This window comes from Canis lupus, chromosome 33 (assembly GCF_003254725.2).
Source record: "Canis lupus dingo isolate Sandy chromosome 33, ASM325472v2, whole genome shotgun sequence".
Taxonomy (NCBI): domain Eukaryota; kingdom Metazoa; phylum Chordata; class Mammalia; order Carnivora; family Canidae; genus Canis; species Canis lupus.
In genome coordinates, this window is record NC_064275.1 from 31312012 (window position 1) to 31381403 (window position 69392).

A 69392-nucleotide genomic window follows, 5' to 3' on the forward strand; every position below is an offset into this window, starting at 1 on the left:
GGAGCCCGACACGGGCCTCCAGGATCAGGCCCTGGGCCGAAGGCGGCGCTGAACCGCTGAGCCACCCGGGCTGCCCCGTGTTCAAGTTTTTAAAAGACACACCGTTTCCATGTTGGGAAATGGGAGAAACCACATTCTGATTCACCGCTTCACCGAGCTGCGGACACGGACTCCCCAAGCCAGGCCGCTACTACACACGGCCTTGCAGCAATCCCTTGGTGGTTCCCCAAAGGCCACCCCAATTCAATAGGTCAGCAGTGAGGGGAGCACGGGGGCGTGGGGGGGGGACAGGGCATCCGGAGAAGGGCGGGCGGGCCCCAGCTCGGCTGCCCCTGCTGTGCCTCCTACTGATCCTCCCGCCGACAGCATTTGCATCAGCGTCACTGGGGCCGTCCCAGACCTTCTTCAGAATCTGCACGTTTAACGCGATTCCCGCAGATTCACAGGCCTGATTAAGGTCACAAGCGCTGGGGTTTGTTTTTTTTTTGCTTTTGTTAAGATTTCATCCATTCATTCATGAGACACACCGAGGCAGAGACACAGGGAGAGGGAGAACCAGGCTCCCTGGGGGATGCGGAGGCGGGGCTCGATGCAGGACCCCGGGGTCATGCCCTGGGCGGGAGGCAAAGGCTCCGTCGCGGAGCCCCCGGGGCATCCCCAGCGCTGATCCCTGGGACGCGCACCAACCACCCCCATTCTTCCCGCCCTGGCCCCGCCCCTCCCCGGCGGGTCCCACCCACAGCCCCTCCCCTCCTGGTTGGCCCCGCCCACGCCCCCCGCCGGGTCCCGCCCCTCCGGCCTTGGCCCCGCCCCGACCACGCCCCCAATCACGGCCGGCCCACCGCCTTGGCCCCGCCCCGACCACGCCCCTCCCCCGGGCCCCGCCCCGCCCACCGCCTTGGCCCCGCCCCGACCACGCCCCTCCCCGGGTCCCGCCCCAGTCACGTCCGGCCCACCGCCTTGGCCCCGCCCCCGACCACGCCCCTCCGGGGCCCCGCCCCGCCCACCGGCCTTGGCCCCGCCTCCGGGCCCCGCCCCGCCCCCCGCCGCGGAGCCCCCGGCGCCCCCAGCGCGCTTCCGAGACGCGCAGCCACCGCGCCCCGGAGTGGAGCCGGCTCAGCATTTTCACTTTAATCGCGGGCAATTCCAAACCGCCCTAAGTACACTTCTGTTCCACGAAGCGCCGGCAGCGCGGCGGGCTCTCCTGCGGCCTTGCGAGGCTCTGCTCGCGCTTCCGTTCCGAAGTCGGGTCCGGCAGGGGCTCCCCTCCCCGCGGGCGCCCGGGAAACACGAGGGGACAGAAGCTACTAGGTCCCGGGCTTGGCGGCCTCCGCACGCCCTCGAGGCGCCTCCCCGGGTCTCCGCCTTTGAGGGGGGGGGGGGCGGCGCTAGGACCCCGGGGCCGCCGGCCCTGTGTTCCCGGCCTCCTAGCTCCTCGCCGGAGCTACCGTGGCGCTGATCCCGTCGCTGCCGTCAAATCCGAGGTATTCGCGGAGTGGCGGGAGGAAGGAGGCTCCGACACACGCGCGTCCTTACGTCCCCTAACGGCAAGGCGGCCGGCCTCCGCCCCCGGGCGCTCCGCTTACACGTCACTTCCGGCGCCGCGTGCAGGAACCGGAAGGCGCGCGTGCGGCGCAGCGTGGGGGCGTGCGGGCTGGCGGGCGGCGATGGGCCGGCGGAGAGCGGCGGGGCCCGGGGCCCTGGGTCGGGCCCTCGTCCGCCAGAAGGCCGCGCGGAGCCGGGACTGCCGTCGCGGCGACTCCTGGGTGAGCCCGCAGGACACGCGGGTCCGGGAGGAGGAGGCGGAGGCTGCTGGTCGCCGTCGGGCCGCGGGGGGGGAGGGGCAGGGCGGAGCCTGGGCCGCGGGGCGGGGGCGGGGGCGGGGGGCGGGAGGGAGCAGGGCCGAGCCTGGGCCGCGGGGTGGGGGGTACTGACCCTGTACCGGGCTTCAAGGAGCCGCTACCACCTGTGGGAAGTGCTGGGAAGGGGCCCAGGCCGCGGTCCCGGAGATCCGGGGTCGCGCCCCGCAGCGGCCGGAGCCTGCGTCTCTTCCCTGGACAAACACGTAAGATCTTTGTGGAAAAGAAGAGGAGACGCAGGAAGGCTGACTACGGATTCTAAAGACCTGGACTCCCGTCCCTTCTCGGACTTCCTGCTGACCTGTGTGGCCTCCCACCAAACACCGGCCCTTTGAACCTTCTATTTTATTTATTTTCATTCATTCATTCATTCATTCATTCTTGGACCAAACACTGGTTCTTTGAACCTTCACTTTTATTTATTTATTCATGCATGCATGCATACACACCTGTAGTGGGCATGTCGCTGGAATAGTGTTTATCAAACTCTGGATTGGGTCTGGAAATCCATTAAGTGAGGTCCCAGCGAGTGACTTTTTAACCCAACAGGATAAAATTCAAAACATCGGAGGGTATTGCGCGGGATACGACGACTTAGCCTCAGGGTCCTTTCGTTTCCCTGTATTTTACTCCGTGGCACAGAGTTGTGTGACCGTATCGCAGCATTTGGGTCGCTGTGTAACGCGTGTTTTTTTTTCCTGGGGTCTCCGGAAATTTTCGGCTCTGTGTGCCGGGGTGAGAGTGGACTCCGACTCTATCTCCATTGTTTAAGCAGCAACGAGAGGCTAGTTATGTTTGATCTGTCCAAGACTGTTTCCTCATCAGCAGACGAGAGATACCATAAAATTTATTTCAAAAGGTTTAGAAAATTAAAAGAGATAATGAATGGAAAGCATCCGTCGTACTTAAATGTTGACTAGTTAAATGTTAAGTGGTATTAATATTGACCGTAAAGGGAGCTGACATCGCCCTCAGGACTGCAGAACAGGGCACCTGGGGGGCTCAGCAGTTGAGCACCTGCATTCAGCCCAGGGCCTGATCCTGGAGTCCCAGGATCGAGTCCCACGTCGGGCTCCCTGCATGGAGCCTGCTTCTCCCTCTGCCTGTGTCTCTCTGCCTGTGTCTCTCTCTGTCTTTCATGAATAAATAAGTAAAACCTTTAAAAAAAAAAAAAAAAGTGCAGATCAGATCCTGGGCGTGTAGAGCATGTTTGCGTGTCGGAAGCAGAAGAGGACGGCTGTGTTATTACCTTGTGTTCCTTTCGTAGTTGCACACGAGTGAGCTCAACGACGGTTACGATTGGGGTCGTCTTAATCTTCAGTCAGTGACTGAACAGAGCTCCCTCGATGACTTCCTCGCCACTGCAGAACTTGCTGGAACAGAATTTGTAGCTGGTAAGTTGTTTATTCCTGAGTACATAGGACACTGGTCACCCTTCCATCTTTGCTGACTACATACAAATGTGTTTACTCGGAAGTGTTTGTGGGCCCTACTAAGCTCACAAGTGGGCTGTCGTGACCCAGAGGCACATATCCCAGAGGAGGGTGGGAAGGTCTCATCAAGTAGAATCAAGCTGTGAGGTTCAAAATGTGCCACAGTTTTGAAATTAAGTTCAAAAACCCCTTTATGTTATACATCATTATATCAAGTTCAAGAAACTCAGTTCCTTGTCGGAAAGAGACCAGTCAGCGATGTGGCAGGCAATACCAGGATTTTCCAGAAAATGTTTTCTGACACCATTGTTGGAAGCAAACTATCTGGCCCTGCTGCTGTTATGTAGGCAGTTTGAATTGTGTTTTAAAGAGCTTGCTGACACAGAATAGTGAGTTTTCCATGCAAGTAATTTGATTTAGTTGCTGCTCTCCTATGTTTTTTGTGTGTCTTCTAAGCAGTACCTGGCACGGATAACATTCTAAACTACTAGTTCTATTACTCTTTTATTATGGATGTTACTGTGCTGTTTAGCAAATTCATTCACTTATTTACATGCTTTCATGCTTTTATTGGGCCCCAGCTGCTGTCTGGGATTGTATTGGCTACTGAGAATATAGTGTTGAGTAAGATGATTTTATTTCTGCAGAATTTTGTTTTAGGTGCTATGAAAGAAGTCTGTAACAAACAATGAGATCATAGAAGACGCAATCAGTATTCGTTCTGTCTGAAGGGCGCCTAGGGCAGGCAAGGACAGCTTTATGCTGGGGCTAAGTCTCAAAGGATGAGTAGATGTTAGGACAGGTCAGGTGACACAGGACATACGCAGCAGGCACAGGACTCGAGCTAATGTGTGAGCCACAGCTTGCTTTGTTCAGAAAATGATTAGAAGTTGGGCTCGCAGGTGCTTGAAGTACAGGGACAGGACGTGATGAGCAAACACTAGGGAGCTGGGCAATGACCTGAATGTGGAGAGAATAAGGGCTTTATTTATTTTTATTTTTTTAAGATTTTATTTATTCATTCATGAGAGAGAGAGAGAGGCAGAGACACGGGCAGAGGGAGAAGCAGGCTCCATGCAGGGAGCCCAACGTGGGACTCGATCCCGGGTCTCCAGGATCAGGCCCTGGGCCGAAGACAGGTGCTAAACCGCTGAGCCACCAGGGCTGCCCAAGAATAAGGGCTTTAAAGAAATCTTTGGAGGGGTTTAAGCAGGTATTAAACATGATTTTAGATTTCCTTGTTTTGAAAGATCAATGATGGATTTTGAGGAGGAATGACCAGTTACTTCAGCCCAGCAGGAGAAGCAAACCAGATTGGAATAACACCAGTAGAAGAATGGCCAAAGAATCAGAACAAGGTTAATAGGGAGATAGAATAAACGAGACGTCCTAGAAGGGGGCGGAGGGAGTGGGGAGTGGGAGAGCCATCACTGAAGGAGAGAGAAAAGGTCATAGAAAAAGGTAAGGAGGTAGAGTTTATGACCATGCTGTATTCTTTTGAGATGTTTGTGGCAGGGAGAGGCTTGCGCAGCTTGCGTGTGTGCATATGTACGTAATCAAGGTTAACCGTCAGCATGTTTGTAGGCTGTGGGGTGAGCCAGCACAGAGGGAGCGGTTGAAAATACAACATTTAGTTTCACAGTATCAGAAATTTAAAGTGCATTTTTTGTGACCTGGTGTTTCTACTTTTTAATACCTGCTGTATAGCGGTGGTTCTCAAATTTTAGTGAGCATCAGAATTACCTGGAAAACAGGTTCCTGGTCCTCCCCTCTGGGGGTTCAATAGGTGTGGGTTGAACCTGAGAATTTGCATTTCTGACAAGTTTCCAGATAATGTTTTAACAGTAAACACTTGGAACCAACCTAAATGTTTAATGGATGGGGAAATGGCATACTGTGGAATACTATATGGCAGTTAAAAAGAATGAGGTAGGTCTGAAGATACTAAAGTATAAAGGATCTCCATGACCTATTACCACGTGAAAAGACCAAGTTGGGGAAGGGTGCATATAGTACGGTACCATGTGCATTAAGAGCATAATCCGACTGGGGCGCCTGGGTGGCTCAGTTGGTTAAGCATCTGTTGGTTTTGGCTCTGGTCATGATCTCAGGGTCCTAAGATTGAGGACCTGCACTCGGTGGGGAGTCTGAGTGAGATTATCCCTCTGCCTCTGCTCTCCCCGCCTCTCCCCTCCCAAAAAAAGAAAAAGAAGATAATCTGACCAATTCCGTATGTGTGTGTATATTAGGAAGAAACTTGGAGGCCTACACATTTAATTAATCCTCTCAAGGGAGCGAATTGAGATTGCCGGGGTGGGCCGAAGGTTAGGAGTTGGTCAAAGAGAACGTTTGCCTTTGTTGTTGAATTTTTTACATGGAGAGTTTACGTACTGTGTAATTAAAAATTGTTTAATATTTAGAAACAGGGAAAATAGGGGTTAATGAGGAAATGAAATAAAGTTTGAGCCTGGAAGGAGATGAGAAGAGAATGGGGTCAAAGGGAAGCTGAAGGTGGGGGCGCACATTAAAAAATGTGTAGATGAGAAGGTGAAATGATAGCTGCAATTTTTCTATTAAGATCATGTAAAAGGAATCTAGTTATAGTTCAGGGAATGAGGGAACCAAAACTATAGAAGGATTTTCTTCCTTCTAGCTGGTATTGAGCCCATACATTTGTAGCGACAACGTGAATTGTGATATAATTTATAAATGTGTATGTGTGTGTATACATGTATTTGGGATCTCTGGAATGATAAGAGTGTCCTTCTGTGTGCTAGTGAGATAATTGGTGTTTGGGATCCCTGGATAGCTTCTGGATGAGGGTTGGTCTCTAGGTAGACCTAAGCCGTAATTAGAGGGTTGGAATTTTTCAGCACCACCTCTGGAGATTTAAGTTAATCACCAAGGGCTGATGATTTAATCGATCATGCCTATATAGTGAAGCCTAAATAAACCTTTCAAAAATCCATTAAAATTTCTCATTAAAACTTATTTTGTTCCTTGTCTTCCTTTCCCTTAATAATCTAGAGGTGATAGAATTTTGTTTCAGTTTTCCCTAGACTGCAGACACCACAGGACGCACAGAGACAGAGATTTTTTTTTTTTTTAATTTTTATTTATGATAGAGAGAGAGAGAGAGAGAGGCAGAGACACACAGGCAGAGGGAGAAGCAGGCTCCATGCACCGGGAGCCCGACGTGGGATTCGATCCCGGGTCTCCAGGATCGCGCCCTGGGCCAAAGGCAGGCGCCAAACCGCTGCGCCACCCAGGGATCCCGAGACGGAGATTTTAAACCTGGAAACCACATTTCACTTGTCTGAACCCTGCAGATTGCATGCCAGATTTACGTGTGAGAGAGAGAGAATGCAAGTTTTTTTTTTTTTTTTAATTTTTATTTATTTATGATAGTCACAGAGAGAGAGAGAGAGAGAGGCAGAGACACAGGCAGAGGGAGAAGCAGGCTCCATGCACCGGGAGCCCGATGTGGGATTCGATCCCGCGTCTCCAGGATTGCGCCCTGGGCCAAAGGCAGGCGCCAAACCGCTGCGCCACCCAGGGATCCCGAGAATGCAAGTTTTTAGATCAGTTGATGGTCATTGGTTTTTAAATAAGTTTTCATAGGGGTCCCTGACATAACAAAAGAGCACAGAATAATAAGAAATGCTAGATATTCTGTGGGAACTCTTTATGTTTAGAAAATGACACGGGTGGTATTCACTCTTTATTTTCAGCAAATAAGGATTAAGTGTAATGTTGTGCTGTTTTGTCTTCACCCCTGGTTCCTGACAACCAGAGCTTCTACAACCCTTGTTTGTGACCTGAGTCAGAGGTGAGAGGAGTGGTTTTTGTTACTCGTTATAGGCCCCTTTAGACCCTCCCTGAGTTGATACTAATGGGGTGATTTGTGGGCCCTGGGTAGCTTCTGCAGGGGCTGGTTGCAGTAGGAACCAACCATGTCATGAGGGGGTTGGGATTCTCAGGACCTCAGGAGAGGTGCTAGAGATCGAGCTGATCACCAGTAAACCTGTGATTTAATCAGTCTGCCTGTGCACTGAAGCCTCCAGAGATGTGGCATCTGGAATGCAACCGCCTTATGGGACTGAGCCTTTAAACCTATAGAGTCTGATACTAAGTCTTGATAGTGTCAGAATATAATAGAATTGTAGGACATCGAGCTGTTTTCCAGAGAGTTGGAGAGCTGGTTGCTGGTGTGGGAAAATGCACAATTTGGTGTCAGCAGTATTGTGAATAAAAACAGTTCAGAGAGGGACACCTGGGTGGCTCAGTGGTTGAGGATCTGCCTTTGGCTCGGGGCGTGACCCCAGGGTCTTGGTATTGAGTCCCACATCGGGCTCCCCTACAGGGAGCCCGCTTCTCCCTCTGCCTGTGTCTCTGCCTCTCTCTGGGTTTCTTATGAATAAATAAAATCTTTAAAAAAAAGTAGTTCAGAGACAAGCAGCTACATTATTGTGCGTTACTTGAAGCAGCCCTCAGTGCATTGCTACTGAAATGAGAACAAGAAAGGATACTTGGCTTTATCTGAGGTTGGGAGATTCGGCAGCGGGTGCAGGGGTAAGGAATTTTGATGTTTAGTTGGAGAGTGGTTGTACCATATTGTTTTGGCCAAATAGGGAGAGAAATGAGGCCATGAGCTGGATGAGGGCCTGAGAGAAAAGGAACGAATCAAGGGACTGGAGGCATGTACAGAGGTTAGACGAAGCAAAGTGGTAACATCAGGTGGGAGATCACCCTTGGAAAGGGCAATTACCAAATTGCCCTTTGAAAGAATTGAAAGAATTACCAAATATGGGGCTATAGGGTAGGTCCTTTGACTGTTGGTTGGGGTTGGCATGAGTGAGAATAGTGGTTGGCATGAGTGAGAATAGTGGTTGGGTGGGCTTACTAGACTGTGCAGGCCAAGGTCGTAGACGGTGTTAGTTTTCTGACAGGGGTAGTAGACTGCAGTCTTTGCTTAAAGGTCAAGAGGAACATTGCTGGGACACCTGGCTGGCTCAGCAGTTGAGCATCTGCCTTTGGCTCAGGGCGTGATCCTGGGGTCCTGGGATCGAGTCCCGCATGGGGCTCCCTACGGGGAGCCTACTTCTCCCTTTGCCTGTGTCTCTGCTTCTCTGTGTGTCTCATGAATAAATAAAATCTTTAAAAAAGAAATTCTGTTTTAGGTGCTACATTTTTCGTTTTCAGAGTAATGCCCAATATCCATTATATTGCCACTTCATTGCAATACTTTCTTTTCTCTAAACAGAGAAGCTAAATATCAAGTTTGTGCATCCTGAGGCTAGAACTGGACTGCTGTCTTTTGAGGAGAGCCAGAGAATTAAAAAACTCCACGAAGAAAACAAACAGTTCTTGAGTATACCACGGAGGTGAGTTGAACAAGAATGTAGGACATTACAGGGCATAACCTGAGTATAAGATTCTTCATTTGCTGTTCTCTTTTTCCTGTTTCCTCTTCTCAGCCGCCGTTATTAAACCCAGATCCCCTGTTTTATTTTCGTAACTCACATGGAATTTTTTTTTATTCCTCCGTGATTGTTTCAGACCAAAGTGGGACAAAAACACTAGTCCAGAAGAACTCCAACAGGCAGAGAAAGATAACTTTCTAGAATGGAGACGTCAACTTGTCCGGTGAGTGTTAGATTATATGAAGATTTGTTTTGAAATTCTGAATCTGGCACTTTGGTGTGTTCACGTTATTTGCATTTTGAAAGCCTAATTCTTTTAAAAAGGAAATGGCAGATTTCTTTTAAGTGCAAATTCTGTGTGCAGCCAGTATTGCTGGGTACTTGTGCATCTTTGCACAGAGATGGCAAATTGATTACTACACTCCCTTCCTGGCCTTCTCTTCTTCTTACCCTTCGCTAGCCGCTAGTCACTGTGGAGTTGATCACCACTCTCTTGAGCGGTGTGTGGGAGAAACATCATTTTGTAGGATAAACATCTAAGGCTTAATAGATTAAGTATAAAATTTGGAATTTGATTTTCATATTGACTGAAGAGAAAGTAATAAACAGTTTAATAGTCAATATTTGTGTACTTATTTTTTAATGCAATGAATTTGAGTGTTTTACTGCTTGAAACTGTTAATTATAAACTGGCAAAGATACAAACTTTTCATTCTAAAGCCAGGTTAGAAGAGGAACAAAAGTTGCTACTAACTCCATTTGAAAGGAATCTGGACTTCTGGCGCCAGCTCTGGAGGGTGATAGAGAGAAGGTAAGTACCATTTTCCTTTTGGGTAACAGAGACAATAGTGGTGTTACATTAGATTCGGACATTGATGGATGCTCATAGACCCTGGTGGCCGGGGTGCTCAGGGATTAAGCTATGCAAATGGCTATTGAGAATTATTATAAAAACTGAAAGTGTGATGCTGTTTATCTTTCAAAGTATAGATCTTTTTATTATTATTAAGTGAACCCGTTGATAAGCATGTAAGAATGGTGAACGTTTTCTGTAAGATGAGTTCTGAAGTACCTATAGTTTTTTCAGGAAATGACTGTAGAATTCCTACTGGAAATATGGAGAATAAGGATGTGAAAGGGGGTAGATACCTGCTTGCAAAGATAAAATATGTTGTGGGGTAGGCATCGGGGCATACAGGAATGAAGCACAATCTTTGCACTCAGATGATCAATACGTAATAAATCCAAAGCGAGTGCAGTTCCTGCTGTGTTACAGATAGAAAGGCAGTGGGCCGAGTTACAACAGAGGAAGAAGCTGATAAGGATTGAGAGAATTGAGGAGTGATTTGTTTTAGTTGGAATTATTGGTGATGCTTGCACAACTTTGAATATACTAAAAACCACTGAATTTTGTATACTTCTAAAGGGTTAACTTTATGATATGTGGATTATGTCTCAATTTTTTTTTAAGTCGCTTACATACCTTTCTCTCCTGCTCCCACAGGGGCAGAGAGAGGGCTCTTGGGCTGGGGTAAGGAGAGGTCAGGGTAACAAGGCAAATCTCTAAGCCTGAAAAAAGTAGATGCTTGCCGCTGATCCCCAGGCTCTGTGCAGGATGAGGCTTGGAAAGACCCACTGGTTCTCCTGGGGAACCTCTGGAGCACAGTGGATCTTCAGGCCTCATGAGCAGTTGAACATGTGTACTGCCGCTTCCAAAGAGATGCTAATAAGCTTTAACATACTGAAACCTCATCTTGGAACGTCCCCATCTGCATATTTAACAGTATTGTTTTGGCTTTTTGCTTGTTTTTTTTTTTTTTTTTTTTTTTAAGGTTTTCTCCTACTTCCTGTGGTTATCTGTCTTTTCTCTCTGTTCCTTTTTTTCTATTTATTTTGGTTTCTGGCTTTTACATAAGAGGCCTTCCTCAGATGCTAAGTAATGTTTGTTGGGCATTCTTATATTTTTTGTTTTGTTTTTAAAGATTTTATTTATTCATGAGAGGCAGAGACACAGGCAGAGAGAGAAGCAGGCTCCATGCAGGGACTCAATCCCAGGACTCCAGGATCATGCCCTGGGCTGAAGGTGGCTGAGCCACCTGGGCTGCCCATTCTTATGTTTTTTTAAGATATTTATTTGCAATAGAAAAGAGAGTATGAGCGGGAGAAGGGCAGAGGGAGAAGCGGGATCCCTGCTCAGCAACTCAGGGCTCCATCCCAGGACCTCGGGATAGAGACCTGAGCCAAAGGTAGATGCTTACCTGACTGAGCCACCAGGTGCCCCATCGTGGTCATATTTAAGAACAAAGCATTATAAGATTGACAGGATCACCTGTTGGGTGGAATTTGCCAACTGGTGGACTTCACTGTACAAGACTGGGTAGGGGGACGCCTGGGTGGCTCAGTGATTGAGTGTCTGCCTTCCGCTCAGGTCATGATCGCCGGGTCCTGGGATCAAGTCCCGCATCCGGCTCCCCGCAGAGAGCCTGCTTCTCCCTCTGCCTGTGTCTCTGCCTCTTTGTGTCTCTCATGAATAAATAAAATCTTTAAAAAAAACAAGACTGAGTAGGGATCAATTTTATTTTGTTGGAATACTCCAAGATGTTAGGATCTATAGGTGTTTTCCCTGGAACCAGTTTCCTAAAAGAATGATCTGCCAAGAACATGGCTAAAGGTGGTGGTATAATACAAGGGGATTGCACATTTTCACCATCTGTTATGTAGACTTAGATAATCCCCCCTTTTTTCAGTACTTTTTGCCACCTTTTTCTGTGCTTGAGGTCCTCCAATCCTGCAGCCTCTCAGGTTCATTTTCTCCATAATCACCTAGCCTTCTGCCATTGGGATAGGAGATTGGGGGGATAGGAGATTGTGGTTGCCTAGCTGGATAGATCAGGAGAGCAGACCTAAGAGCTCCTCATTCAGATTGATTTCAGTCCAACCCTTCACTTTGCTGAGAGACCTTCATCTGATGCTTCTAATCCCAAGTTCCCTGGGTTCTGGGGTGTGAACAGGCTTGCTTCTTGACTGGGCTTCCGGGTCTCATTGCTGCTGTTCTTCCTCTTTGTCCTAAGGAGCTTCAGAGTTTACGTTCATTTTTATAGGTTTTAAAGAGAGAACCATATATGTTCATTCTTTCACATTTGACAGAAAGGCACTATATGCACTTTATGTCCCTAAATAAGCAACTGGTTTTTCCCAGAGGGAGCCTGTACTTGTTGAAATGCCTCACTTCAATTAGTTTACACTATTACTTGCCATTACTTTCATTATGTGGTATTTTTCTGTTTATAAGACAGAGCATGTCTGTACCTTAAGGTATATAGCTTATATCACATGGACGTGGACCTGAATTATGTAGAAATATTATTAATAAAGCAACTACCGCCACATTTTTTAACAGGAAATATTTATTGGTATGATCTGTACAGCAGATGTCTCCTGTTTGGTAACACGCTAGCTAAGCCATCTGCCTCTTTAATTTTGGAAAAGATTTGATGTGTGCCCTGTCACTGAGATTCAGGGAGCTGCTAGGGCCCTGAGGGCCGAACAGTGTATTCCAGGAAGCTTTTCCTGGTACATGGTCCACGCCCTGCAGTCTCATTCAGCTCACAGAGCCAGTGGTCTTCATTTTGCTGTTTCTTAGCTCAGTATTCTTTCTGCATGTTGGTAGGTAGACCTAATGTTTGTGGACTCTGCAATCCTTGTTTATTAGGCTTGGTCTGTATTTTGTAATCATTGTTGAATTTACTGTTAAATCCTCACAGCTTGAATGTGGTAGATACTACATTAAAGAAAAAATATCATGACCCACTTAATTAGAGAATTTAACAATAGTTTGCAATAAACTAGCAAGTCTGTGAGTTCCTTTGAATCAGAGTATTACGCTGGATATTTAACCATCCTGAAAGAAAATGCACTTTGTCAAAGCCCTGCCTTAAATGGTAAGCTTGATTTAATACATCTCCTCCCTGTCTAGCCTAATTGCATGATCATTACTTCAGAACTGGCTAACTAGGCGTGGGATTTTAGGCGACTGTTGTGAGCGTGTGTGCAGCTCATTTCCTTGCAGTGGCAGTGGCCGCTGGCCCTTAGAGCATCTCTCCTAGCCATGGAGGCAGAATGGAAGGAGGATCCTCCCAGGAAAGTGAAAGATTTCTTTGTGCAGTGCTAGGCTGCTTAGTCCCTACTGCATCTGTGAACGCTCTGAGGAGCTTGCTGTCAGCTACAGAAAGTCTTCTTATTGCTGCAGCTCCTGTGTGACCGAAGAAACAGGACCCTCATTTCTGCTTTGGTGTGGCATCTTGAGTTGATTTTTCCTGTTTTGTGTTTGAGTGATTCAAACACATTTTTGCAGTAGGTAGATGATGATTTGCTAGATGTATGCTTTGTCTCATCAGCCCTGGGTTTAAATAAGATACAGGCTTTGATGGTGGCAGCTATCAGCAAGTGATTTATCAGTTTTCTGTAGAGGCCTGAACACCAGTGTATTCTGGAAACTGAGTATACAATAGGCCTCATGTTGGATTAAAGTATTTGGAATACTCTTTGCCTCACCAGGAGAGTTTACTAGAAGATACACTTGAAGCTTTAGCAGTGAAACATCATGAGAGGCTCTCTAGGACATGTAACAGCAAGAGAATGTGAGGATTGCAGGCACATCCTCTGGCCCAACTCCATCACTCGGCAGCTGGTGACTTCCCTATTTTAAGCTGTAGTTTCCTCACATATAAACTAGAGATAATTGTACCTTAAAACATTAAATGTGTAAAGGGCACAATAGTGGAAAATGTTTGCTATGATTATTATATGGTCCGTGTTTCACTTCACAATGATTGGAATCTCCCCTTTCTTTTACAGTGATATTGTGGTCCAGATAGTAGATGCTCGAAACCCACTCCTATTTAGATGTGAGGATCTGGTAAGTAAAGTGTGACAGGATTCAGATGTGCAGTCCTTGGAGCCACAGCAGGAGGGACAGCATAACTGCCAGCAAACATTCTGTTCTCTCCCGTAGCTGTGTTTAAGGAGGGCCCTCTCCTCCCAGGGTCAGGCGCTTCCGTACTGTCGCTGTTTAGATAGGTGTTTTCCTTTGAAAACAAGCGTTTCCATCTGCAGGAAGAGACAATCACATGACCTTTCTACCTTTTAGTTTAGAAGCCAGTTTCTTGGTATGCCTGGGTAGCTCAGTGGTTGGGCACCTCCCTTGGGTTCAGGTTGTGGTCCTGGAGACCCAGGATCGAGTCCCACGTCGGGCTCCCTGCAGGGAGCCTGCTTCTCCCTCTGCCTGTGTCTCTGCCTCTCTCTCTCTGGGTCTCTCATGAATACATACATAAATCTTAAAAAAAAAAAAATAGAAGCCAGTTTCTTAAGAGACATATGCCAGTGTTTCTCATTTAAGAGACATCAGTTGAAAAAAAAAAAAAAAAAAAAAGAGACCTCAGTTGAAGTAGCATTGTGCTTATTACCCACATCTTACTGTCTTGTCTCATCAGAGTCTCTCCTCACGCCTTAGTTGTTACCTTCTGTGATATGTTACAAGCAAACTAAGTTTGTAAAACACCAGAGGGAGTAACAGTTAAGGAGTGAAGACCACATGAAATAATGTGATACAGGTTTTAAATTAATTAAACACTGTACACATCTGAAGCGTTCCTATTAGTATTTGAGTCCATAGTAGTAATAGTACAGAATATTTTAAATCCACTGGTGAGGAACAAAAATCTTAATGATGGAACTCCTGTTGAAGTCAGCTTTTATACCTGGGTGTGTCTCCTAATGAAGAGCTGCGGTTGGGAATTAATTCCAATTACTGAGTCTTGTTTTTCTTTTAGACCTCAAAATATTTTTTATATGAAAAAATGAGCTTATTATTGGCTGCCATCACTTGGCTGAAAAATAGTCCCTGCTGGCTGACAGATCTCCTAGTTTTGCCATTCTTTAATTTTGTGTGAAGTAATTCAGCATTATTAAAGAGAGGAACTACATTGTTTAAAGGAAGAGAATCTGTTATACTTTGACAGGGTAGGACAGCATTTCCTTTTACCCTTTCCAGTTTCTTCTGCTGAGGATATTTCTAGGTGTATATGACCTAACTTTTTCAGAGCTTACTGAAAGGGTCAGTAGAATGTACCAAGATAAAAAATTTAAATTAGGACTGACTTAAAACTGAGGGCAGTAAAAACTTTAGTTCTAGTTGGGGACTTTAAATATAATTAGCCCAATTTTCACTTGCTTGAAGAGGCCTTTCTAAATATATTTGTCTTGCCTAGGAATGTTACGTGAAAGAAGTAGATGATAGTAAGGAAAACGTCATTTTGATAAATAAGGCAGACTTGTTGACTGTTGAGCAGCGGAGTGCCTGGGCCACATATTTTGAAAAAGAAGATGTGAAGATTATCTTCTGGTCGGCTTTGGCTGCAGCTATTCAACCAACTGGGGACTCTGAGGTAACCTGGGGGGCTTTTTCAGATTGTGTTTCTGGGAGGAGGATTTCAGTAAGCTTTGTTTTTCTCACTGAAGGTTTATGGGAATCCAGGGTTTTTGTTTGTTCCTTAAATGTTCTGATAGTAGGATGACCTATAGAAAAATGAGTCACAGGGTTACTTTTTCTGGCCATCAAATAGTCTGACATCTCGGGCTCTGTGTTATAGACTGATGGTTTTTTTCTTTTTTTTTTTTCTTTTTTCCTTTTTTAGATTTTTGAAAGGAAATTGTATAGGAAGCTTCATAATGACCTTATAATTGTTTTTAGCAGGAGGCAAGTACAACCAAAGTATGTACCTGTACTCCTCAGGACGTGATTAGAAGTTCTTTCGACATTGTTTTCAAAACAAACAACTGAAGTAATTCTAAAGATATACTGTGTTATTTTTTTTTTTTTTTTAAGATTTTATTTATTTATTCATAGAGACAGAGAGAGAGGCAGAGACGCAGAGGGAGAAGCAGGCTCCATGCAGGGAGCCCGACGTGGGATCCCGGGACTCCAGGATCACACCCTGGGCTGAAGGAGGCATCAAACCTCTGAGCCATCCAGGCTGCCCTGTTTTTTGTTTTTTAAAGATTTTGTTTATTTATTCATGAGAGACACAGAGGAGAGACACAGGCAGAGGCAGAGGGAGGAGCAGGCTCCATGTGGGGAGCCCGATGTGGGACTCAAGGATCACACGCTGGGCCGTAGGCAGACACTCAGCCAGTGAGCCACCCAGGTGGCCCTACTATGTTATCTATTAACTCAAATTTTACAGAAATGGTTTGGGTTTGGTCTTTTTGTTGTTTTATTTTGTTTTTTTAAGTCCCACACCCAGTATGGGCTTGAACTTACAACCCCAAGATCAAGAGTCACGTGCTCCACCACTGAGCCAGCCCTCAGGTTTATTTTCTAATAAAAAAAAATACAACTATTAGCTAATAATGACTATCAAATGAAATCAGTAGTAGAGTCTTAGAGCTAGGGAAACCTGGGTGACTCAGTGGTTGAGCATCTGCCTTCCGCTCAGGGCATGATCCTGGGGTCCTGGGATTGAGTCCCACATCGGGCTCCCCCAACAGGGAGCCTGCTTCTCCCTCTGCTTGTGTCTCTGCCTCTCTCTGTGTCTCTCATGAGTAAATAAATAAAATCTTTAAAAAAAAAATCTTAGAGCCAGAAGAGACTTAAAGTATCTTTTTTCCTAGCCTTTTCCTTTCCTTTTCTCATATCTGTCAGCCGTCTAGAGATTATTTTGTACGTTGAGCTGAATGTCAGTGAATACAATGTCCTCCTCTTGATGAGCTCACAGATTAGCTCTGTGAATTCCTTCCCTCACCTCCATGGCAAAGTCATATAATCTCTGTTTTTTAACTACATTAAATGACAGAGACCAGCTAGCCCCCTCTTTGTCTACATTTAGAAAGTTTTTCAGTTTAGTGAAGCTAAGTCAGCCTCCCTAGCCTTTGATATAAGGACTCTTTCTTTGTCCCCTTCGTTTTCTCTGTGTATGTTTTCTGGGTTCTTATTCATCTTGGACACGTTATCTGGGGCACTCTTCATCTCAGATGCCTATCTGCCTAATCAGGAAAACACTTAAAATTGGTGGCACCTAATTACATATGTTAGGTATTCAGAGGGACAATTGATTATTCCATGTCATCCGGATCCTCCCAGTAATTCTGTTTTTGTTAATTCACTGTATCTCAGAGGAGCTATGTTACACTCTTAGCTCATTTAATCTGTAAACAACCAAAAAGACTTAAGTCTCATCACTTAAGTCTCTCATGTGGAAAAGGTTTTTCATCTTATTTTTACCTCAACTTAGGACAGTACGGTTCCTCTGAAATACTGTTCATGATTTGGGGCTAAGGTAGAGAATTCATTTTGGTTGTGTAATTTGCTTTTCTCTCCTAGCTTTGAATATGCAAATTTTGTGTTTGTCCTTCTGATACTCTTTCCAGTCATCGGCAACATTGTTAAAACCGGACCAAGGAGAGAGCTCTGTAACCTTCTGTGAACTTAACTGAGCCCTCTGAACCAAAGGTTCTGATGTAATGAGTACAGATGTGTTCACAAGGATATAACAATAGTAATTATTCAGTTGTTACTCCTGTTAATAAAAATCCATAGAAAGCTTATCCTGTGCCAGGCACCACTGTCCTAAGCAATTTATACATTGTCTTCATTTAATCATCCCAATAAGAAACATAAATGCTTATTATCTTCAGGTAGTCTGGCTTCATAGTTTGTCCTTTTTTTTTTTTTTAATTTTTATTTATTTATGATAGTCACAGAGAGAGAGAGAGAGAGAGGCAGAGACACAGGCAGAGGGAGAAGCAGGCTCCATGCACCGAGAGCCCGATGTGGGATTCGATCCAGGGTCTCCAGGATCGCGCCCTGGGCCAAAGGCAGGCGCTAAACCGCAGCGCCACCCAGGGATCCCCATAGTTTGTCCTCTTAAACATTATTGGCTTCAGTTTGTCTTCTTAGCCATTATCTCTATTGTTTCAAGTCTTTACTGGAAGCTGATGTTTTACTGAAGTTTTTAAATATTTATCACTGTATGGCTTAGCCCTGATGTACCAACCCAATAACTGTCAGAAATGGAAAAAGAGGGATCCCTGGGTGGCGCAGCGGTTTGGCGCCTGCCTTTGGCCTAGGGCACGATCCTGGAGACCCAGGATCGATTCCCACATCGGCCTCCCGGTACATGGAGCCTGCTTCTCTCTGCCTGTGTCTCTGCCTCTCTTTCTCTCTCTGTGACTATCATAAATAAATAAAAATTAAAAAAAAAAAAAAAAAAGAAATGGAAAAAGAGGGGATCCCTGAGTGGCCCAGCCGTTTAGCGCCTGCCTTTGACCCAGGGCGTGATCCTGGAGTCCCAGGATCGAGTCCTGAATCAGACTCCCTGTGAGGAGCCTGCTTCTCCCTCTGCCTGTGTCTCTGCCCCTCTCTAACTTTCTGTGTCTCTCATGAATAAATTAAAATCTTAAAAAAAAAAATGGTAAAGAGGAGCACCTGGGTGGGTGGCTCTGTAGTTGAGCATCTCCCTTCAGCTCAAGGCGTGATCCCAGGGCCGTGGGATCAAGTCCCACATCGGGCTTCCCACGGGGAGGCTGCTTCTCCCTCTGTCTATCTCATGAATAAATAGGTAGTCTTTAAAAACAAAAAGAAAAGAAAGAAAGGAAAAAAAGATTACTTTCTGCAACTACTAATGTGATATTCCCTGAACTGTTAACCAAGTAGAACATTCCATTTTTGCATAATCTGTTCTCAGGGAACCCTTGCTACTACCTTCAGTTGTCTTCTAGGGTTCACCAGCTACCTTGTAGACCTGCTCCCGTGTATGACTGGGTTCGCAGTGTGTAGTTATGGAAAGTACACTTTCTCCCTTTTGAAGTTAGCCATCATTTACTCCTTCCACATCTTCTGAAGTATCTACCATTTTTCATGATTTCCCAAGACCAATAACTAGCTACCATTGTGACATCACTGCTGTAATCACACTTGTCATTTGAGTATCAAACATGAACTTACTAGGAATAGTTTAATAGTCACTGTTTTCTCAACCATCTGAAGTTTGGTTCTTCCTTTACAGTTGTTAACCCCTTCTTTTTTGGGGAAAAATGACAGTTTTCAAGCTGAGTACCTGGTTTTCTCTTGGCCATCTGTTAAATTGCACTGTGTTTCCCCAAGGGATTGACTTTTCCCTTTTCAGGTTTACTATACTACCACAAAGTCCTTCTGTTGTCTTTATCATTTTTCCTGAAGCTAAACTGCTTCAGTTTTAGTTTTTTTAATGCACGTTCAGTTCACATTACTGTTTTCTGTTTGTTTCATATTTTTGAAATGATTCAGAAAAGCTCACAGTGAAGACACGCCATCTTCTTTACATTCATTGCTCATTTCTCATAGAAATTGTTTCCAGTTCTGTGGCTCTGTTATAAGCCATGCTGCCATGTTGCCTTTTGATTTGCCAGCCTAGCCTTGATCATGAAATCATGCCTATCTTCCCTGACATTTTGTTTATATCTCTAGTTTAGATTTAGTTTACTAAAATTTAGGATACTAAAAAAAAAAAAAAAAAATTAAAATAAAATAAAATAAAATTTAGGATACTTATTTAACTGAGTTCATTGTGTCCTCTTCTATTATGGTTATTCATTCTAACACTAGGTAATTTAGAAATTATACAAGGTTTGTATCACTTCTAGATGCAAACCAGCTCACTCTTGTTGATTCAAATTAGTAATACTATATATTGTCTTATTTTTGCTTGTATTGTCAGAATTCTTAAGAATTAACATATCCCTGAAGAGTAAATTATTTTTGTTCTTTGTATATATGTGTATGATTTTCACATGTTTCGTTGCTCATGTATTTCATCCAGAAGGTGCTATGCTCCACAGTGCTTTGAGTTATTAAAGGCAATTATAAAGAAATAGCAGTTTCCTTAAATATGCAAACCATGGTCTTTAAAAATGCAAACGTAAAAAAAAAAAAATAAAAAAAATAAAAAAAAAAAAAAAATGCAAACGTAAAAAACTCAAAGTATAAACGTTTCCCTTCTTGCTTTGTGCAAAGAAGAGAATATTAAATGTTTAATTGTTAATGAGAAATGCTTTGTTCTACAGCCTGGTGCAAAATAATGTACTGCCAAAGAATTCAGCTTGACACAGGCTTTTCTAAACGCTTACCTTTTTTTAAAGATGTATCTAGGGCAGCCCGGGTGGCCCAGCAGTTTAGCGCCTGCCTTCAGCCCAGGGCCTGATCCTGGAGACCCGGGATCGAGTCCCGTGTCAGGCTCCTTGCATGGAGCCTGCTTCTCCCTCTGCCTGTGTCTCTGCCCCTCTCTCTCTCTCTCTCTCTCTCTGTCTCTCATGAATAAATAAAATCTTAAAAAACATAAAGATGTTTTATATACATCTGATACAAAAGTAACAGACATTGTACAAAGTTCAAATGATATAGAAATATATAAAGCGAAGGTCCACTGCCCCTCCCATCTCCAGAGGGCACTACTGTTAATAGTTTATTGTGTCCTTTCACCAAAAGGCCTGCCTTGTCTCCCTATTTTCACCTTTTCTGGTTTCCTTTATAACTTACTTGGCTTCCCCTCTGTTCATCTGAGATAACCAACCCTGAGTACTTTCACTAGAGTGAAAGGTGCCATTGTTGTCCCTTCTGAGCTTTTTGGTTTCTTTCATTTCATTGAAAACAGGTGAACAGGAGTGCTGGAGAAGCCAACACAGCCGAGTCTGAGAAGTCCGGTTGTGAAGAGGCTGCAGTTCCATGCAGTGAGCCTAGACATCTCCCAGACAGGGCTTCCCTCTCACTTAGTGATGTTACCACTAGTGATGAAGATGCCAGTGAGTATGAGGACTGTCAGGAGGAGGAGGAGGAGGTTTGGCAGACATGTTCGGAAGAGGACGGCAACCCCAATGAAGAGGCCTATGGCCGGGACTGGCAGGGAAGCTGCACTGCGGATTCTGAGGCTCAGGGGAGGAACACCCTGCGGAAGAGGCACACACACAATTTTAGCCATCTGGTATCAAGGCAGGAATTGTTGGAAATCTTTAAGCAGCTACACACTGGGAAGAAGATGAAAGATGGACAGCTTACGGTTGGACTGGTAAGATGAGATAGGTCCTGAGATTGTTATTGCATGGGTACCTTTTTTGTTTGCTCTTTAAGATATATTTTATTTTAGTGAGAGAGGATCCCAAGGAGACTCTGCACTGAGTGCAGAGCCCAGTGCACAGGGCTCAATCATACGACCCTGAAATCTTGAGCTGAAACCAAGAGTTGACTACCCAACTGATTGCATCACCCAGGCGCCCCACCATTTATTTCCAATCTGTTGGTAGCTACACTGGAACCCAAGGGCCGAACCAAGCTTTTGGTGTCCTAGGAGACGTTATTGCCCTCTTGTTGCCCACTGGCACTGTGGGAATAGGTAAAGCCCAACTCTAAAGAATGAGCTCTCTCAAGGCTTACACTGGTTATGCCCCTATTCCTATTAATTATCTTCTCCCGTCTTCCAGTTCAGCCCTACCACACGTGTGGCTTACCAAGAGATAGTAGAATGAGAAAACTTCTAAGGTTGTCTTCAGACTTGCAGTTCAGTAATCTTACCCTCTATCGGCTTTTGGTGTGAAGTGGTCCTTGCTAGCTTGTACTGTAAATGTTCCACCTGCAATTTAAGGAGAATCCCAGCATCTTTCGGGCCAGGCAAAGCATGGCTGCCGCTTTAGTTGCCTAAGAACAAGGGAAAGGAGATCACATCCCTAGCTGTGTATATGCTAATTCTAGAGGTGGCTGTGAGAAGTGCTTGGACTTTAAAGACAGACAGCACAGCTCCAGAGGTCCCATCTTTAGCTAAGGAAACATAAGATGTTAGAGAAGGTATGTTAAAGGCCTCATCCAAGAGATCAAACTTGTGAGAGAAATAGATTGTGGCAGATTTAAAATCTTCTAGCTCTTAAGTTACATGCATACCCCCCTCCCGCCCAAGCCTAGTCACTGATTGTAGCAGGTCAACATCTTTGTTTTAAGATTTATAAATAAATAAATATATATTTATTTATTTGTTTGTTTATTTTTAAAATTTATTTATTTGAGAGAGACAGACATAGAGCACTAGTTAAAGGAATTGCCCCTGGAGCCAGGCAGACCTAGTGCTACTGTGAATGGATTCACTTGCTATAAACCTTGGGGAACTTACATCATTTCTTTCAGCTTCATTTCTTTGTATTATTGCTAAAAATTCATTTTCTACATGCCATCAGAAAGCCCAGCTTCCCTAAAAGGTAGTTTCTTTCTTTCTCACATGTATGGAGATGCTAAACAGACTCTTCATTTTCTGAATGTTTTACACTAGAAAACCTGAGACTAGGTTAATTTACTCCTGCTGTGAACATTTATTGATCACCTGCCACAGGCCAGGCATCCTGCTGGTCCCTAGCCATGTATCAGGAGACCAGACAGACAGAGTCCCCACCCTCCCAGAGCATGTAGTTCCAAGTATGGTGAGTGAGAGAGGAGGACAGCCAGCGGCCTTTGGAGTGTATAGTGAGGGAGCCTGAACTGCAGAAAGTGGAGCAGATGACAGCCACAAAAGCACCCCACCAGCAAAAGGCATCTATACAAATAGTAATATGTCATCTAATCAAAATACAAATAAGCACAAAGCATGAGGAAAATACTGAGATTAATGAACAGTTATCTGAAATTTTTATGTAAGAGCTTGCACCTTAAAGTATAACATTAGGCTTCAACAAAGCAGCAGTGGAAGGGCCTTCCAGACAAACAGAAGGTAAATGTTTAAGCAAAGCCCCAGGAATGGAAATATATTCATGGAACAGTAGGTGACAGCATGGCTAAGTGTGGAGAGCAGTGAGAGTGGAAACCAGAATAGTGAAACTTGTCTGTTAAGAGGCCTGTAATAGAGGTGGAAGGTTTGGGCGCTTTCCAATGGAGTCGGTATTTATAATCTTTTAGTCATACTGATGGAGGATTCTTGGAACCACGTAAGAGGGAATTGGATTTAGAGGCACACGGAAAAGTCTGAGAAAAAGCCTGGAGCAAGGCTGGCACGATTTGAGCATTTATTTGCAAACCCTTATATGATTCTGCTAAGTGTAACTGAAGAACTCCAGTAGCTTGTTTGCACCTATCAAGTCAGTGTGCCACTTAAAATTTTTTCAAATTTTTTTTTAAATTTTTTATTTATTTATGATAGAGAGAGAGAGGCAGAAACACAGGCAGAGGGAGAAGCAGACTCCATGTACTGGGAGCCCGATGTGGGATTTGATCCCCGGTCTCCAGGATTGCGCCCTGGGCCAAAGGCAGGCGCCAAACCGCTGCGCCACCCAGGGATCCCAACCACTTAAAATTTTAACCCGTAAGACAGAGGCTTGCTAATAGGTTACTAAAATTTAAAAATGAATTGTATGTTGTGATGATTAAAATACCTATTCTGATCCTCGACTTCACCCCCTGTGTGGAAAATACAGAAACCATGAGATGCCTGCATGATGGGACATTGTGGGGGGAGCCGGAAATGGGGCTGAGGATTACTGTAACACCTGCTGTTACAGCAAGACCAATACCAATCAAATGTACTTAGCTTGACTGTTCCCACTGGAAACGTGTCTGAGTACGTATACCCACGCCACAGGGCAGGAAACTGTCAACAAACAGCCTCTATTTCAAATAATCTTTTGAAGCAGCCAAACACTTAAGCTGCTGCTGTCCTGTGTTTGTATTATCTTTGGCTCGATGGGTGTACTGTTTGACTCTTGAGTAACTTAGGTGTCTCCCGCAGGTGGGCTACCCAAATGTTGGTAAGAGTTCCACAATCAACACCATTATGGGTGACAAGAAAGTGTCTGTGTCTGCCACACCCGGCCACACCAAGCATTTCCAGGTATTTCTGCAGCACCAGCCGGTGCCCCTCTCTGGGTGTTTCTCTGAAGGTCCTCACTACTTGTGTGCTGCTCTTTTCCCTTCCTCCGCTGTGTGCCTGACAGAAACTTCTCCCTTGTCTTTCAGACTCTCTATGTGGAGCCTGGCCTCTGCTTATGTGACTGCCCAGGCCTGGTGATGCCATCCTTTGTCTCCACCAAGGCAGAGATGATCTGCAATGGAATCCTCCCAATCGACCAAATGAGAGACCACGTCCCCCCTGTGTCACTAATATCCTTTCTGCTTTGCAAAGACTGGTTATTATGTGTATATTAGGGCTTCGGGTGGTTTGGGACCCCGCTTTGCATTGGATGTATTTAGGATTGCTGTTGACGGAAAAACCTGAACTACTCAGTAGTGATCTGCCCAAGTTTATACAGTGAGGTAGCGTCAGGACTGCAGAAGTGTAGAACCTTGTGTCCTGATGGCAGCAATGTCCCTAGTATGAATGGAAGAGCCCAGGCTGTGGATTTCAGCCCCGAGTTGAGTCCTGACTCTGGTGTTTGACTATTTGTGTGACCTTGGTAAGCTTGCTTAACCTTCTAGAAACATTCTTTTCAGAAAAATGCCAGTAATAGCTACTTTGCAGTTGGTTGTAAGAATTTATATGATAGCCAATTTAATGATGTTTATTGTATGCTTACTGTGTGCTTCACACAACACTTACCAAGTAATTTCATTTAATTCTTTTTTTTTTTTTTTTTTTCATTTAATTCTTAAAGCGCCCCTTGACGTGGGTATTGCTGCTGTTCCCGTTTGTTCAAGCTTCAGGAAAGTGAGGCACAGAGAAGTTAGACAGTTTGCAAGATAGGACAGCTAACGTGTACTAGTTAGGAACTCTGCTGCCTCCCGGCATAATCAGTTAACTTGTTAACTTATGTGAAGATCTAGGACAGTGTCTGACATGAAGAAGTATTCATAGGTAGATCTGCTGAGAACCGTGGTGTCAAGGTTTGACCCTCCTTACAAGCCAGCAGGTTAGTCTGTTAACTGTTCCAGGGGTACTGGTGGAAGGTAGGAGACTGCGTGAAACCGGCACGTGATTTGGTACTTTCTAAGTAGGGTAAAATTTCTGGCCTTGCACAGTTCTTGACAAGTCCTTAATGCCTGCCCTGAAGGCCACAGCTCTGTATGCACCCCAATTCGATTTCTCTTTCTGTAAGAAATAATGAGAGAGAATTCATTTACCAGGATACATAAAATACGATATATCGCCAAGATGCTGTATAAAAGTACTGCACTAAACCTACCTGTAGTGACCTGGGTAAATCTCAAAATGTTACATACAGGTATAACACCACTTTTGTAAAACCTGTCATTTCACAGAATAGTACTTTATATTGACAGACACTTGGGAATGTCAAAGCCTGAGAAGTGGGCTGGCGGCTGCATCACAAACTCCACTTACATCTGGGAGGCGGGAGGGGCTACGGTGGCGGGAGGGGCTGGTACAGCATTTAAAGTTTGCGTTTTCAACAGTTTGTATAGTAGATGACATTTTTACTACCTCTTGAGAGTTGAGAACACAGGTGTTAGAGTATTTAATGCTCCTCTGTGTATTTTCAGCTTCTCTGTGAATCAGGCGTGTACTGAGCATTTATTATAAGCCAGATTAGGTTGGCTCCTGCGGAGACCACAAGCATGAATCAGCCATGGCCCTGCCCTTGCCGACGGTCTGGGGGGCATATGGGGCATGCGCGTAAATAACCTGGTACAAGGTAGAATGGTGTTTAAAGAGAAAAGTGTTCAAAAATTAATGAGTAACTACACTTCTTTTCTGGAGAGGTAAAAGGGCTTCTGTCCTAGAAATGTTGAATTAGAAGCATGTGTCAGAAGCCAAGGTTGGGAGGGGTCAGTTGAAGGGAATGGATTCCTTGACGAGCTTACATTTGCCAGAATATTCCGAGACATGTCTTAGAAGCTACCTATGGCATTAATATTATAAAGCCTAGAGAGGATGAAGATCCCCATCGACCTCCAACATCAGAAGAACTACTGACAGCTTATGGATGTGAGTTGTGATTTATTTTAAAACATGACCAAACTGTAACTTAGTAAATGAGAGAACTACTCCTGCGAAGATACAAATTCACATTTTTCCTTAGCATTTGTCATGTCATCCTCCACTGTTGTTGCTTTTGTTGTCTCTGTTGGCCTTGCCCACAGGCTGCGTTGGTGGGGGGGTTCAGAATGCCGCAGGAAGGGGGAGAGGGCTGACTGCTGCCTGAGTGGTATAACACTTCAGGATTAAGTGCTTTCTCGACTTAGAGAAGGACATGATTCGAATCCCTGGCCTCTTCCTCAGGTCTGCCCTTTGCAGACCCTCACTGCAGCGCTCGTGCCCCTCCCTGTGCACAGAGTTGAAAGCCACTGCGGGGAGCAGGGGGGAGCAGGGGGCGTGCCAGCAGCTGTCTCAGGCTTCTGAGATAAGGCCCTTAGGGCATTCACTGTGCTGATTGAACCCAGGTGGGGACCGGGGTTCTGGCTGAGGCTTTGTTGGCTTTCTCCGGAGTCTTGTCCCAAACAGAGAAGAAAAGGGATATTGGGAAGAAAATGAATATGCTGTCATAGCAGGATAGGAGACTGTGAGGGCAGCATGGGAAAGGAAAGCCCTGACTGGGACAGAGCACTGTGGTCAGGACAGGGACACAGAACAGCCTCCCTCCCCTTCCAACACTCCCTGGGAAACCCTGTTTGACATTAGAATGAGTCTACAGCTCTCCCATCTCCATGTCTTAACCCAGTTCTACATGGGAGCTATCGGCCTATCATTTCCAACTGATTGTGATTTACTTACCTTAAGTATAAACTTTAAAGGTGGTCTAGAGGAACCTGTGTCTGTCTACCTAAAGAAATAGCAATGTTAGAAACATGTCCGTGCATTTATGGCATGCCTTTAAAGCAGTGGCCACCAGCTGAGAAGGAGTTCAGCTTATTTGAGTGATTTGGTACAAAGAAAAGAAAAAAGTGTGTATTTTTCTCACAGAGATATGATATATAAGTGATATGAAGCACACTTAAACCAGGACTTGAACTTGATTTAGTTGGGAGACTTAAAGACTTAAAGAGGATAAAAAGTAAGCATTTGTGATGAGACTAGTGTAGTCACAAAATCCTAAAACTAAAAAAGACCTTGGGGACATTTGGGTGTCTGCCTTCAGCTCAGATCATGATCTCAGGGTCTTGGGATTGAGCCCCACGTTGGGCTCCTTACTCAGGGGGGAGCCTGCTTCTCCCTCTCCCGCTCCCCCCACGTGTGCTGTCTGTCAAATAAGTGGAATCTTTAAAAAAGAAACTAAAAATGGGCAGCCAGGGTGGCTCAGCGGTTGAGCGCCGCCTTCAGCCCAGGGCGTGACCCTGGGGTCTTGGGATCGAGTCCCACGTCGGGTTCCCTGCATGGAGCCTGCTTCTCCCTCTGCCTGTGTCTCTGCCTGTCACTCGCTGTCGCTCGCTCTCTTTCTCTTTCTCTTTCTCTCTCTCTCTCTCTCTCTCTCTCTCTCTCTCTGTCTCTCATGAATAAATAAATAAAATCTTTTAAAAAGTGACCACAGGGCAGCCCCAGTGGCGCAGCAGTTTAGCGCTGCCTGCAGCCCAGGGCGTGATCCTAGAGACCCAGGATCGAGTCCCATGTCGGGCTCCCTGCATGGAGCCTGCTTCTCCCTCTGCCTATGTTTCTGCCTCTCTCTCTCAAGTTGTATCTCTATGAATAAATAAATAAAACCTTTTAAAAAAATTAAAAAATAAAATAAAAAGTGACCACATATATGTAGTTTCCAAGATCATCTGCAGGTCTGTAAAGAATAATTTCTGGCAGTTCATTTTATCATTTTAAAGATATTTGACAGAGACATAGCGAGAGAGCATATGCAGGGGAGCAGGAGAGGGAGAAACCGGCCGTTGTGGAGCAGGGGGCCCATTGCGGGGCTCAGTCCCAGGACCCCGGGATCACGACTTGTGCCAAAGGCAGATGCCCGGCCAACTGAGCCACCCAGGCTCAGTTCATTTTAAAAGATGTTGCTAAATGATTTTTAATTTGCCTTTCTTTAAATATTAGTGAAACAGGACATCTGTCCATATGTAGCCATTTCTGTTTCTTCTGGGAATCACCTTTGTTACGCATCTTTTCTTTTAATGATTTGTAGGACTTCGTTGTGGTTTCTTTAGCCCTGTAGAAGTGAACAATTTTAATGGGCGCTTTTTTTTGTTGTTTTTTTTTTCCTTTTTGGCTTATGGGATTTGGTGTTTTGCTTGGGAGGGTCTTCTGTATCTCAAAAGGACAAAACTGTTTCCCTGTAATATCTTTTTTTTATATTCCTTTAGATTTTTAATCTGCCTAAATGTATTTTTGTGTATTGTGTGAACTAGAGTTCTGTTTTCTTCTAAACTGGAAGAGCCTGCTACACAGCTAGTAGGTGAGGAAGCTGAGTTTTGAATCCCACGTCTGCCAGAGCCCATATTCTTAACCACAATGCTCTGCTACTCCCTCTAGTTGAGTCAGTATTAGAGGGATCTCCATAGTGTGTTTGAGAAACTGGGAAAACCTAGATACATTACTAAACAGGAAGACTTACTGTATTGCTTTTGGTTTTGCTAATAATAGTGATAACATAGCATTCTATGGGTAGCCTCCATGATTCAATGTTTTTAAAATTAAGAGATGAAAGAAATAACTGGAGTAGAGAGAGCTTGAATGTCTGTCACCATTTGGTGCTAGGCTATCAGATAGAACGATATGGTCTGTTCTCCTGGATTGTCAGCTGTCTTTACAGTGCTAACCAGGATATCTTCTAGGATGATAGTTGCTTTTTTAAAGCTAGAGAGTTGGGATGCATCGTTGTGGGGTAACAGACCAAACCTCCATCACTTTGGTTATCTTTGTTGTGACGTTCTGGCTTCTAACTTCAGTGTTGCACCATTCATTTCTCCTCCCAGACATGCGAGGATTCATGACCGCCCATGGGCAGCCAGACCAGTCTCGGTCCGCTCGCTATATCCTGAAGGACTTCGTCAGTGTAAGTGAGCCCGGCTCCTTGTTGCTCTGAAGTAAACAGGCCTCCTTTCTCACCGCGTGCTCTTAGATGCCGGCAACCTGTTGAGTTAGAAAAGACCTATTTCCTCACTGAGATGGTGTCATTGGCAAGAGGCGGCAGAGCTCTGGGAAGCACGGGAGTAAAATTGGGCAGCCTACTCTCTTTCCTTCAGTTCAGGAAGAAAGGAATTAGTAGAATATTTGTGTGGATAAATTATGGATTTAGTTACCATTTGTAAAATTGTGGAAGATGAGAAGAAGAGTTAAAACCAACCACAGTTGATAGAAAGCATTTACTACAGTGGGAAGCAGAAAACTAGTGCCCAGGGACCAAGTGCAGCCAGCCCAGCATCCCTGTTAGGCTAGTCCTGCTGTCCAGTTTTGTCCCGGGTTTTGTTTTGGGAAATATTCTAAGTGGTCACGTCACTGTACTGATGGATACTTTAGCAGAAATGCAAACAAGGTGAAGAGGAGCACAGAGGAGAAAGGTTTCCTCCTAGGCTGGGGGGCCGAGGGCCAAGGGCCGGCAAGGCCTGTGGAACACGTTAAGGATTACAGTCAGTGTGTTTGTTAGGGCTCTCCAGGCAGGTGACCGAGCTCAGCTCAGCTCAGCTCATCAGAAAGCAGGAAGCCTGTCAGAGGATGCGTGGTGAGAGGTCTTCTCTGGGGACCTCTTTCTTCTGGGATAACACAGCTGTTACACGTCTTGTCGTCTTTGTAGGGTAAACTTCTATACTGTCATCCTCCTCCTGGAAGAGACCCTGTGACCTTCCAGCATCAACACCATCGACTCCTACAGAACAAAACAAATGGTGGTGAACTAAAAATACATCCAGGCGAAAATAAAAAAGCAAAACAGATTGAAAATATTGTTGATAAAACTTTTTTCCATCAAGTAAGTTTTAAAGCTTTTCTTTACCTTCTGTTCACCTCTTAAAGAGCAATTTTATTGAAATACCCATAAATTCACTCTTTTAAAATACAGTTCAATAGTCTGTAGTATATTCAGAGTTGTGCAACTTTCACCATAATTTTAGAGAATTTTTATCGCTCCAGGAAGAAACACGGTACCTATTAGCAGTCACTCACCATTCCCCTTTCCCCCCAGCCCCTGCCAATCACTAGTCTACTTTCTCATAGATAGATTTGCCTGTCCTGGACATTCCACACAAACGGAATCACCCGCTGGGGCCTTTTGTGGCTGGCTCTTTAACTTGGCATAATGACTTCAAGGTTCATCCATGTATCAATACTTTATTCCTTTTTATTGCCAAATATTCCATTGAGTGGATATACCACATTTTGTTTACTTATCAGTAGGTGGAATTTGGGTTGTTTCCCCTTTCTTCTGTTATAAATAATGCTGCTGTGAACATTCATGTACAAGCTTTTGTGTGAACATAGATTTTCAGTTCTCTTGGGTAGATAATTAGTGGGATTGCTGGGTCATATGATAACTCCATGCTTAACATTTGAGTTAGTGCCCAGCTTTCCAAAGTGGCTGTGCCATTTTACATTCCCACTAGTAATACATATAAGAGCTCTAATTTCTTTGCACCCTTACCAGTATTTTTTCTTTTTTTATTTTAGCCATCCTAGTACATGTGAAGTGGTATCTCATTTTGATTTGTATTTCCCTAAGGATAAATGATGTTGATTATCTTCTCATGTGCTTATGTGCACATGTGTGTCTTCTTAGGAGAAGACTTCTGTTGAGTGTTAAGAGCTCTTTATATATTCTGATAAAACCCTTTATCATAATTTGCAAATATTTCCTACCATTTATTGGGTTTTCCGAGCCAGTACATTTTAATAACTTCAGTTGTTTATATCACAGGTACAGTTAATATGCTGCATTTTATTTATTTATTTTTAAAGATTTTATTTATTTATTTGATAGCACACACGCAGGGCAAATGGCAGACAGAGGGAGAAGCAGGCTCCCCACGGAACAGGGAGCCCGATGCAGGGCTCAGTCCCAGGACCCTGGGATCATGACCTGAGCCAAAGGCAGACGCCTAACTGAGCCACTCAGGCACCCCCTGTATGCTGCATTTTAAGACCAAATTTATATGCAGAACAGTTAAATCCTATAACTACACTTAATATATTTATTAAATTCTGCTTTTGTGACTGCTACAGCCAGAAAAGTTGGAGCAGGGTAAGGATCGTCTCTATCCAGAGAGTGATTTTTTCTGTATTTATACGATGCTTTGTGTGCCTCAAACACAGTGAGTTTGTTATGGCGGGCCCAGCACATAGTATTATCCTCATTTTGTCACCTACCACTGAGGACATTGAGCCTCATGGAGGGTAAGTGACATATTCAAAGACATTTGTCTTAATGGCAAAGCTTAGATAGAACTTAGATTGTTGTGGCTCCTGGTGTGAATTGTCTGGGCAGCCTTTAGAAGGAAATTTACCAGTATGCAAAAGGATCATAGGTTCTTTCTTGAACCTACTATAGGCACGCAGGAGTAAATGAAATTTTTAAGTGTTTACAAAATGTTTCTAAAGGTCATGTGCAAGAAAGCTGAAAACTTATAGTTACCAAAGCTTTAGCCTCTAGAGTAACATTTTACTATTAGAAGAAGGTAAAATACTGGGCAGCCCGGGTGGCTCAGCGGTTTACCGCTGCCTTCAGCCCAGGGTGTGCCTGGAGACCCAGGATCGAGTCCCGCGTCGGGCTCCCAGCACGGAGCCTGCTTCTCCCTCTCTGCTTCTCTCTTTCTCCTCTCTGTGTTTCTCATGAATAAATAAATAAAATCTTTATAAAACAAACAAAAAAAGATAAAATACTGCCTTACACTTACAGAATCATATGGGATTAATTTTTTTTTTGAAGTAAACTTAAAATTTGTTTAGTTTTTTTGTTTTTGCTATTTCATTGTGTTCTACTTAAATAAAATCACAAGTTTACAGAAATGTTTTTGAGCATTTACTATGTGTGCCTACTGCACTAGGACCTAGAATAACCAAAAGGAGTGAGATGCAATTACTGTTTTCAGGGCAGTCACATTGTAGCCAAGAGGAGATGGGCAAGTTAACAACATGACATGTTAGGTCTATGGCAGAGGTACAAGACAAGTATTTTGTAAATCCAGATTGGGGAGCAGTTCCCCTTGGAGCTAAGAGGAGAGAGTAGGTGAGTGAAAGCACAGAGAGGAGGTGATATCTAAGCTGGAGTCCAAGGGACAAATAAAAATGTGCCAGTTGGAAGGAGTGGTGAGGGCAGTTCTCCAGGCAGGGGGAGTAGTGTGAACAAAGGCATAAAGGGGACTCGCACACCATGTGAGGGAATAGGAACTTGATTCCCCAGGCTTCAGGGAGCCACCAGAGGTTTGTGAGGACAGGAAGAGAGAGACGTGAATGGAGAACTCTAGTGCAAGTGTGGACCCTGGATGAGAGGAGCCTTGCAGTAGACCAGTGAAAGTTAATGCCAGGGCGAGAGCAGGGTGGGTGGAGAGTAGGGGATAGATGCACAAAATCCTAGAGCCTGGGATCCGTGGAACTTAGTGGCTGGCTGTGTGTGACAGAAGAGGAAGGCAAAGGGAGTGCTATCTTGGTGGCTGGGAATAGGTGGTATTTGAAGCTATGAGACTAATAAGCAAAGTTGAGGACAAAGAATGTGAGAAACTTAGTTAAGAATGGGAAGAGAAAGCAGCAGCGAAGGAAGTGGAAGTCGGCTAATCTTGGCGTTCTCCGCAAATAATACTGTGCTTACGTCTCCAATAATGCTGTCTTACTTCCTAGGAAAATGTGAGAGCTCTGACAAAAAGCGTCCAGGCTGTGATGGGCTACAAGCCTGGGAGTGGCCTGGTGACTGCGGCTACTATGAGCTCTGAGAGCAGGGCTGGGAAGGCCTGGAAAAAACATGGCAACAGAAATAAAAAAGAGAAAAGTCGTAGACTCTACAAGCACCTGGACACGTGAGCTTGGGCTGCAGCAGAAATGGCATCTGCGTGGTGCATCTGGAATAGAACAGGAGCTGCTCTGGCCTGTGATGCCGTGGAATGGACCCTGCTCTTGTGGCACGCAGCCACACCAAACAGTATCAAGGTAGAGGGGCCCCTTGGAGCACCAACGCTGTCCGTCATCTCGGAGCCCCAGAAACCTCGTCCTATAGAAGGCTGGGCTCAAGATGAGGGCGCAAATGATTGGATATGTGTGTGAGCAGATACACAGATGCATACTCATTTGTAAGTTGAGGTTTTTTTGAAAAGATCTTAAAATTAAATTGCCACTAACATGTTTTATTGGTTTTTGTAGACACCTGCCATTTGGACATTCCATGTTCTTTAAACAGTTTCAGTTTGCCAAAACATGACAGGAATTTTATTTTTTTTTTAGATTTTATTTATTTATGCATGAGAGACACACAGAGAGAGAGTCAGAGACACAGGCAGAGGGAGAAGCAGGCTTCATGCAGGGAGCCCGACATGGGACTCGATCCCAGGGCTCCAGGATCAGGCCCTGGGCTGAAGGTGGCGCTAAACCGCTGAGCCACCCGGGCTGCCCTACATGACAGGAATTTTAGATGGTTTCTTTCAAGAACATTATTTAGGTTAGTGATTCTCAACCCCACACCTACCCAGTACACCCCTCGTGAGCAGGCTCCATGCAAGGAGCCTGATGTGGGACTTGATCCTGGGTCTCCAGGATTATGCCCTGGGCCGAAGGCAGACGCTCAACCGCTGAGCCACCCAGGCGTCCCGCGTCAGTAGTTTTTAAAAGCTTCTGAAGGCCTCGACCTTCTATTGAAAAATCCCCATCACGTGAGGCACCCCTGCAGAAGGAAGCCTGCGTTTTCCAGTAGGTAACTACAGGGGGGGTGGGAAGATGGGGAGATGATCAGCTAGTTTTTGTTTTAGGCATAGGGATCCCTCATCTCCTTGGTACTTAAAACCATCTAAAGAGGCAGGTTACTCTTACAGTGCCATTGTTTGCTGTTTTAGCCTCTCGCTTTACGTCCGTTTCTCTTTTTCTGTGAGCCTCAGTATTCCTATTCCCTTAACTCCGATCTTACCCTGTTTTATGTGATAGATATTTTTGGAAATCTAAAGCAAGTTCTGGCTTTCTCCAGAAAAATACACGTTCCTGTAAAAAACAGAGTATCACGACCTGTATCCAAAGAACACAGACCCTCAAAGTTCATCTGTGATTTGCAGTTAAGCCTTGCCCTATGTGGCCATAATGAATTTAGGATATATTTGAAAATGTCTTCCACCAGGAGAATAAAAAACAAAGTACGCTGTTCATGTAACAAAACCCGCTTCCTGGGTGGCAGGAAGGGCACTGGAAGATGCCTGTAGCAGGCGTTGGGCCTGAAGCAGTAGGGCAGTTAGCAGGAGCCGGCCTTCCGGTCGTGGGGGTTGTGGACGTGTTCTCAAAGTGCGGGTACGGCCAGGAGAAGCTCCTAAACAGGTAGGGGTTAGTGTTGTAAGCCTTTCAGCACTGAGTGGAAGGTTACTGCAGACCAAGGCTGAGGCAGGCTGGCAGGGGCAGAGCCGAGGATGTTCTCAGGTAGCGTGGGAGAAATGAGACCTCGGTGAAAAGCTCAGGATAGAAGAGGAACAGCGCTGGCATTTGAAAATACACTTGGTTCCCTTTACTGAGAAGCCAGCCTAGTTGTGTGGGAGAAACTTGCATGCTGAACGAGCAAAACCTACACTGATGTAGAACAAGTTTTGCTTTAACGACAGTATAATAACTAAAACATGAGACTTTAAGGAAAAGGTAGGGACATGGAAAAATAAAATTCTTAAAAAGTGGGGACATGGGCTTCCATGCTCTTGATCCTAACAGTTTTTAGAGATTCACATTCCCTGCAAATTCACCAACTTAAAGTATACAGCGTAATGTTCTTAGTATATTCAGAGTTCTGTGACTGTCACCACATCACCCAAGACCCTTGAGCCATCGGCTCCCGGTCCTCTAGTCCCCCAGCCCCCAGCAACCACTAATCTACTGCATGTATGGATCTGCCTGTTCTGTACATTCATATACATGGAATCATAGGCTGAGGCCTTCTGTGACTGGCCTTCACTTAGCTTGACGTTGGCGAGGTTCATTTGTAAATGTAACACCTGTCAGGACTTCATTGCTTTTTATTGGCAAACAGTATATTCCATTGAATGTCCGTACCACATTTTGTTTATCCATTTATTAGTTAAAAAACATGGGGGTTTCCAGCGGCCCCTCAGTGGCTCAGTTAAGTGACTTTGCTCAGGTCATGATCCCCAGGTCCTGGGATCCAGCTCCACAGCAGGTTCTGAGCTCAGCAAGGAGCCTGTTGCTCCCTCTCCCTCTGCGCCTCCCCCCTGCTCTTGCCCTCTCGCTCTCAAATAAATAGAATAAAATCTTCAAAAACAAAAATACAAAATGTGTCCTCAGCTTCTAGCCTGACAATGTCTGACAAATAGTGTTTCATTTTTCCTGTGAGTGGTCATAACTTTAAAAATAAGAGAGTTGGGTAGCCTGGGTGGCTCAGCGGTTGAGCATTTGCTTTTGGCCCAGAGTGTGATCCTGGAGTCCTGGATCACTCGTGTGATCGAGTCCCACGTCGGGCTCCCTGCATGGAGCCTGCTTCTCCCTCTGCCTGTGTCTCTGCCTCTCTGGGTGTCTCAATGAATAGATAAAATCTTTAAAAGCAGGGGGTGGTTCTGACACACGCTATAGCATGGATGAACCTTAAAAAAAATTATGCCAAGTGAAAGAAGTCGGTCACTAAGAGCTCACCTACCAGGTAGGATCTCCTTTAGATAGAATTTCCAGAACAGACAAATCCGCCGAGACAGGTAGGTTTGTGGTTGTCTGGGGCTGAGTAGTTGCTAATGAGCGCTGGCCTTTTGGCCGGAGATGAAGATGCCCTAAAGCTAGGGACGGTGGTTGCGCCCTCTGGATATGCTGGCACCCCCTGCCTTGTGCCCTTTAACGGTGAATTTCATGGGGTGAATGTCCCCTCCATAAAGCTGCTGGTTTTGAAAACGGCATGATAGGTCGTGGTCACTTTTTTTTTTTTTTTTTTTTTAAGATTTTATTCATGAGACGCAGAGACACAGGCGGAGGGAGACGCAGGCCCGACGCGGGAGTCGGTCCCGGGGCCCGGGGTCACTCCCTGGGCCGCAGGCGGCGCCCACCCGCCAGCCCCGGGCGCCCCAGGGCCGGGACCACCGGGGCGGGAGCTGGCGTGGCCGCCGCGCGGGGTGCGGGTGCCAGGACCCCGTGGCCCGCCCTCCCCGCGCCTGCGCCCTGGGCCCGGCGGCCTGCACCGCAGCCTCCCGGCCGCCGGGGGCGCCCCTCCTGCGGCCTCAGGGCCGGCGCCGCCTCCCGCTGGGTCTCCGCCCCCGCGCTGTGATTGGCCGGCGGGGCGGGGCGGGGCGGGGCGGGGGCGGGGCCGAGGAGGCCGGGGCGACCGCGAGCGGCTCGGCGGGGTTGCCCGACCCCAGGGCGGCGGCCGCGGTCACCGCCCTCGCCCCGCGGTTCCCCGCAGCGACTGGTTCCTGCCGCGGCTCCGGGTTTCCTTCCGCGAAATGAAAGCGGGCGGCGGCGCGTCGGTAGGAGCAGCGGCTCCGGGCTAGAGAGCAGGTGGGCGGGCGCGGCGGCGCGGAGCGGGCGGGGGCGGCGGGGGCCGAGCTCCAGGACCCGGACCGCCGCGTGGGGGCGCGTCCCCGCCGCGGGCTTCGCGGCCGCAGATGGACACGGAGGGAGGGGGAGGGCGAGGGGCGCCCGGGGCTCCGCGCTCAGCGCCGCCTGCGGCCCAGGCCGTGACCGGGGCCCGGGTAGAGGCCCGCGTCGGCTCCCCGCGCGGAGCCTGCTGCGCCCTCGGCCGGGTCTCTGCCTCCCCGGGGCTCTGTCTCGCGAGCGCGTCAAGCATCCATTACGAAAAGCCCCGGGCTGTGTGCTCGGCCCCGAGGGGTCTCCTGTTGGGTCCTTTGCTCCCTCCGCACACGGACACTAGGCCCGCAGGTCCCGGAGCTTCCACAGGGTCCGGCAGCACCGCCAGATGCTGCGTCCACAGTCTGCTCTTTTTAGCTTTAAAGATCGTTTTTATTCTGAGAGCGAGCGGCGGGTGGGGGAGAAGGACATGGTCCCCAGCACGTTCCGGGGAGCGTGGAGCCCGGCGGGGCTCGACCTCGCTCCCTGAGCCCAAACCAGGAGCCCACACGGAGCCGGGGGGGCCCTCGAGTGGCCCGGGGCCGGCGGGTGCCCTCGGCCCTCGCCACCCGTGCGCTCCCGTCCACTCGCCCTGGGCCGCAGAGGAGGAAACGGAGGCCCCAGGAGTCGCGGCGGGGCCTGCATCTGACGGCGGGGCCGGGGCTTGCAGGGGAGGCGGGCGCGGGGAGGCGGTGGGCTGCTCCTCCGCGGCTCCTCCTCTGCTCCTCCTGTTGCTCCTCCGCTCCTCCTCCTGCTGCTCCTCCGCTGCTCCCGCTGCTGCTCCTCCTGCTGCTCTTGCTGCTCCTCCGCTGCTGCTCCTCCTTTGCTCCTCCTTTGCTCCTCCTGTTGTTCTCTGCTGCTCCTCCACTGCTCCTCCTCTGCTCCTCCTGTTGCTCCTCTGCTCCTCCTGTTGCTCCTCCGCTGCTCCTCCTGCTCCTCCACTCCTCCTGCTGCTCCTCCTGTTGTCCTCCACTGCTCCTCCTCTGCTCCTTGTGTTGCTCCTCCTCTGCTCCCACTGCTGCTCCTCTGCTGCTCCTCTCTGCTCCTGCTGCTGCTCCTGCTGCTGCTCCTCCATTGCTCCTCCTGCTGTTCCTCCGCTGCTCCTCCTCTGCTCCTCCTGTTGCTCCTCCGCTACTCCTGCTGCTGCTCCTCCGCTGCTCCTCCTGCTCCTCCATTCCTCCTGCTGCTCCTCCGCTGTTCCTCCTGCTGCTCCTCCGCTGTTCCTCCTGCTGCTCCTCCGCTGCTCCTCCTCTGCTCCCACTGCTGCTCCTCCGCTGCTCCTCCTGCTGCTCCTCCGCTGCCCCTCCTCTGCTCCTCCTGTTGCTCCTCTGCTGCTGCTCCTGCTGCTCCTCCGCTGCTCCTCCTCTGCTCCTCTACTGCTCCTCCGCCGCTCCTCCTGTTGCTCCTCCTCTGCTCCTCCTATTGCTCCTCTGCTGCTCCTCCTGCTGCTCCTCCGCCGCTTCTCCTGTTGCTCCTCTGCTCCTCCTGTTGCTCCTCTGCTGCTCCTCCTGTTGCTCCTCCGCAGCTCCTCCTCTGCTCCTGCTGCTGCTCCTCTGCTGCTCCTCCTGCTCCTCCACTCCTCCTGCTGCTCCTCTGCTGCTCCTCCTGCTGTCTTCCACTGCTCCTCCGCTGCTCCTCTCTGCTCCTGCTGCTGCTCCTGCTGCTGCTCCTCCATTGCTCCTCCACTGCTCCTCCTCTGCTCCTCCTGCTCCTCCTGCCGCTCCTCCGCCGCTTCTCCTGTTGCTCCTCCTCTGCTCCTCCTGTTGCTCCTCTGCTGCTCCTCCTCTGCTCCTCCTGTTGCTCCTCTGCTGCTCCTCCTCTGCTCCTCTGCTGCTCCTCCTGCTGCTCCTCCGCCGCTCCTCCTGTTGCTCCTCTGCCGCTCCTCCTGTTGCTCCTCTGCTGCTCCTCCTGCTGCTCCTCCTGCTGCTCCTCCGCTGCTCCTCGTCTGCTCCTCCTGTTGTTCCTCTGCTGCTCCTCCTGCTGCTCCTCCGCTGCTCCTCCTCTGCTCCTCCTGTTGCTCCTCTGCTGCTCCTCCTGCTGCTCCTCCGCCGCTCCTCCTGTTGCTCCTCCTCTGCTCCTCCTGCTGCTCCTCCGCTGCTCCTCCTCTGCTCCTGTTGCTCCTCCGCTGCTCCTCCTGCTCCTCCACTCCTCCTCCTGCTCTTCCTGCTGCTCCTCCGCTGCTCCTCCTCTGCTCCTCCTCTGCTCCTCCTGTTGCTCCTCTGCTCTCCTTCTGCTCCTCCACTCCTCCTCCTGCTCTTCCTGCTGCTCCTCCACTGCTCCTCCTGCTGCTCCTCCGCTGCTCCTCCTCTGCTTCTCCTGTTGCTCCTCTGCTGCTCCTCCGCTGCTTCTCCTGTTGCTCCTCCTCTGCTCCTCTGCTGCTCCTCCTGCTGCTCCTCTGCTGCTCCTCTGCTGCTCCTCCTCTGCTCCTCCTGCTGCTCCTCCGCTGCTCCTCCTCTGCTCCTCCTGTTGCTCCTCTGCTGCTCCTCCTCTGCTCCTCTGCTGCTCCTCCTGCTGCTCCTCCGCCGCTCCTCCTGTTGCTCCTCTGCCGCTCCTCCTGTTGCTCCTCTGCTGCTCCTCCTGCTGCTCCTCCGCTGCTCCTCGTCTGCTCCTCCTGTTGTTCCTCTGCTGCTCCTCCTGCTGCTCCTCCGCTGCTCCTCCTCTGCTCCTCCTGTTGCTCCTCTGCTGCTCCTCCTGCTGCTCCTCCGCCGCTCCTCCTGTTGCTCCTCCTCTGCTCCTCCTGCTGCTCCTCCGCTGCTCCTCCTCTGCTCCTGTTGCTCCTCCGCTGCTCCTCCTGCTCCTCCACTCCTCCTCCTGCTCTTCCTGCTGCTCCTCCGCTGCTCCTCCTCTGCTCCTCCTCTGTTCCTCCTGTTGCTCCTCTGCTCTCCTTCTGCTCCTCCACTCCTCCTCCTGCTCCTCCTGCTGCTCCTCCACTGCTCCTCCTGCTGCTCCTCCTGCTGCTCCTCCTGCTGCTCCTCCGCTGCTCCTCCTCTGCTTCTCCTGTTGCTCCTCTGCTGCTCCTCCGCTGCTTCTCCTGTTGCTCCTCCTCTGCTCCTCTGCTGCTCCTCCTGCTGCTCCTCTGCTGCTCCTCCTCTGCTCCTCCTGCTGCTCCTCCGCTGCTCCTCCTCTGCTCCTCCTGTTGCTCCTCTGCTACTCCTCCTGCTGCTCCTCCTGCTGCTCCTCCGCTGCTCCTCCTCTGCTCCTCCTGTTGTTCCTCTGCTGCTCCTCCTGCTGCTCCTCCGCTGCTCCTCCTCTGCTCCTGTTGCTCCTCCGGCTCCTCCACTCCTCCTCCTGCTCTTCCTGCTGCTCCTCCATTGCTCCTCCTCTGCTCCTCCTCTGCTCCTCCTCTGCTCCTCCTGTTGCTCCTCTGCTCTCCTCCTGCTCCTCCACTCCTCCTCCTGCTCCCCCTGCTGTTCCTCCACTGCTCCTCCTGGTGCTCCTCCTGCTGTTCCTCCGCTGCTCCCACTGCTGCTCCTCCGCTGCTCCTCCTGCTGCTCTTCTGCTGCTCCTCTTGCTGCTCCTCTGCTGCTCCTCCGCTGCTCCTCCTCTGCTCCTTCTGTTGCTCCTCTGCTGCTCCTCCGCTGCTCTTCTGCTCCTCCTGTTGCTCCTCTGCTACTCCTCCTGCTGCTCCTCCTGCTGCTCTTCTGCTGCTCCTCCTGCTGCTCCTCCTGCTGCTCCTCCGCTGCTCCTCCTCTGCTCCTCCTGTTGTTCCTCTGCTGCTCCTCCTGCTGCTCCTCCGCTGCTCCTCCTCTGCTCCTGTTGCTCCTCCGCTGCTCCTCCTGCTCCTCCACTCCTCCTCCTGCTCTTCCTGCTGCTCCTCCGCTGCTCCTCCTCTGCTCCTCCTGTTGCTCCTCTGCTCTCCTCCTGCTCCTCCACTCCTCCTCCTGCTCCTCCTGCTGCTCCTCCACTGCTCCTCCTGGTGCTCCTCCTGCTGCTCCTCCACTGCTCCCACTGCTGCTCCTCCGCTGCTCCTCCTGCTGCTCTTCTGCTGCTCCTCTTGCTGCTCCTCTGCTGCTCCTCCGCTGCTTCTCCTCTGCTCCTTCTGTTGCTCCTCTGCTGCTCCTCCGCTGCTCCTCTTCTGCTCCTCCTGTTGCTCCTCTGCTACTCCTCCTGCTGCTTCTCCTGCTGCTCCTCCTGCTGCTCCTCCGCTGCTCCTCCTGTTGTTCCTCTGCTGCTCTTCCTGCTGCTCCTCCGCTGCTCCTCCTCTGCTCCTCCTGTTGCTCCTCTGCTCTCCTCCTGCTCCTCCACTCCTCCTCCTGCTCCTCCTGCTGCTCCTCCACTGCTCCTCCTGCTGCTCCTCCTGCTGCTCCTCCGCTGCTCCTCCTGTTGTTCCTCTGCTGCTCTTCCTGCTGCTCCTCCGCTGCTCCTCCTCTGCTCCTCCTGTTGCTCCTCTGCTCTCCTCCTGCTCCTCCACTCCTCCTCCTGCTCCTCCTGCTGCTCCTCCACTGCTCCTCCGCTGCTCCTCCTCTGCTCCTCCTGTTGCTCCTCCTCTGCTCCTCCTGCTGCTCCTCCGCTGCTCCTCCTCTGCTCCTCCTCTGCTCCTCCTGTTGCTCCTCCGCTGCTCCTCTGCTCCCGCTGCTGCTCCTCCGCTGCTCCTCCTGCTGCTCCTCCACTCCTCCTGCTGCTCCTGTTGCTCCTCTGCTGTTCCTCCTGCTGCTTCTCCTGCTGCTCCTCCTGCTGCTCCTCCTCCTGCTCCTCCTGTTGCTCCTCTGCTGCGCCTCCGCTGCTCCTCCTCTGCTCCTCCTGTTGCTCCTCCGCTGCTCCTCCTCTGCTCCCGCTGCTGCTCCTCCTGCTGCTCCCCCTGCTCTTCTGCTGCTCCTCTATCCCAGTGTCACCAAGGCGCCCCATGCCCTTGTCACCCGTGTGCAGCTAGCAGCCAGCCTCTCCTGAGGCCTGTGGGCCACTGTGTGGGAGGGGAGACTGAGGCTGACGGGCACTGTGGAGGGAAGGCAGGGCCTGCAGTATCAGGGGAAGATTTGACTGTGGACCTGGACCACAGGGTAGGGTGTGCTCGGTGGAAGGAACAGCATGCATGGTGGGTGCTGAGGGAGGCCCAGAGACTCAACATGTGAGCCCAGGATGGCCCTATAAAGCCCCGCACCTTCTGGAAGCAGGTGCCAGGAGTGGCCGTGGACCACCAAGGCACCAAGCTGGAACAGGTCATCCCAGCGACATGGTGCTGAGCCCCTCCAAGAAGGACATCAGTGCGCCCGGGGCCCTGGGGGTAAGGTCAGGCCCTCTCCCCAGAATCGCGAGACTGGGTGGGGCTGGGACTTGGAGTCACCATGGCCCATCCTGGGGCACCCGGGGCACATGCGAGCTCCAGGTCCTGCGTGGAGGGTCATGGCCCGCGTGTCGTGCGCACATGTGCACAGGTGCAGGGGCTGGGCAGCCAGCCCAGGGCAGGTGGGGAGGCCCCACATGTTAGCCCCATAACAGATGAAAAAGTCCTGGGGTTCAGCAGACACCCCAAGAGGAGAGGAGGGGGCCTCAGCGCAGAGCCGCAGGTGGCAGCTTCAGGAGCGCCCCAGCTGTGCTTTCTGGGCAGCTCGGTGGGCGCAGCCTGGTGGTTGTGCGGCCCAGGAGGTGCCCGGCCCGCCCAGGAGCCACTGCCCCGCAGGACACGGAACGCAGAGCAGGACATGGCACTACCCCAGTGGCGGGAGATTCGGGGACAAGGCCGAGGGCGTCCCACTGCGGGGCTGGGTGCCGGGGACACTGGGCGGGCAGGGGGGTGATGGAAGTCCATGGAGCTGGCCCGAGGGTGCCCACCTGCCTCCGGACGCCCACCTGTCCGCGGGTGCCCACCTGCCTCCGGACGCCCACCTGTCCGCAGTGCCCACCTGTTCCTGGGTGCCCACCTGCCCACGGGTGCCCACCTGCCTGTGGGTACCCACCTGCCCATGGGTGCCCACCTGCCTCTGGGTGCCCACCTGCGCACGGGTGCCCACCTGCCTCCGGACGCCCACCTGTCCGCGGGTGCCCACCTGTCCCTGGGTGCCCACCTGCCTCTGGGTGCCCACCTGCGCGCGGGTGCCCACCTGCCTCCGGACGCCCACCTGTCCGCGGGTGCCCACCTGTCCCTGGGTGCCCACCTGCCTCCAGACGCCCACCTGTCCACGGGTGGCCACCTGTCCACGGGTGGCCACCTGTCCTTGGGTGCCCACCTGCCTCTGGGTACCCACCTGCCCACGGGTGGCCACCTGCCTCTGGGTGCCCACCTGCCCGTGGGTACCCACCTGCCTCTGGGTGCCCACCTGCCTCTGGGTGCCCACCTGCCCACGGGTGCCCACCTGCCTCCATACACCCACCTGTCCGCGGGTGGCCACCTGTCCTTGGGTGCCCACCTGCCCCCGGGTGCCCACCTGCCTCTGGGTGCCCACCTGCTCGTGGGTGCCCACCTGCCTCTGAGTGCCTACCGGCCCTTGGATGTCCACCTGCCTGTGGGTGCCCACCTGCCTGCGGGGCCTCCTGACGAAGCCTGCCCGGCCCTTCATCGGCTCACCCCCTGCAGGCTTTCATCGCCGGCCAGCAGCACCGGCGGCGGCCGCTCTGTGCGACATCTGTGGGGAGCTGGAGCCTGTGCCACCGGCCGGACGCCTCCTGAGGGCAGAGGGGCCTGGTGCCCCAGGAGCTGCTGCGGCTCAGAAAGGGTCACAAACCTGGGACAATGGAAAAGTATGGTCACAGAGTACTAGCAGCCCGGACGCCTGGGGACTCAGCGGGTGAGCACCGCCTGCAGACCAGGGCGTGACCCCGGGGTCCCAGGATCCGGATCGAGTCCCACGTCAGGCTCCCCACAGGGAGCCTGCTTCCCCCTCTGCCTGTGTCCCTGCCTCTCTCTGTGTCTCTCAGGAATTAAGAAAGGAAGGAAGGAAGGAAGGGAAGGGAGGGAAGGGAGGGAAGGGAGGGAAGGGAGGGAAGGGAGGGAAGGGAGGGAAGGGAGGAGGGAGGGAGGGAGGGAGGGAGGGAGGGAGGGAGGGAGGGAGGAAGGAAGGAAGGAAGGAAGGAAGGAAGGAAGGAAGGAAGGAAGGAAGGAAGGAAGGAAGGAAGGAAGGAAGGAAGGAAGGAAGGAAGGAAGGAAGGAAGGAAGGAAGGAAGGAAGAAACCACCCGCACAGTCATCTGCAAGCACCCTGTTTCCAAATGAGGCCACAGTCACAAGCTCCGGAGGTTGGGACCTCAGCATCTTTCGTGAGAGGGGGACACAGCGCAGCCCCCAATGCCAGGCACCTGATGCAGCCCCACGGCCGTGTCCTTCGCTCTGCTTCGTTTATCCACAGCGCTTGTCACAGCCTGGAATTGGCTCCTCCCGTCACGTGGGCAGCTGTTGGTGGCAGTAGGACCTCAGCGCCGCGAGCGCCGTGGGCCTGTCTTGGACTCCGGCTGTAGCCCAGGTGCTTGCAGGCGCGCGTGGCAGGTGCCGCAGACTCGCCTCCAAGGCTGACCTCACTGCCCTGCAAAACAGGAAGCTCCCGGGAGCAGGAAGCAGAGGAGTCTTTCTCGGGGCAGAAAGAGCAGCCTGTTCTCTGTGGTCCTGGGGGAGAGAACCAAAACCAAGACTGGACGGAGTCTCTGGGGCAGGGGGCGCGCCCCATTTCTAGTTTCAGGAATGTTGGAAGCCATCAGTACTGCCACTGCTGTCTTAGCAGGGACTGGGCTTCCCGTCGCTGAAGGCATTCAAGCCTGACGGCCCCTGGACAGGAAGCTAGAGTGAGATGGTAGGGATGAGGTTGGGCAGCCTCTGAGGCGCCGCCAGCCTTGAGGCCATCTGGGCCCAGAGAAGAGCCCAGGGCTAGGGTCCCCTCATTGGGGAGAAGGTCAGCAGAGCTCGAGGCGTCTGGGGAGCCTAACAGCACGGCCTTGAACCCGAGGCCCCCCAGAAGCTGCTTCTAAGTCACCCCTGGTGGAGGCGCTGATTGCGTGGCTTTGGTGGAAAAAGTCCCCATCCTCCCCGGAGTGATGTGCTGAGCCTACGCCCCTGCTCCAGGGCCTGTTGCAGAGCTGCCTGCAGCCCCAGGCCGGGCTCCCGGGACCCTGTGGCCGAGGGCCAGGGAACGGGGCGCAGCAGCCCCGATGGCGCCCCAGAGGACAGGCTGAGTCTGAGTCGGGGAGTCCCGGGCTTGGCCCAGGGGCGCAGGGAGCTCCCCGCCCGGAGGTGCACACTTAGGAGGCTGAGGGCGGGCCCAGGCCTGGCCCTGCAGGTCCCCTCCCACCTCCGGGGTGGTCGGTGGTCGCTGAGGCCGCCTCCTGGGCCCATTGGGGTGGGAAGGGCCCCTGCAGGCTGCAGCGGGGGCGGGGGGGGGGGGGGCGCCTCCCCAGCCTGGGTGCTGGCCGCCTCTGTTAACCAACCTTCAGGCTGTGGCCAAAGCCGCGGAGCCCAGGGGGGCAACCTGGGGAGATGCAGAGCGAAATGAAACGCCCCCAAGGAATCTTTGAGAGTTCAAACAAAAATGGGGAAAATCAAAACCTTGCTTTTTCCTCTGAATGTTTTTCGTTCTCTAGGCAAGGCCTGCGTATCTCTAAATATGGTCATTTAATGAGTAAGATGGATTATATGTAATTTACATTTACACAGATCTACATGTACCGTGTGATTATGTATCATTGAAAATGTATTTGTTTTCTTGTTTTGTCTTTTTAAAGATTTTATTTATTCACGAGAGACACAGAGAGAGAAAGAGAGGCAGAGACCCAGGCAGAGGGAGAGGCAGGCTCCATGCCGGGAGCCTGAGGCAGGACTCGATCCCAGGACTCCAGGATCACGCCCTGGGCCAAAGGCAGGCGCTAAACCGCTGCGCCACCCAGGGATCCCCAGACCCTGTATTTTCAACGAGATTTTATTTGCACCTCTCTTAGTTTTATGGGTTTGAACTGACTCATCTCAGCCGTGTGGCTAATAAATGGAAGATTTATTACTATGCCTGATAATAATAATAATAATTTCTAATAACAGTGATTTTAAAATTTGTATAGATTATAATTTTTCCAAGGACCTGCAGTGCTTCGTAATTATCCCAATTACCCTGTCGATCAGTTGGCTCCACTGTAGCCGCGAGTGTTGCTGAAGTCAGCTGTTCTCTGCCCCAGGCCTCTGAAGGGCCCTGAGCACAGCTCCGTGACGCTGGCCAAATGCAGCCGACGCTTGCTCCCGTCCCTCCTTTTATTCTGCAGCTTTAGTATTGGGAGCCCCAAGCTCCGAGCGGGCCTGGACATCCTGTGGCTTGAATTCCCTGTTCAAGGAGGGGCCCATGCCACGTGCCTTTAGGTAAAAAAACAACAAACAAACGTGAAGAAAGAATGCAAATGAGACGCAAGTCTGAGGAGCAGGGGACTTCCCGGGGCTCCCTCCGCTCAGAGTTTTTTCTGCGCCAAACCGTCTGGTGGGGACTTGGAAGAGGTGTTACCCGAGGAGATGCATGGTTTGGAACATACGTCCGTGGACAAGGGGCGCAGCTGCAGGTCCCCAGCGGTGGTGGCCCTGAGGGTTGGGACGCGCTCCCCCGCTTGTGGCTCTGGGACCTTATCTGGGACCCCTCAGGCTGGACTATTTGGTTGAGCTTAATTTCAAGCAGCTGGTGGGGGGTTTTTCTTGGAGCACGAGCGCCACGACCCGCGGTTTCCCTGCCTGGACGGGTCGTCTGGCCCCGGCCCGACACACCCATCCCCGTGTTCTGTCCTGGGCCTCCTGATACGTCAAATGTGACCTTGTCGTCACGGGAACTCAGAAACTGAAGAGATCATATTTAGTTGCTGGGCCAACACCCTACCTTACCCTTGGGGAAACTGAGGCCCAAAGGAGAGAAAGCAAGTTAGTAGCAGGAGGAGGACTTGAGTCCAACCCCCACTTGCCTCCGGGGCTGGACTCACCAAGAAATCCCCGCTCTGGGCCATCTGCAAAGTTCTCTCTTTCGCTCGTCACATGGGAACAGGAGGACTTTGCAAACCGTGTCGTCAATGCTTACGTGGCCACTTCTCTTTTTTTTTTTTTTTTTTGACCTTTTCAGTGCTGACCTTTCTCATACTTGTCTGAGTCATGGTAATGAAATACTCCCTGGCAGTGACCATCATTCTGGATTAAGTTTTAAGTGTTGGTTTTGGACCGGTCCGCTGAGCCCCAAGCTTCCAGGCGATGGCAGGTGGGAGGAGGCCTGGCACGAGGCGAGGGCAGGCGGTGCCCTGTTCTTAAGGGGCTGAAAGGATAAGGCAGTGGCCAGAGAACGGGTGTGGGCGGTACAAAGAAAGCCGCACGTGAGCGCAATGGGCGAAAGCAGTCAGGTAGGCTTCCCGGAAGAGGGAGCACTTTACCTGGGCCCTAAGGAATGGGCTGCGCGGTCTATTCCAGGAGGGACTCAGGCATGGAGGTAGGGCTTCTCGGGAACATGACTTGTTCTCACAAGAGTAAAGAAGGGAGAGGAGGGTGGGAAATGGGCTGGTCTGCCCGGGGTGCTTGTCCGTTGACCCCTTTAGTTTCATGTGTCCCGTGAGGTCCTAGAAATGCAGGCTTGATACGCCTGCCCTTGCCGCCTCTCCTGGCCTAGGCCCGGGTCACGAGGACCAGGACTGGAGCTGTTGTGCCGGGGCATCGTGGGAGGTGGTCTGTTCCACCGAGGCGCGCCACCGAGGCGTCTTCTCTCCACGGTGGGACCCTGAAGACCTAACCCCGGGAGGGAACAAAGACAACGCGGAGATGCCGGATCCCAGGTGCGCAGGTGCTCTACGGGGCCAGCGGTCTGGATGCCTGATGCGTAACACCCGGAGAAAGCCCGTCAGCTCAGAGCCCTCAGCAAGGAGCTCGTCAGGAGCTGAGCAGGGATCACCGGCCGTGACGGCCACCGTGGGAGTCTAAGCTTCCGCGGCGTCTGCCCGTGAGGGTGAGGAGCCAGGCGTGGCCACTGAGCTCTGCTGCTCAGCATCACGGCATCTGCGCAGAGCGGAGCGCAGGCTTGGGTCCCGTGGACAGTCCTGGGCGTGAGCAGAGTCCGTATTGATCAAGTCCACACACCCGTGTTGCTTTGAAGTAGAAACCTTCATCCGGGGGACGCTGGGCCCGCTCTTCCCTTCCTCACGAGATGCAGCCACACTCAGAAACCTGCTGGGTGCCAGGAATGCGTTCATCTAGCCAACAGCTAATGTGCGTGGACCTGGCTAAGCCCAGGGGATGGGGGGGCGGCCCATGTGCTGGAGGCGAAGGACACCGTCACCGGTACTGACGCGACCTGGCTCCTGCCTTCCCACTCAGCCGCCTGAGTTTTCTGCTGGAAGTAGGGCTGGTCAACCAGGAGTGGGTGAGCTCACCGGTGTTGACAGAGCAAGCGAAGCGAATCGCTCTGGGTGCCAGGCCTTCTGCAACCTGCCAAGGTGTGTGCCGGGCAGGGTTCGCGGCTCAGGGGGGCACGGTCTGCTTCAGGAGCCAACAGGAGAGCACGCAGGGGGTAAGAGGCAGGGTGGGAGGTACCGAACCCAAGCACAGCAATCTCATCTTAGGATTGATGCTGTGATCATGGGAAAGGGGGAGCGTTGAGGGACCGGGCGAGGTGGGAGGAGCACTGGGGTGAACGAATCTCACGGCTGAGTGCAAACCTCTCACCGTGGAGCACAAAGAAGTCTGAATCCCAGCACAGCCACAAAAACCAGCCACGGGGGGAGCTGGGGGGAGAACTGGGAGACGTGCCGAGGAACACAGCTCTGCTCCTGGCTGGCCCCGGGAGCCTGTATGAGTCGGTGCAATTGCCCGGTTTCTCCAAGAAGGTAGTGCACATTCCCAGCAGCGTGCAGGGCGTGCCTCGGGGCAGCAGGCTGGTTGCACCGACCTCTGGAGAACTAAAGCTACCCTCTTTATCCCCTTCTTCCAGCTGCTCCGATCCCGCAGTGTCTCGTAATGGACCGTGCCAAAGTCAGCCGTGATCTGAAGATGGAAGCTGTTCTTTGAGAGAAGATGAAGATTGGAGCGGGGGTGCGGCGGGGAGAGCATTCCACAGGAAGTGCTACGGGGGCCTGCACCTGGGGAAGGAGGAATCCAGCCAAGGGAGGGGGAGGCTGATGTGGCTGGAATGGGTGGTGCCACCTGGGCGAGGAGGCGGCACCAGAGGTCGGCTGGGTCCCCGCGGCGATGGCCACTCACCCGAGGACGTCGACCGTCCTGCTGCTCGGAGCGGCGCCCGCTGCCCCGGCCCAGGCGGCGTCTCCCCAGCTCCGCCGGCCCGGCCTCCCTCCACAAACCGGTTCCCCGCGGCCCGCGGTGCAAGGGTCCAATCTTGTCGCACGGCTGCATCCCGAGTCCCTGCACCGGGGTGAACTGTCAAACTGGGAATCCCGGAGGCAACGTGGCCTCGTTCAACAGCAAGCCTTCCTGGCGGGCAAAGCTCTGGCGCCCCGGAGCCTTTGTGAGGAGGCGCCAACCAAAGGCCTCTTAGTTGGGGGATCCGCGTCCTGGGCCCCCGCTGCCGCCTCATCCCCGGGCCTCAGGCCCGACGGAACGGGCGTCACTTGCCCCGAAGCCTCGCTGAGCAGTGGACGGCTCCCTCCGAGGGGAAGGCTGGAGGCCGTGCTCCCACCTCGGCTCTGCCTCGGTCATCCCCGTGCCCTGGAGCCGCGGGGACGGAGGACACCCCCGACACGCTGGCAGTGCACACAAGACGTAAATGAACATACACGAGCTGCGTGACACACGATACCGGCTCCTGAAGTAGACCCTGGAAAGGGCTAGTGTCCTTTCTCCCTATACTTCCCGGCCCCTTAAGTGCTGAAACACTATCAGTACCCCACAATATCAGACCCACAGGCAGAACACACGTCAGAGCTCCAATCCCCTCGACAATCCTCATAAATGATTAGCCCCCACTGAGCTCTTCCAAAAAAAATTCTTTTTGCACTATTTTATATTCCAGAGTCTGTATCGTTTGGGGAGACTTCTGATCACTCACACTTTTTTTTTTTTAATTTTTATTTATTTATGATAGTCACAGAGAGAGAGAGAGAGGCAGAGACACAGGCAGAGGGAGAAGCAGGCTCCATGCCCCGGGAGCCCGACGTGGGACTCGATCCCAGGTCTCCAGGATCGCGCCCTGGGCCAAAGGCAGGCGCCAAACCGCTGCGCCACCCAGGGATCCCTGATCACTAAGACTTTCTTAAAATGCTTGTCTAGATCCTGAAAACCACCATCTCCTTATCACCCGCCGGCACTTCAGTGTGATTAAGAGACCTGTGAGCAAAAGGCTCTCGTGTTTGCTTTGAAATACACATTTAAAAAAAAATAAATTTAGAGAATAAACAAATAAATAAATAAATAAATATAAATAAATAAATAAATTTAGGGGAAAATAAATATAAATAAATAAGTAAATTTAGGGAATAAATAAATATAAATAAATAAATTTAATGGGAAAATAAATATAAATAAATAAATAAATAAATAAATAATAATAAATAAATAAATAAATTTAGGGGCAACCGGGTGGCTCAGCGCTTAAGCATCTGGCTTCAGCCCAGGGCATGAGCCTGGAGTCCCAGGATCGAGTCCCACATCGGGCTCCCTGTATGGAGCCTGCTTCTCCCTCTGCCTGTGCCTCTGCCTCTCTTTGTCTCTCTGTGTGTGTCTCATGAGTAAATAAATAAAATTAAAAAAAAAAAAAAAAAAGAACCGTCTTCACATCCTGCAGGCTGCTGTGGGATCCCCAGTGCCAGAGCTCCCCGGGTTGCATGCTTATTCCCAGACCAGACTCCAGCCTCTGAACCCAGCCTGCTGCGATTCACGTGTTGCTTCGAGGCGGCCTGGCACGGTCGCTGCTCTACTCTGGACGTGACCTTTCCCTTCATGCTGTTTCCTTGGAGCTGTCTTAGCCCTTGGAGCATCTCCGGTGCAAGTCAGAAGGGTTTGCTAAGCCCACCCCCCGCACGAGGGCCCTGAGCCCCTGGGGCCCTCTCGGCCTTTCCCACAGGTGGCCTGGCCGTGAAAGAGCTATTCCATGGGCCTTTCCCTGAGACTAGGAATTGCGCTTTGTGAGTATGTCCGTCCTAAAGCTCTGATTACGTGTGATATCTGCTCAAATACAGGCGCTTGGGCTCGACCCCTTGGTGATTCCCTGGATCTGGGCAAGGCCTAGGATTCTTTAACAAGCTCTCAACTAACTGATTCTATTACAGAATCTGGGACCGCTCTGAGGGACACTGCCCTAAGGAAATTACTTTAAAGCTGATCTATTTGATCTATTTGCATGAGGTGTTCTCATGAAGCTATTTAGAACAGAAAAGGAAAAAAAAAAAAAAAAAAACAACTGTGGTCAAGTCCCCAAACCACCTTGTTAGGAAAGATTAGATGTTAAATTTTTTTAAAGATTTTATTTACTTATTCATGAGAGACACAGACACAGGCAGAGGGAGAAGCAGGCTCCATGCAGGGAGCCCAATGGAGGACTCGATCCCAGGACCCCAGGGTCACGCCCTGGGTGCAGGCGGCGCTAACCGCTGGGCAACCCGGCCTGCCTGGACATTATACCTTAATAAAGCAATGGTATTTTACCATTAAACCTAAAACATTAAAGCACACACACACCTAAAAGATGATAGAACCATAGCCTGAAGGATTAGACCCGGATTGCCTTGAAATCATGCTGTGCAGCGCCCAAGGGCCTTGCTCACTCTCACCACATGAGTTCCCGGTTCTAACACTATTAAGAAAAAAAAATCCTCAAAAGACAATTTCAAGTAACAAAAGTAGAACACAGGAGCGTGTGCCAGGATTAGCAATTGTCTTATTTTTTTTTTTTTTTTTTAGCAATTGTTTTCAGGACATTGTTTACTACGATGAGAAGCGCCGTAAAGGGATTATGTGGATTCTTGTGGTAGTAGCTTCTTGACTGTAAAAACTGGTAAATACATCCCCCAACTAAAAAATATCTCCCCCGAAATCCCCTTTCCCGAAACGTTTGCGGCATAAACACCTCTGTGTCACGAGAAGCCCCATGTCTCAACCAGATAACGTAACCCAGCATTTCCTCCAAGACCAGACAAAGGTAATGGGAGACCAGAGAGTATCTACCCCCAAAGAGGGAAAATAAGGAGAGCACCCCTGGGAAAATACGAGGCCAGGTTGTTATTTAAAGGCCTCAGGGGATCCCTGGGTGGCGCAGCGGTTTGGCGCCTGCCTTTGGCCCAGGGCGCGATCCTGGAGACCCGGGATCGAATCCCACATCGGGCTTCCGGTGCATGGAGCCTGCTTCTCCCTCTCCCTCTGCCTGTGTCTCTGCCTCTCTCTCTCTCTCTCTGTGTGACTATCATAAATAAATAAAAAATTTAAAAACATAAAAATAAAAAAATAAAGGCCTCAGGACAAGAAAGTTAAAAGAACAGAACTTTTTTAGAGTTCTTAGTATAAACTTAAAAAGAGGCATATGGAAAAAAGAAAAAAAATAGGGCATATGGGGCAGCCCGGGTGGCTCAGCGGTTAGTGCCGCCTGCAGCCCAGGGCGTGACCCCGGGGTCCTGGGATCGAGTCCCACGTCGGGCTCCCTGCGTGGAGCCTGCTTCTCCCTCTGCCTGTGTCTCTGCCTCCCTCTCTCTCTCTCTCTCTCTCTGTGTCTCTCATGAATAAATAATATTAAAAAATAAATAAAAATAAAGTGAATGAGATAAAATGAACAACGAGGGAACAGATGTGACCAGTGTAAGTTGACTGTGTGACTCTTTCCACTCTTCTCTGGGTTTGAGGTCTTCGGCGCCGAATGTCAGCGCTGCGGGGCGGGGCACGGGACAGGGACTCACAGTCCGCTCCCCCGAGAGGCCTGTCCTCACACTTGCCAGCAGGGTCCCTGAAGGCCCGGGGCTTGGCGAAGCCCCCAGCCCTTTCCCAGGGACCGCGTTTCGGGCAGCTTCCCATGGGGCCGGAGTCAGAGCTGGCAGTGGTCGAATGACGTCAGGACACGGAGGCTGGATGGAGTCCAGTTTGTCTGGCTCGCAGAAAAAAATAGGTCCTGTGTCCTCGACAGCCCTGATAAGGCGCCTCCAGGGATTTGAGTAATGGTCAGACCCAGGGGATGAACCGGGTCTAAGAAAACTGGACAATGGAGAGCCCCGAGCAGTGGCACAAGGAAATTCTTCCCCTGAATTGCCTTTTCCTCCTGAGATAAGAAAGCGCACAATAAGGCCTCGCTGGGGACTGCGCAGCCAGGAGCCTGGGGCTGGGGGCTCCGGGGTCCCAGGGGCCGAGCTCCGCCCGCAGGGGGCATAGTCCTCGACCTCGGGGCCCAGGCCCGGGGCAGCCTGTGAGCCTGCTGCCTCCTGTGCCGGTTCCAAGGAGGTCCAGTCCCCTCCTCCCGGCCTCATCCGTAGGCCGCGAAAACTCAAACACACACGCGCGTGTGGCCTTCTCAGCCCCTAAAGGCCCCTGAAATATCCGTTATCATCATTACCTGCGGGCACGGAGCGGTCTGTTCTGAAGCTTCCCCCTCTTTCCGGGCCCAAGTCTCTCGCCTCTTTAAGGCCTTGACTACGTTTTGTTGTGAGATCCTATAAGCGAAGCCCCTTTAAACTTCCAAGGAGGCCGGACTGAGATCCTAGGAGACCCTGGCTTTCTCCCGAGCAGATGGAGTGGCGGAGGTGTCCCCTCTTTGGCTGGCCTTACCTACAAACTGGAACCCCGCAGGCAAGCGGTGACCCCTGCGACCCCAGGCGGGTGAGGAGCTGGCTGACCCAGCAGGTGGGTGCACTGCGGGGTGGGGGGGACGGCCCCTCTGGTCCAGGTGTGGGCGGAACCCGGGGGGCCTCTGCCTGGCCTGCAGGGGGAGAGGATCAGCGGGGCCAGCAGGTACAAGCCGCGGGGAGGACTTGAACTCGGCACTGGGGGGCGGCCCTGCGACCCTGGCCGAGCCTTGGGGGCTGCGCAGAGCTCGGGACACCAGGGTTGCCCCAGGCCAGCCCCTCCTCCGCTGCACCCCGCTCGAGGCCTCCTGCGGAAGATGCCCCGACCCAGCACGGGTTCCCCGCCCCCCCGCCCTGCCACGGCTCTGGACCACCTTCCCAGCCACGGCTCCGTTGTTGCCTGTGTCCTGCCCGGAGCCGCGGGCCTTCGCTCCGGGCTCGCTGAGCCTTCGCTTTCTCAGCCGCTGAGGTTATTACCCTTCGCCCTGCTTACGTCACCCGCTGGCTCCCAGCACCCACACACGTAAGGAGAGTTCGCAGAGAGATCGTGGATATTCTCCGTCTGCTCGCCCGCGCCCCTTCCCTTCCGCTCACCCAGCTGCATGCCCCGGGGCCAAGTCCCCGTCCCCCCCGGCTGGGCAGCGCGCGATCCCATGCCGCGGACGCCGCGTCTGTCCCGGAGCCCGGGCGCCCAGGGAGGGGACAGCGACGGGTGCCACGCTCTCAGGCTCCGGGTGACAATCTTCCAGCAGGAGCACGGCCGGAGGAGCGGAGGCCAGACCGAGCAGTGTCCCCCCAGAGGAGCGGGGGCCGCCCGGGCCACTGTGAGCCCGTGTTCGAGCCCCGAGGCCTTGGCGTCTGTCCCCGCCACTCCTCGGCTCCTTCCCGCTGGCGGCTGCGGGCAGCAGTTCTGGAACCGGCTGCGGCGAGACCAGGGCTCTGACCGCCCGGTGATCCAGGGCCACCTGGCCTTGCCTGTGGTTTTATTTTAATTCAGGGTCCTGGGCCTGGTTCAGTAGATCCGGGAGGAGCCCTGAGATGGCGGGACCTGGTCGCACGGACCTGCGGTGGCAATACCCACCCATCCCCCCGCCAGCATCCCCCGGAGCCTGCACACCCCTCCCCGCGGGAGCTCAGCATCCCCGGAGGGCCCATGCGCCCGAAAGCTTAGAGGGGCCACGAAGTGACCCGCTCAGGACAGGAGGGGCCAGGAACTTCCCCGCACCTCCCGCTCCTCATCTGCGAAATGGGAATGAAGCCAGTTCTTCCGTCGTCGTCGTCGGGGCTCAGGGAGCAGCCAGGAGCCAGGGCAGTGACGGCGGGGGGCGGGAGAGGCAGCGAGGCCTGGCTCGGCGACTGGGCCCGGAGCCGGACTCCGGTTGGCAGCCTGGCAGCTACTCCCCGTGTAACCTCCGTGCCTCAGTTTCCTTCTCTGTACAATAGGGGTGGTCGGGACTCTCTCCTGGAATGTTTGTTGTGAAGATTTTGTTTATTCATTTGAAGGCGGGGAGCAGGGGTGTAGGGAGAGGGGCAGAGGGAGAAGCTGCGGGAGCCGCGCTGGGCTTGGCTGCCCTCCCTCCAGGACTGTGAGGTCATGACCCGAGCCGGGCAGACGCAGACACCCCCCCCCCACCCCCCCACCCCCACCCCCCCCCCCCCCCCCCCGACAGGCCGGGCTCCTGGCCTGTCACTAACAGGGATCAGACCGTGAGCAAGCGCGAGGCTCTGAGGTCATGTGGGGTGAACATCAGCGGGTTCGCTGGGACCACGACGTCTGCTGTGACCTGTGGCGGCCTCGCGGTGTCACTGCTGGACAGCCAGGCTCTCGGCCGCTGCCGCCCCTGCTCCTGGCAGCTCCTCGCAGCTCCTCGCAGCTCCCCGTGCCCAGTGGGCCCCGGAGTCCCCTGACCCAGCCCAGGGCGCCCCGACCGACCGGCCCCTAGTGCAGCGGCTCACCCCGCGGCCTCCTCCTGGGACTGCGGCCTCGGCCTCTCATGCGGAGTCAGGCGGGCCCAGCCCCTCCCGCGGGCTCAGCCTCCGCTGCGCCCTCCCCCCTGCATCCCCGCTGGGTGCCTGCAGCTTTTCCCTGAGCTCCCCAGCTCCAAAGGCCTAAGCATATCCGCTCCCCAGTGAGGCCGCTCTTCCAGAGGGACTTGCCCAGGTGAGCCCGGGTCCCCACGCCCGGGTCCCCACGCCCGGCAGTCCTCCATGCTGCCCAGGGACTCACCCTCACGGGGAAGACTCCCCAGGAGAACCAGGTGCCGCGGGGGGGGGGGGGGGGCGGCCTCCTGGAGCCACCGCCAGGCATCCTGAGGCACTTCCTTGCTTCTTAGGGAAGAGGCCAAAACCCCCCACATCTAATGTCTGCTTAGAAACCATGTCCTGCAGAATTTTTTTTTTAAGATTTTATTTATTCACTCATGAGAGACACAGAGACCCAGAGGGAGGCAGAGACCCAGGCAGAGGGAGAAGCAGGCTCCATGCAGGGAGCCCGACGTGGGATTCGATCCCAGGACCCCGGGGTCACACCCCGGGCTGCAGGTGACGCTAACCGTTGAGCCACCTGGGGATCCCCTCCTAGGAATTTTTAAAGCCCGCACGTGTGATTCTCATTTGCAGCCAAAGTAGACAATCCCCGAAATAGGGAGACTGACACCTAATGGTTATTAAAAGTCACCTGTACAAAGGGCTCGGTGCTTATTCCCTGGAGGCCACCGTTCCCCGGAACACTTTGGCCCTAAAATATTAGAGCTAAATCCGTCCTCTGGGGTCAGCTGACCCAATGGTTGCCTAGCGCAGGGCACAGCACACCATCGGGTCAAGGTGGCTCACGGGTCAAGGTGGCTCACGTCCTGCTGACTCAGTGGGCCTGGGAGCAGAGGAATGTGGGGGGAGGGGACAGGCATCCCAAGTACAATCAGACAGGGAGGGTGCTGGCTTCAGAAGCTGGAAACGGGGCCATTCTCCAGGTTAAATTTAAATCTCTTGGGCAGCCCCAGGGGCTCAGTGGTTTAGCACCGCCTTCCGCCCAGGGTGTGACCCGGGGTCCTGGAATCAAGTCCTGCGTCGGGCTCCCTGCATGGAGCCTGCTTCTCCCTCTGCCTGTGTCTCTGCCTCCCTCTCTCTCTCTCTCTCTCTCTGTGTGTCTCTCATGAATAAATAAAATCTTTAAAAAATTTTTTTAAATCTCTTGCCAAATAACATATCCTAACATATCGCCTATCCGGCTTTTGGAGCATGTTTTCAGATGGGAGCAAATGTAGGTCCAAAGCGGGACCCCCGGGGGAGCGGATGTGTGCCCCTGGGAACGCGAGCCGGTCGGGCACCTGCTGGCCAGGAAAGCCCCGGGCTCCGATGACCTCACGGCTCTGTGCTGGCGGGTGCCCAGCTCTCCCTGCCCCTCGGCCACCGCCACCCACAGGCACACTGGGGCGCACGGGAAAGCGGCCCCGTCGATAAGGCACGTTCCCACGTGCCGCGGCCTCATGCCTCCTCCACGTCCCGTGATGTCAGGCTGCGCGAGCTGAGTGAGGTCAGCGGGTGGCTCTCCCTCCCTGGACACGCAGGAATTTTTTGGAGAAGGCCCAGAGGGGCAAATGCCTGGTCATGCCCGAGCTCTCTGCGTGAGGCCTCCGCTCCCACAGCTCGAGGCCATCTGCTCCTGGGCCTGCGGGACGTGCCTGCGCTGGGCCTGCGGTCAGAGGGCACAGGAATGCTTGCAGGCCCCGAGGAGTCCAAAGGCCCGGAAGGTGACGGCCCCTGGAATGAGGCTCAGATGCTGCCGCCTCCAGGGCCCGGCCTCAGGGCGGTCCCTCGCTCCGTGTGCTCAGGCAGTGACCCCGAGAGGCCTTCCCGAGCCCCCGAAGAGCTCGGAGGCAGGGAACCCGCTGGGCTGCCGGAGCCTCCCCGTCCCTGGGCAGGCCCGACGCTCACCAGAGAGCCTGCTCCCCCCGGCGTCAGGCCCCTGGCTGGCCGCGTGGGAGCGGAAACAATAGCCCGGCCGAGGGAGGCCTGGGCGAGTGCTGGAAAGTCACATGATTGTCCGGGTCGGACCCATTTGTCAAAGACGGCTTTCCTCTCCCTCACCGCGTCCCAACACCCCTCGATAAGATAGGGTCCCCAGAGCACAATAATCCCTTCCTGAGATACAATGCAGAGGCTCCTGAGAAAAGAAACAGGAGTGAGGCTAATTTTGGCTTTTCTGGGACTAAAGAAAAGGAGGCCGGCAGGCCCCATCCAGCTCAAGGAAGCCGTGGGCCTGGGCATCTGCTGGATCACCGGGGCTTGGGGAACAATGCGAGGGGGTGGGACGGGGCGGGGGGGGGGGGGGACCACCAGGCTCTGAAGTGGACGCTTCCTTCCGGGGTGGGGGTCCTTGACTTGCCTCTGCCCTTCAAAGCGATCGCCCTAAAAAGCTGTGCGTCCGTAGGAGGAGGGCGGCCTAGCTCCTGCCCTCGGTGGCAATGCGGTCGGGTTCCCACGTGCGGGAGGACGGGCTGCGTATGATCCAGAGGTCGGGCTCGGCTCAGAGCACGCGGTTCGGACTCTCTCCGTGTGACTCGGACTCGGGTGCTCCAGGAGCAAGGCTTCGGGCTAGCAGCGAGCCTGTCCCTCCATGCCGTGTCGCGGCCGGCCGCAGCTTCCTAACTGATCACCCGAGTGAGCCAGCTCTAATCCTATTCTTCCTCCGGCTGTCCCCCCACTGCCACCTGGGCCTCTATGTGACATAGTGGCACCTCCGGGTCCATGAAGAAGATGTTTCATGACTTTCTTTATCCCATCTTTTCTCCAGGAGCAATGAATGGCACTCGTGCTGGATCCATAAGAGCAAGGACTCGGGGGTGGGGTGGGGATGGGACCAGTGTGAATCCTGTTCCTGCCACTCACGAGCTTTGTGACCATCTGATTTCCAGTTTCTTTTTTTTTTTTTTTTTTTTTAAGATTTTATTTATTTATGAGAGACACAGGGAGAGAGGCAGAGACACAGGCAGAGGGAGGAGCAGGCTCCATGCAGGGAGCTTGATGCAGGACTTGATCCCAGGACCCCAGGATCACGCCCTGGGCTGAAAGCAGGGGCTAAACCGCTGAGCCACCCAGGGATCCCTAGATTCCCATTTTTTTAAAGATTATTTATTTGGGGGAGGGCAGGAGCGGGGGGAGGGGAAGAGGGGGACGAGGTGGGGCAGAGGGAGAGGGAGAAGCAGACTCTGCTGAGCAGGGAGCCTGATGTAGGGTTTGATCTCAGGCCCCAGAGATTGTGACCCAGCTGGAGGCAGGCACTTGACCAACGGAGCCCCCCGGGCGCCCCTAGATCCCCATTTTTAAGTTGAGGTGCCAAAAGCTCAGACGAATGAAGGGGTCAACCCAAGGTCTTTTTTTTTTTTTTTTTAATTTATTTATTCATGATAGTCACACGGGGAGAGAGAGAGAGAGAGGCAGAGACACAGGCAGAGGGAGAAGCAGGCTCCAAGCACCGGGAGCCCGATGTGGGATTCGATCCCGGGTCTCCAGGATCGCGCCCTGGGCCAAAGGCAGGCGCCAAACCGCTGCGCCACCCAGGGATCCCCAACCCAAGGTCTTGTAGCAAGTGCAGCAAACTCTCAAAACCCCAAAGGAGACCCGCTGCCTGTAGGGCCAGCAATTCCTTCCGTTGCAACAGGATCGGGGGTCTCGGCTCGGAGAGGGGAAGTCGGATGTCAAAACGGCTCCCCTGCTCCTGAGCCCTGGAAGGGAGGAGGGACCCAGGTGACGCCTCGGGCTGTGGGAGATGTGGGGCCCGAGGCGCAGTGGCCGTCGGTGCGTCCGGGAGCTGGAGGAGAGGCCCGGATGTGGAGGACGGACCCGCCGCCGCCTGCTGGTCTCGGTCTCTGCCTCTCAGCCCCACGGATGGTCCACGGGCCTCAGGAGCTCGCACTGTCCCGCCTGCGCCCGGAGCAGCCAGCGGCCAAGGGGGCATCCCTAGCCGACACAAGGGCGCTGAAGCAGAGCACAGTCTCTTTTTTTAAATTTTTTTAAAGATTTTACTTATTCATGAGAGACACAGAGAGAGAGGCAGAGATGCAGGCAGAGGGAGAAGCAGGCTCCTCGCAGGGAGCCCGACGTGGGACTCGATCCCGGGACCCGGGGTCACGCCCCGGGCCGCAGGCGGCGCTAACCACTGGGCAACCCGGGCCGCCCCAGGGCCTCCCTCTGAACAACACTGTCGCCCAAAGATTCCTGCCCTCAAAGGCTATGCCTCCAGCCGCAGAGAAGCTGGGTCTCATCCTCATAAGAGGAGAAGCTGCAGGCGGAAAACGGGCTTGGTGCCACAGCGCGGTGTCAGCACAGGTGTCAGCACAGGTGTCAGCACAGGTGTTCCCTGAGCCCGGGGAGCAGAAGTCCTCGTTTTCCCGGAGGAAAGTCCCTTCCTTGCACTTGCACTTGGCTGCCGAGGAGCAGCAGGCCCAGGCGCAGTGCTCAGGCCCTGGGCGTCCCAGGAAGAGGACAGGGTAGCTCCGTGCTGTGGTCGGCGAGCTCGCTCCCACGCGTCTAAACCCCTTTCCACGGTCTCCGCTTTCCTGCCCCGGGTCCAGACGCAGGCTGTCCCCCTGCCCACGGCCGCATCATGCCAGGCGGAAAGGCAGGATGGCAGGGAAGCCCCCTCGGGGGGACAGGAGGGGACAGATGGAGGCAGCAGAGCAGCCGCGAGGCAGGCCCCTCGGGCAGGGAAGGCCCGGCGTCCTGCTGGCCCCTGAGCCTCGCGCCACACAAGCACATTCACGGCTGTCGACACAGACGGGGAGGCCGCTGTCGGCCCGCATCCACGATGTCGCATGGATTTCTCTCCAGCTCTGCCCGGCGGGGACCACGTGGGGCCCTGCTGTAGCCCCCACCCCTTCCCACTCAGCGCCACGCGCACGTCAAGGCCCGAAGTGCACCAGAAGCTGCACGGCCCGTCCCCACGTAGCAGGCAAAGGGTTTGTCCAGCCCAGCGCGGTGGCTTTGTGCGGCCCCGCTTCAAAGCTCTCAGCCGATGCTTCCCTTTTCAGAAACGATAATCTCCCCTCTGCAGAGCTACTTGGGCCGACGGGGAATCTGACTGACCCAGGACACCACCTGTGGGCCCTTCGGCCAGCAGGGCCAAGACCTGAAACGCCCGTCGGTTAGGGGTCTATCTGCCCTCCAGCATCCGTCGGCACGACTCTGGTCTGGCTCTGCCCCAGCTCGGTTGGAGCATCCATGACGGCCAGTTTCCAGGATGGCCCCTACGATCCTCATCCCTCGGTATTTACACCATTTGGGGTCCCCTTGAAGAGCAAAGAGGGCTGATCCAGGTCACCAGTAGGACCTTGCAGACCTGGCGGTATAGGGCTCCCCCGGGGAGCTCACTAATAAAAATTGCAGCTTCCACCTTTGGCCGTTGAATTTCTCACTTGGGGAAGCCAGCAGCCTCGTCGGGAGGACATGCAAATGACACTGTGGGGCGACCAGGTCAGGAGGAATCAGCTTCCGGCGTGAGCTTGCCAGGTGCACGCATGAGCTGTGTCCAGAAATGGAAGTGGACCCTCCGGTCTCAGCGAGGTCCTCAGCTGGTGCTAGCTGCTCAGTGGTGGAGTCTTCAGCTGTCCCCAGACATCACGGAACAGAAGTACGCTGGTCGCACTTGGCCCTGTCGGAACTCCTGACTCGCAAAAATAATAGGATGATAAGTTCGTTGTTTTCTGCCATTAAGTTGCAGGAACGTTTGTAACGTGACAGTAGCTGACTTAAGCCTGTGTGTGGGTATGAGCCGTCACAAAACTACGTCTGCAAAACCCATATCTCACTTTGCAAAGCAATCATCAGGGGCCTCTGGGCGGCTCAGTCGGTTGAGCGTCTGCCTTCAGCTCGGGTCGTGATCCCAGGTCCTGGACTCGATCGAACCCCACCCACGTTGGGCTCCCGACTTGGTGGGGAGCCTGTTCCTACCTCCCCCTGCTGCTCCCCTGCTTGTGTTTGCTCTTTCTCTGTCAAATATATAAATAAAAACTTAAATAAAGCAATCATTTAAAGCTGGGTTCTTAAAAACTTACCTTCTAAATGGTACCATATAGGGGCAGCCCGGGTGGCTCAGTGGTTTGTTGCCACCTTCAGCCCAGGGTGTGATCCTGGGGACCCAGGATCGAGTCCCACGTCGGGCTCCCTGCATGGAGCCTGCTTCTCCCTCTGCCTGTGTCTCTGCCTCTCTCTGTGTGTCTCTCATGAATAAATAAATAAAATCTTTAAAAAAAAAATTGGAACCAGGATTATTATTCCCAGATTTCAAACTCATCCTAAAGAGTCCAAGCTGGACAAGATCTTTGAAACCATCTACATGGCCTCATTCACTCTAAAATTTCAACTCTCCCTGTAGAGAGGACTCCCCTTGTTTTCTCATGACTAGACCTATTTTCCAAGAACTAGTCCCAAGTTTGCTCTAGGAAATTATACGGTTGCTCCTAGATATGTCCTTTGCTTCTCAGAGTTGGGCTGGCTAAATCAGAGGCACTCTTGTTTACTCCAAACCTACTCATCCTCCTGACTTCCTTATTTCGATTAAGTATAGCACCGTCCAGTTGGGTCTCCGAGGTAAAACCTTGGAATCATTCCCGTCTCTTTCCCCTGCCTTCAAATCTATATTTTATCAATTGCCAAGAGTTATCTGTTCTTTCTTCTTCATGTCCTTCTCTTTCTTTCCCTCTGCATTAGGGTTCTCAAGAGAAACAAAACAAACAACTCTCTCTCTCTCTCTCTCTCTCTCTCTATATATATTATATATATATATATATTATATATAATATATATATAGTTGACCTTTGAACAATGTGGAACTTAGGGGCACCAGCCTCCCACATGGCCATATATCACATATAATTTTTTACTCCCCAAAAACTTAACTGCTAATAGCCTATTGTTAATGGAAGCCTTATCAATAACATAAAATGTTGATGAACACATATTTTCTATTTTATACATACTATATATATATATATATATATATATACAGTATTCTTTTTTTTAAAGATTTTATTTATTTATTCATGAGAGACACAGAGAGAAAGGCAGAGACACAGGCAGAGGGAGAAGCGGGCTCCATGCAGGGAGCCCGATGTGGGACTCGATCCCGGGACCCGGGCATCAAGCCCTGAGTCGAAGGCAGACGCTCAACCACTGAGCCCCCCAGGTGTCCCTATATATAGTATTCTTACAATAAAGTAAGTGCCCCAAAAAGAAAATGTTATGAAAAAAATCATAAGAAAGAGAAAATACATTTACAGTATTATAGTGTATTTATTGAAAAAAAAAAACCTGTATGTAAGTAGACCTGCACAGTTCAAACCTGTGTTGTTCAGGAGTCATATATGGGCATATGGTTTGTTTTAAGGATTTGGTGCACACCATTTCTGAGGCTGCAGGTTCTAAGATCTGTAAGCTGGAGACCCAGGAGAGTCAATAGTTGAGCTCTAGTCAGTCGGAACCCTGAGAGCCAATGGTGTAGTTCACATTCAAAGGCTGGCAGGTTCAAGACCCAGCAAGAGCCAAAGTTTCAGTTTGAGTCTAAAGGCAGAAAAAAAGCCAGCATGCCAGTATAGGGGGAGATAAGGAAGTAGAATTCTCTCTTACTTGGGGAAGGGTCAGCCCTTTTGTTCTGTTTGAGCCTTCATCTGATTGGATAAGGCCCTCCCAAGTTAGAGAGGCCAATCTGTTCTACTTAGTCAATTGATTTAAATATTAATCTCATCTAAAAACATCCTTGCAGGGAGGTCCCGGGTTGCCTCAGTGGCTGAGCATCTTCCTTTGGCCCAAGGTGTGATCCCAGAGTCCCAGGATCAAGTCCCACATCGGGCTCCCCACGGGGAGCCTGCCTCTGCCTGTGTCTCTGCCTCTCTGTGTCTCTCATGAATAAATAAATCTTTTAAAAATAAATAAATAAAAATAAATAAAAACATCCTTACAAAAACACCTCAAATAATGTGCATCTCATGGCTAGGTGGACACATCAAATTAACCATCACACCCTCCTACCCATCCCAATATGGTCTGCCCTAATTTGGGCCTGTATTAATTTTCTTTTTTTTTTCTTAAAGATTTAATGTATTTATTCACGAGAGACACAGAGAGAGAGGCAGAGACACAGGCAGAGGGAGAATCAGGCTCCATGCAGGGAGCCCGACATGGGACTCAATCCCAGGACCCTGGGGTCACACCTTGAGCTGCAGGCAGATGCTCAACTGCTGAGCCACCCAAGCATCCCCTGAATTCAGTGCTTTACATTGAAGGTTAGAAAGCACCTGGGGGGCTCAGCATTCACCGTCTGCCTTCAGCTCAGGACATGATCCCCGGGGTCTTGGGATCGAGTCCTACCTCGATCTCCCTACAGGGAGCCTGCTTCTCCTTCTGCCTGTGTCTCTGCCTCTCTCTCTCTGTGTCTCTATGAATAAATAAATAAAATCTTAAAAAAAAAAAAAGGAAAAGGAAAAGAAAGAAAAGAAAAGAAAAGAAAAGAAAAGAAAAGAAACAAAAGAAAGGAAAAGAAAGAAAAGAAAAGAAAAGAAGAAAAGAAAGAAAAGAAAAGAAAAGAAAAGAAAAAAGAAAAGAAAAGAAAGGTCTCTACAGTTTGGCTGGTTGGTCAAAACATAGACCTAAGAGTGGCCTACACAAGATGAAGTCAAATGTCAGAACTGCTTTGGCATATTATAGAAGAAGGAATCCGAAAGCTTAGGGAGAGTGGTGTGTCAGAGTGTATTTATCCTGTAAGACATGTTCACCAACTCCAGCAGGGTCAAGAGGACACACCTTTCACTCTGTGAAAATAAATTTGCAAGGGGAGCCTCAGCTTCCTTGAAGAGTTCTGTGGTCACTTCCCTATAGGCTAAACATTGCAATAGGAATCGCAGCCACCAAACTGGGATCCCTGATGCACGGGGGATAACGGGATCTCAAAGTGGCAGGTACCAGATGAGATCACTTAGTCACCAAAGACAAGGTGGGTATAGTTACCATAATGGACAACTAAGCCAAAGCAATAATCACAATAGTATGACTCAGAGACCTCTGGCATTTAGCTAGTAGATCATGGTGCCTTTGGAAGAAAGATTAACAGTGTTAGTAGAGTCCTTTCTCTTTTTTTTTTTTTTTTAAATGTTTATTTATTTATGATAGTCACAGAGAGAGAAAGAGAGAATGGCAGAAACACAGGCAGAGGGAAAAGCAGGCTCCATGCACCGGGAGCCCGACGTGGGATTCGATCCCGGGTCTCCAGGATCGCGCCCTGGGCCAAAGGCAGGCGCCAAACCCCTGCGCCACCCAGGGATCCCAGTAGAGTCCTTTCTCAAGGGGACCTGGACTCTACTTGGTTTAAAACTTTCTAGGTCTACAAACCAGCTCAACTGCAGGAATTGACTAAAGGATCATCATGGCTCTCTGTTTTGGTGATCCAAGATACACTAATATTCGTTCAACCTAAAACTCTTCTGCTTATACATAAGCAACATTCTATGTTGATCCATGGGCTGTGGTCAGTGATGTGGCTGGATGGTCAGGGATTTGAAAGCACCAATATTGGAAAGCTGGTGATGAGGAGGTCTGGGGAAGAGAGAGGTAAGTGCATAGACCTCTGAATGAGCAAAAGCTATGAAGACATTTGTGTGACATATGAATACTCACTAAAGTGAGTAGCCTTAGCAGAAGGATAACTTAATGGGTGAGACAACCCATTTTGTGGATACTTGTCACCTCATTTCCTCAATTAGTCCTATCATGCCTATTGGGCTCATGACCAGAGTGGGAATGGTGGCAGGGATGAAGGCGATGCATGGGCTCAGCAACATGGACTTCCACTCATCAGTGCTGACCTGGCTAGGGCCACTGCTGAGTACCCAGTCTGCCAGGGGTGGAGACCAACACTGAGAACCCTGTATGACTTGGGGGTTGCCAGCTAGCTATCTGGTGGCAACTTGATCACATTGGGCCGGTTCCATCATGAGAGCACCAGCACTTTGTTCTTACTGGACTAGCCACTTGGTCCGGATATAGATTTGCCTTCCCTGCACACAACGATTCTGCCAAAACTACTATAGGTGTCCTTATAGGATATCCACCGTCATATTAACCTATACAGCACTGCCTCTGCTTAAGGCATTTCCTTCATAGCGAGTGAAATGCAGCAATGGGCCTACACTCATGGAATTCACTGGTCTTACCATGTTCTCCATCATCCTGAATCAGCCAACTTGATAGAATGGCGGTATGGCCTTTTGAAGACTCAGTTATAGCCCCAGCTGGGTGGGAATGTCTCGTGGGGCTGAGGCAATAACATCCTCTAGAATGCTCATAGTCTCTAAATCGGTGTCCACTATATGGTGCTGTTCTCCCATAGCCAGGATTCACGGGTTCGGGAATCAAGGGGTGGAAATGAGAGTCGTTCCACTCACTATCACTCATAATGATCCACTAGCAAAATTTCTGCTTTCTTTCTTTGTGGCCTTAGGCTCCACTGGTCTAGACATCGTAGTTCCAAAAAGAGGAATGTTTCTACCAGAAAACACAATGGAATCATTATTCCATTGAACTGGAAGTTGAGACCGCCACCCAGCCACTCTGGGCTCCACATGTCTCTTTGTTAACAGGAAAAGAAGGGGGTTGCTGTCTTAGGCAAAGGATGTGAACATTTCTAAAGAAACTTGATACACTCAGGCACATTTTCTATCAGTTCTTCTTAGAATAAATAGAAAAGGGAAAGAAGCACGTATACGGAACAAGTCACTTCCAAAGTTTCAATATCGGTATTGAGGAATGTGATTATCTTTCTTATGTGTCCACTTGGCTAGACTTCAGTCCCCAGTTATTCAGTCAAACATTAATCTAGATAGAGGCACCTGACTGGCTGAGTCGGTAGATCATAGGATTCTTATAATCTCAGGGTCGTGAGTTCAAGCCCAGGGAGCCTACTTCAAAAAAAACAAAAACAAAAACAAAAACAAACAACAACAACAACAAAAAAAACGAAAAGCACTTATCTAGATGTTGTATGTGAAGGTATTTTGTAGATATGATTAAAGTCCTTAACTAATTGAGTTATGTAAGGGATATTACCCTAGATAATCAATTCAATCAGTTGAAAGGTCATAAGAGCAGAGCGGAGGCTTCCCTGAGAGTTCCAACAGACCTTTCCTGATGGTTTGCCCTATAATTTCAGGCTTTACCTAAGCAGCCCCCACAATGGATGAACCAACTCCTTGTAATGAACGTCTTAATACACTCAGATGTATCTCTCACTTGTTCTCCTCTAGTCAAATCTTTTTTTATATAGAAATTTATTTTTTATTGGTGTTCAATTTGCCAACATATAGAATGACACCGAGTGCTCATCCCATCAAGTGCCCCCCTCAGTGCCCGTCACCCAGTCACCCCCAACCCCGCCCACCTCCCCTTCCACCACCCCTAGTTCATTTCCCAGAGTTAGGAGTCTTCATGTTCTGTCTCCCTTTCTGATATTTCCCACTCATTTTTTCTCCTTTCCCCTTTATTCCCTTTCACTATTTTTTATATTCCCCAAATGAATGAGACCATATAACGTTTGTCCTTCTCCGATTGTCTAGTCAAATCTTGACTGATAGGGACATTAGAAGTCCCTGTCTCCAAAGCCTCTGCTTCTTCCCACCTTCCCATCCAGCAGAGAAACCCAAGAGTTGGAAGCATGCAGGCATTATTTTCAGAAGTTAAAGGAAGAGCACCTGGTGTTGAAACTCTAGGATTGGGAAAGCAGAGGGACCTCTGTGCCTCTACAAAATGAAAGATTAAAATTATGTTGACAAAAGAAATAGGAAGCATTCACACGGACCCACTGCAGATTAACTAATCCTTTTTATCCTTGTCTTTTAAAACTGAGATATAATTGACAAGTAACACCATGTAAGCTTAAGGGGTCCAAGGTGTTGACTTGATAGATTTATACACCACAGTGTGGTTACCACTTTACTGTTAGCTAACATCTCTATCAGGCAGGCACATAACATAATTATTATTATTTCTTTGTGGTGAGAACAGTGAAGATCTAGTTTCTTAGCAACTTTTTTTTTTAAGATTTATATATTTATTCATGATAGACATAGAGAGAGTCAGAGACACAGGCAGAGGGAGAAGCAGGCTCCATGCAGGGAGCCTGACGTGGGACTCCATCCCGGGACTCTAGGATCACGCCCTGGGCTGAACGCAGGCACTTTAACTGCTGGGCCACCCAGGTGTCCCTTTTTTAAGGATTTTATTAGGGAGCCCAATGCAGACTCGATCCCGGGTCTCCAGGATCATACCCTGGGCCGAAGGCAGACACTCAAGTGCTGAGCCACCCAGGTGCCCCAGCAATCTAATTTTCTAGTTGCTGGGAGACTTAGATACTGAGATAACTTTAAAATATTTGGGACCAGGACTATGAGATGTTCTATTATTTTTTTTAATTTATTTTTTTTATTGGTGTAAGATGTTCTATTATAATCCCAGTGTTAAAACTCATCATAAAAAAAAAAAAAAAACTCATCATAGCGAGTCAGAGCTGGACAGGATCTTTCAAATCATCTTCTCTAACTTCCCTCCTCTTCCCCTTTTATATAAGTGACCAAAGGTAAGGCCCAGAGAGAAGTGACTAACCCCAGGCCATAGCTAAAAAGTGGAAGATCCGGGCTGGAAATTAGAACTTGGAAGAAGGTTCCTTCTCTCAACATCTTCACTCGTCTCAGCATCAGATCCGCCCGGCAATCTCTGGAGACTTACCAGGAAAAAAAAAAAAAAGTAATGGGAACAATTAAATCATGACAAATGACAGCTTCTTCAGATATCATTTAAACACAAAGAAATATGAGGAACTCAACGGCTGAACCTCCTCGATAACATCAAGGAAAAAGAGTCATTTCACATAAATCTCAGAGATGATGTCATCTAAACACACAAGCAGTTAGTGGAAGTTCCAACTCATTATGAAGGAAATGACTCATAAATAGTTTCGATCTAGAGATACTGGTTGGCGTCTTCAAATCATAGATTCCTGAAATAGGAAGACCTACCACGGAGGTCATCTGGCCAGGGCGCGCTGATCCTGCAACTATAAGGCCGGCCAATGCCACCCTCATCGCTGGGTCTCCAGGGTGCCTCGGACCAGCCGCCGCTCCAGCGTTTTGAGCCTTACAGTATATTCTACATTGAACGGAGAGTAGTTCTTTTTTCCTACTTGTAGAATAAGCATGCTCATTATGAAATCGCAAATAATACAGAGAAGAATAAAAAAGACTTGCCAGAAATCTCACCACCCAAGATAACCGTTGTCAGCATTTCGAGGAGCATCATTCAATTGTCTCCGTGCATGCATGTTTACACTTGCATATCCATGGTTTTACAGAACTGGGACCAGAGTATGAGAATGTGCAGTTTAGGGGCGCCTGGGTGGGGGGCGCTCAGCCATTGAGTGTCGGCCTTCGGCCCAGGGTGTGACCCCAGCATCCCCGGATCGAGTCCCACATCGGGCTCCCTGCATGGAGCCTGCTTCTCCCTCTGCCTGTGTCTCTGCCTCTCTCTGTGTGTCTCTCATGAATAAATAAAATCTTTAAAAAAAATAAATAAATCTTAAAAAATAATAAAAAAGAATGTGCAGTTTTGTCACATTCCTTTTTTCTTGATTTGTATAGATCTATATTTTCGCTTTAATGGTTTCAGGATAGACCTTAATATGCTGTGTGAATGAACCTTAATATCGTGAGTCAGCCCCTGGCTGACAGATTAGTTATTCCCAGGTGTTTGCTGACTTGCTTCAGGGAGGGAGCTCATCTTGTTTTTTTTTTTTTTTCTTTAAGATTTTATTTATTTGTTCATGAGAGACACACAGAGAGAGAGAGAGAGAGGCAGAGACCCAGGCAGAGGGAGAAGCAGGCTCCATGCCGGCGCAGGGAGCTGGATGGGGGACTCATCCCAGGACCCCGGGGTCACGGCCTGAGCCCCAGGCTGAGCCCCGCTGAGCCCCGGAGTGCCTGAGGGAGGTCATCTCAGTCAGCCTTGGGAGGGCGAATCATCTCTGGAAACCAAAAGGAGTTTGGTTCCCCTCAAGCGGCGGCGAGGCGAGTGATTGCAGGGCTGAGGCTCCCTGGAGTAGGGGCCGCGGGCGCTCCTATCTCCCTCGGGGGCCTCTGGGCTCCTGGAGAAGCTGCCGAGCTGCAGACGCAGGCCTCGGGAAGGGGGCTGTGGCAGGAGCCCCCTGAGCCCCCGACTCCTCCAGGTGACCTTGCAAACGCGCCCGCCACGCCCAGAGCAGCAACCAGAACTGGCCCAGGGCCAGCCCTCAGCACCCCCACCTTAGCCCAGGCCTCAGCCCCCCACCATCCCCAGGCCAGGGCCAGGCCTCAGGCCCCGATGCTGCTCCAGGCCCCGCAGGACAGGGGCCGCC

At 50.9% G+C, this 69392-nt stretch overlaps 2 protein-coding genes and 2 long non-coding RNA genes across 7 annotated transcripts; 3 read left to right on the top strand and 1 right to left on the bottom strand.

The window, feature by feature from the left end:
* Window positions 1-1622: 1622 nt before the first annotated feature.
* LSG1 (large 60S subunit nuclear export GTPase 1) lies at window positions 1623-32927 on the top strand. The gene is made up of 14 exons (XM_025473284.3): window positions 1623-1766; window positions 3127-3253; window positions 8556-8676; window positions 8852-8938; window positions 9440-9526; window positions 13573-13633; window positions 14985-15161; window positions 20403-20813; window positions 23508-23609; window positions 23735-23878; window positions 25535-25658; window positions 28580-28659; window positions 29398-29571; window positions 32430-32927. The coding sequence occupies exons 1-14, from the start codon at window positions 1668-1670 to the stop codon at window positions 32607-32609; spliced, it is 1974 nt and encodes a 657-aa protein (XP_025329069.3). The 5' UTR covers window positions 1623-1667; the 3' UTR covers window positions 32610-32927.
* On the bottom strand, window positions 13633-18660 carry LOC125754242 (uncharacterized). Of its 3 annotated transcripts, none has more exons than XR_007407919.1 (3): window positions 18476-18658; window positions 14475-15291; window positions 13633-13824 (listed from the first exon to the last, which is right to left on the bottom strand). It is a non-coding gene; the product is annotated as an uncharacterized LOC125754242 (long non-coding RNA). The 3 variants fall into 3 exon arrangements; XR_007407917.1 differs by having other exon boundaries at window positions 13633-14050; XR_007407918.1 differs by lacking the exon at window positions 13633-13824 and having other exon boundaries at window positions 14126-15291; window positions 18476-18660.
* A 3136-nt stretch (window positions 32928-36063) lies between the features above and the next one.
* On the top strand, window positions 36064-43027 carry LOC125754262 (protein mono-ADP-ribosyltransferase PARP4-like). Its single transcript, XM_049105491.1, has 2 exons — window positions 36064-36263; window positions 41444-43027. Exon 2 carries the CDS (start codon window positions 42077-42079, stop codon window positions 43025-43027), a length of 951 nt encoding a protein of 316 aa, XP_048961448.1. The 5' UTR covers window positions 36064-36263; window positions 41444-42076.
* Window positions 43028-43400: 373 nt separating this feature from the next.
* On the top strand, window positions 43401-48482 carry LOC125754259 (uncharacterized). Of its 2 annotated transcripts, none has more exons than XR_007407990.1 (3): window positions 43401-44871; window positions 44975-47763; window positions 48184-48482. It is a non-coding gene; the product is annotated as an uncharacterized LOC125754259 (long non-coding RNA). The 2 variants fall into 2 exon arrangements; XR_007407989.1 differs by having other exon boundaries at window positions 44975-47689.
* Window positions 48483-69392: the final 20910 nt, after the last annotated feature.

What these genes read in the sequence shown, in the direction of transcription:
- LSG1 (XM_025473284.3), top strand. Translation starts at nt 1,668, where the DNA reads ATGGGCCGGCGGAGAGCGGCGGGGCCCGGGGCCCTGGGTCGGGCCCTC. An exon ending in TTCTTGAGTATACCACGGAG is followed by an intron (nt 8,677 to 8,851) that starts GTGAGTTGAACA and finishes TGATTGTTTCAG; the next exon opens with ACCAAAGTGGGACAAAAACA. An exon ending in GACAGCTTACGGTTGGACTG is followed by an intron (nt 20,814 to 23,507) that starts GTAAGATGAGAT and finishes TGTCTCCCGCAG; the next exon opens with GTGGGCTACCCAAATGTTGG.
- LOC125754262 (XM_049105491.1), top strand. Translation starts at nt 42,077, where the DNA reads ATGGAGCTGGCCCGAGGGTGCCCACCTGCCTCCGGACGCCCACCTGTC.